At 39.1% G+C, this 72,089-nt stretch overlaps 3 protein-coding genes across 4 annotated transcripts in view; 1 reads left to right on the top strand and 2 right to left on the bottom strand.

The window, feature by feature from the left end:
- Nucleotides 1-4,053, bottom strand: part of prokr1b (prokineticin receptor 1b) — a 9,264-nt gene extending 5,211 nt beyond the window's left edge. Inside the window, exons 1-2 of the mRNA XM_061745201.1 lie at nt 3,867-4,053; nt 2,598-3,261 (exon numbers count right to left, since the gene is read on the bottom strand). Coding sequence (XP_061601185.1) covers nt 2,598-3,064 — 467 coding nt within the window. The 5' untranslated portion in view covers nt 3,065-3,261; nt 3,867-4,053. The remainder of the gene's footprint in view (nt 1-2,597; nt 3,262-3,866) is intronic.
- Nucleotides 4,054-15,667: 11,614 nt separating this feature from the next.
- On the top strand, nt 15,668-27,137 carry LOC133464055 (filensin). Of its 2 annotated transcripts, none has more exons than XM_061746017.1 (8): nt 15,668-16,225; nt 17,287-17,347; nt 18,764-18,859; nt 21,027-21,119; nt 23,571-23,678; nt 24,515-24,735; nt 25,292-25,383; nt 25,621-27,137. In XM_061746017.1, the coding sequence occupies exons 1-8, from the start codon at nt 15,852-15,854 to the stop codon at nt 26,598-26,600; spliced, it is 2,025 nt and encodes a 674-aa protein (XP_061602001.1). In that variant the 5' UTR covers nt 15,668-15,851; the 3' UTR covers nt 26,601-27,137. The 2 variants fall into 2 exon arrangements, with proteins under 2 accessions (XP_061602001.1, XP_061602000.1); XM_061746016.1 differs by having other exon boundaries at nt 15,669-16,225; nt 23,565-23,678.
- A 2,184-nt stretch (nt 27,138-29,321) lies between these two features.
- Nucleotides 29,322-59,772, bottom strand: pcsk2 (proprotein convertase subtilisin/kexin type 2). The gene is made up of 12 exons (XM_061746018.1): nt 59,304-59,772; nt 57,346-57,450; nt 51,481-51,594; nt 50,914-51,022; nt 49,756-49,793; nt 42,009-42,085; nt 40,817-40,905; nt 40,156-40,331; nt 37,125-37,340; nt 35,971-36,071; nt 34,495-34,722; nt 29,322-30,372 (listed from the first exon to the last, which is right to left on the bottom strand). Exons 1-12 carry the CDS (start codon nt 59,487-59,489, stop codon nt 29,883-29,885), a joined length of 1,929 nt encoding a protein of 642 aa, XP_061602002.1. The 5' UTR covers nt 59,490-59,772; the 3' UTR covers nt 29,322-29,882.
- Between the last annotated feature and the right edge of the window lie 12,317 nt (nt 59,773-72,089).

Here is a 72,089-nt window from a genome sequence, read left to right as displayed (position 1 = left end):
TGTATTGACATTGGTGCCTTTTTTAAAAAAAAAAAATCATTGGAGCATGTTAAGAACAGAAACATGTAGTAAGACTGACCAGATTGCAGCTGTGTTCTGTCATACATAAAGGCCCTCATAACGCTGAAAGCTCTGATGTCTGGAGGACATAAATGGTCTTTGCTTTTGCCTTTAACACGATTCTTATACAGGAAGAAGTCTTAAAGTGATCTTTTAAGCATATCGTTTTGAAATAGAAATATTTTCCTAATAGCAAGTTTCTTTATCATTTCTCACTTTCTAAATCTGACTTAACAACATCTAATCATCTTTTTTGTCCACTTTGGGGCAAAGAAAAAATAAATAGAAAATAAAAAAGGTGATACTGATAAATCCCATTTTAAGATAAGAGGTTTAGAATGGTCACATCTGTTATGGAGCAGGACAATAAATAATTCAGATGTTTCTTGCCACTAGTGTGAAGCCTGTTTTAATTCTCTTTAAACTCTTATTACTTTGTAGTCTTCCACATACTGAGGAAAATATCATGTCCCTTGGCTGTGTTTTACTATTTTCAACAGCTTATTTATTAGCTTTACATGCCTTTGGTTTTGGTACATAACTGCTCCACTGGTTCTTTCTCAGCATTGTTTCTAAACACCAGTGTGGGTGTTCTTGAACTCAGTGGACACATGTGTGTGTTCTTACACATTAAGAAAATGGCACATCTAATATTTCTGCTCAAGCCATTGATGTGTGAGGCATGCCTGAAGACAGACATCAACTTCAAACATGCTGCACTTTGATGGGTAATAAATATCTAGATTAAATCAAGGCTCATTTTTATACGTCCTTTGAAGCGTTAGCTAAAGTTTGAAAAACACAAATCTTTAATTGTGATAAGTAATAAATCAGAGCTCTGGAAGTGTTTACTGAAATATACTGCCAGTTTACACTACAAAGAGGAGCGATTCGTGTGAGAGCGTCTTTAGTGGGAATGAACAACATTTTTTAATCTTGCACCTTGTTCACTTCAAAACCTATAATAGTACCAATATGGTACTGCGCTTACTTTGGGGATTTCATAAATGTCAGTGCTGAAGAGTGATACGCTGCTTTTGGGTTTCCCCTCACGTACAATAATCTGAAATTCTTATTATGTTTTAAAAAATAAAGAGACTGCATCAAACACAGATTTGGTTTTGAGCAGTTTGGATATCCCGCTGTGACTTAGTGCTTTGCATCCGACATAAAAAAGCTAATGATGCCTAGAAAACAAGGAGGGAACTGAAGCTCTGATGGGTACCTCTGAGGCTGAATGAGCTTTTAAATGTCCTAAAAATGATCAAACAGAAATATCTACACTACTATCATCTATTATGAAGGATCTAAAAACTTACTGCACTTTTTCTCCCAGCCTTTTCTGAAAATGACATGAAATGTAATTAGCTGAAACCTTTTCTTGGATTTTAAAATTACTTTTCTTTTTTTGTTTGTGTACACAAACAATGAAATTATTACATGTAGGACTACAATGTCATGACATTTTGAGAAAGTGACATTTAAGAAGTATCCCAGTTGCAACAGGTTATTGAAGTATACAGCAGTGATGGAGAGAACAAAATGGCCCTCTGCACAAACTGATAGTCTGGTGTATGTACTTAGTCATTGTTCTCTGTAGAACTTCTTATAGGAATATATTTCACTTTAGATAGAAAATTGGGTGAATATTTCCGTAGTAATTAGTCAGATATGGTGCGGAAAGTTTAACCATTACACAGTGAGGACCACCTTATATACTGAGTATATAGTCATGCACCTTCACTTTGAGATAACCGCACTTGACAACTAAAGTGCAATAAGAAAACAAAAATGACAAATCTTAATGCCAGCTCATCAGGAAAATATTTTAAAGGAAGTGGCCTTTCCTTTCACAGATATTAATCACTGCACTAATCATGATCTAAAGATTTATTACGACAGTATCACCCTGTAAGATCTCTCGGACCTCATGTGTTACGCAATTAATCATATGCTTTTCAATGATCATGCAGTTACTCCTGTTCTTGTTTTTTTTTTTCTTCTCACTTTAAGTGTCTGAAACCTTAGCAACCAGCTGGTGATTTTATCAAAATCCAAAACAAACATGACAGGTTTATGAATATTCTTTAAAACTGCCTTTACAACTGTCATTTATCAGCCCAAAACAAAAATATTGGCACCTGCTATTGTTATGTAAATAAGATAGGTTGCATATCTCCCAACCAGATTAGTGAAAAAGCCTTGGATCATTGTCTTAGTTGCTCAAAATCTCATAGATTAAGAATGATGGAGAAAAACTGAAATGTTTTATTAACAAAGCCAACCAAAGGTTGCACAAATAATTTGCTGCCTTGTCATTTTCAGCTAAAGCTGCATACAAATATGTTGAGCTTGTTTTTCTCTGGTTCTTTGTGGAAAGGATATTGATTCAAAAATAATACTGTGGTTAAGTTTTGTCGATACAAACCTTGGTAGATGCAGTGGGAGGGTTTTCACAAGAAGAAGAACATGTGCACTCAACTATATGGAAAAATAGGACACAAACGTTGAGATTTTAAAAGGTTTAACATACTCACCTGTCAACTGCAATGGCAAGCAATGCGTTTGTGGACACGTAGAGGGACACGGTCCTGAGGTAATTAACAGATGCACACAGCACCAGTCCGTGATCCCAGGAAAGCTGTTTTACCACATAGTAGTCCACCAGGAACGGGCAGCACACCACTGCCACAATAAAGTCTGAAATCGCCAGATTAGCAATGAGCAGGTTGGTGAGATTGCGAAGCTTTTTGTAGCGTGTCAGTGTGGCAATGAATATGAAGTTTCCCAACCCGCAAACAAGCATGATGCACACGAGGACAATGGCAATAACAATTGTGGCCACGAAGAAGGCTTGACCCTGTGTTGTGTCTGGGATCTCATCAGGAGGGATGCCATAGTCCATATCATAGCCGTCCAGATACTGATCCAACTTGCCATCTGGGAGGTTATCCTCCATCTCTGTAGAAGCTGCTGTCATATGGCTGATATTTGACTCAGCCATGATTTCAATAACAATCTTTTGTTAGTTTAGAAAACCTGGATTTGAGAACAACTTGTTCCATCGATTTAAGTGAAGACTGGTCATGCTGTGTGATGCATCGTGCCAAATGTCACTTCTTCAAATATTGTTGTCTGTTTGCATGTAAACAAGCATTCAAACAGCTTGTATCTTCTGTGGAAACAGGAGCACATCTTCACCTGGAACAGAAAGTCGCCATCTTGCAGTTATTAATGTGTTATTCAGAGCACAAGCACATTATCAAAACTAATTACATGAACTCAGTGTTTCAGGGATTTAGCACACGACTTTCTTTTTTTCTTTCTGATTAGTATGATTGAGGATGGAGTTATTGCTTACAGCAAAATACTTAATGTCTCAATAGGATTTAGTAAGACTTCATCATTTGCCATCAGAGCATCAGCGATGTAGCTGAGCGTGACAATGTTGCTAATTTACTATGAGTTTGTCACCTAAATCCCACTGCATCTGTATCCAAGTGTGAAGCAGCACTATAATGGAGAATCAATGGTAAAATGAATTTTTTTTAAAAAATCAAAAGAGAGAATCAAAACATATTTATGATGATAATGACCAAACAAAGTGCATAGAAATAAAATAAGAGACAAAAAGAGGCAATGCTGACATGAAAAAAAACACCTGTTTTTACTTTAAATTGGGGCTTTGATGGGTTTTATTAATGTTTCAAATGCTGCTGTTTAACATTAAGATGAAGATGGCTGTTGTAACATTTACTTACACAGATAAATCAAAGAAGAAGAAAATGAACATGCCAGGTACCTACCAGCAAATGTTGCAAAAGCGTTTGTAACTGACTTCCTGTGAAAACGACTTGAAAATCCTTTATCACTGAACAATTGATCCAGTGAATATTGAAGTTGGTTTTCTACAGCCTCCTGCGTGATGACAGCATCTGCCGGCAGACCGCTCCGCTCCTCCGACGCTCCTCTGGAGGAAGAGTTGAGTGCGCCTCTCCTCCCCTCCGGTGATAAAGCCTGAATAAAGGTTCTGCGTTAAATCGACGCAGAGCCTACGCCGTAGGTACGGCGTAGGCTACGGCGTATAAATCAGCCTTAAATATCACAATGAGGCGCGACGGAGAAATCGCCCACACGTGTTTCAGGAAGTGTGAAAGACGCCGACACGCCTGCACGTATGTGCGGGTAGTGGGTGAAAGTTCACTGAATTGATGCAGGTCTATTATTCCGTTTTGTGCCCAATACACTGGAAAAAAAAATAAAAAATCTAAGCGCATGTAAATATAATTTAAATTTAGTATTTAAATCTGTGATTTAACAATTGAAAATGAAGTTTGTTGCTTTACATGAATACATCTAGTTTTGAACCTAATCTGCAAAACAAGACATTGTGCATTTTTTCCTTAACAATCAGTATTTATGTAATCCCAGGCAATCTTTTAATTTAGTCTACACACAAACAACAAGCAAAGATCCTGTTGTATTTACCTTTCCTTTTACAATTTTAATCTATTGGGCAGATCACGTTTAGATGAAACATGCTTTATTTGTTTAAGTAGAACACCACAGTAAAAAATATCTTGCATGATCTACTTTAAAAAAATTAAGGCAACTTTTTCGCATGAGATTTTTATGTAGATCAAGAAAGACTAGTCTTTGTATAAACTACTTAATTTTTAGTATGTACAAAATTCATTTGCAAGTAAAGTCAACTTAATTTTGATAAATAAAGTAAACTTAACACAATTAAGTTGACTGTACTTGCAAAATGTATTATTTACATACAAAAAATTAAGTATTTTATAAAAAGACTAGTCTTTCTTGATCTACATAATAATCTCATGCAAACATTTTTTTAAGTAGATCAAGCACAATATTTGTATCAGTGTATCTTATTTCCTTCAGAAGAAGGAAAAAGTGGTGAAAATACAGAAAACAAGTCATTAGTCATTGCAGCATAACAACTCCCGTTGTTATGCTGCATCGATGCAGCTGATCCTTACCATCACCTTTAAAATATTGTGTTATCACATCTTGCTGTTTTTTTTATATCACAGGTAATTAACTCCAAATGGACTCATAAAGGTTATGATGATCCCCTGGAAGGCTTTGCACTGTTCAGCAGCATTTAAATATCTGCTGCAAGTGCACTCAAACTGGGGGAAGATCACCTTAGTCATAACACCGTTTCAATCTAATCTCTTAAAAGATTAAATTTGTTAATCTGTGCTTAAAGGTAGGGGAAGCAATTGTATGCTTTTTTTCTATCCCAGAATTTTTTTGTCACATTTAGTTACCCACCTCATTAGTACACTGTAATCAACTATTTGGGATCAAGCTTTAGTTTACAGTATATAAAATCAGCAGAAAATGTCACAAAGGAACAAGTTGCCTTTACGACACTGTCTGAGATTTACTCTCGGTCTCTCCTCACTTCCTCCGTTATTGCTTTCTTGAGGTTTTTTTTGTCACCTTAGTCATTATATTCACTACATGAGGCCTGGGACAGGAGTCCAAAGTTAGTTTGAGTAGTTTTTGCCGATGCTAGGGGCAGGGGACCTCACGAGAGAGATGACATTTTCTTAAAATAATTAAATACTCTCTGAGTAAAATGCAGAAGTATATCCTGGACAGATCACCAGTCCATCACATGGCTCAGACAAATCAACAACTAAACATGCTCACACTCACTTCTATGAGAATCCCCAAGTAACCTGATACACCATGTTTCTGGACTGTGGGAAGAAGCCAGAGTACCCGGAGAATGCCCATGCAAACCCTGCAACCCTGCTGGAAGTCGTGCCAGGAGCCTTCTTCATGCCATGCAACAAAGCTTTCTTAACTTTCCCTTCACAGAACAGCAGCAGAAACAGGTTAAGAATATAATATTAATTAAAAAAAAGATATTTTCAACACACTCTGATTTAAGATTTTATTCAAATAAGTCTTGTAAATCTGAGGATTTATAAGAAAATATTAAGCTTTCAATCAAAATCTTTATATTTCTCAACATCTGAAGAACTTAGAAACAAGAAAATAATTCCATGCCAGAAGATACAGCAATTTCTTTTATTTTCAGTTTTAATTTTTTAGGGGAAATTCACCATGGATTTCTATTACAATATATACTGAAGCATGGTTCTCCAGGCTTCAAAAGATAAAGGAAACCATATATCATATTAGAATTGAATTGCTTAAAGAGTCTTTGTTATAGGTACAAGTTCATAATTTCAGTTTTGAAATTTGCAAGAGAAGGTTTTCTTGTATTTTTGTTTTTAAAAACATACATAATTGAAATGATTTTCTTGCAACACTTGCTGTCAGTTGCTGCTGAAAAGTCCTTGATTTTGATTATTCATTGCAGTAATCATGATTTAAGCCACTTCAAAGAGCCAAGAAGGTTATTGTTGTGGGAAGGGAGGATCTCCTGTAGTGGTCTGTGTTGCAGCAGATGTGACTGAAGACACTCCATTGCTGAATCACTGTGTTGTGAAGAGGATGCTCAGGGTTGTTGATGATCTTCGTTTCATGATGTTTCCTCCTTTGCACGATTAGCTCCAGAGGCTCTAGAACAGAGCCAGCCTTCTTTATCAAATTATTCTCTTTCTCTAAGTCATTGGCTCTGATGCTGCTCCCCCAACAGACACGATGTGACTGGACTCTCCAGAACAGGCTTATAGAAGACATACAACATCTTGCTGCAAATGCTGAAGGACCCAAGCTTCCTTAATAAGTCAAATCTCTATACTTTCTTATAAACAGCATCAGTGTTGATTATCCTGTCCACTCAGTTGTCCAGGTAAACACAGAGCTATTTATACTCCTCCTCCACCACCTCTACTACTCCTATAATGGAAAAAACATTCAACTTAGTCCTGGCTCTCTTAAAATCCAGAGTCATCTCCTTTGTTTTATATACATTTAAGTTAAGATGATTGTTCCCACACCATGCCCCAAAACAGTCCACCAGTTCCCTGTACTATCGTCCATCAGCAATACACCCCACAACTGCAGTCATGTGAGCCTATCTGGACAGATGACTTGTACTGGAAGTTTTGTCAGGTCGTCAGTAATCCAGGTCAAGTCAAGTGTACTCCTTTTACTATTAACCATACTCTTTTGCTAGTTTTTTATAATAAGAATTTATTGTAGACAAAGTTTTTTGTTTCTTTTTTATGTGGAAATCTGCTCCAGATTCTTATACATGTATGCCTGTTTTGTATTTGTCTATGTTTATTCTGATTCGAATGAGAAAAGTCCACTTGAAATATATAATAAGAGCCCTTTTAAATTACCCACATACAGTTAAACACTAACAATGTTTTGCTTAAAGGGGACCTATTATGAAAAACACGTTTTTTCTTGTTTTAACATATATAAAGCGGTCTCCCCTCACCCTGCCAACACAGGAAAGGTGAAGTCCCATGAAATTCTGCAAGGTCTGTACCCCCCGCCCGGCTGAATCTTCCAGTGTCATGTGACCTTTACGAGCCGCCTATCGTTACGTAACGATAGGCGCTGATTTCCATAGGCCGGCCTCCGCTGCTGAAACCACGCCCACAACTCTCTCCGCCGGCTGGAGCTCCGCCATTGTTTAGAAGCGCTGGCGGTTTCCACCGGTTTCCACAGCGAGGGACAGTTAAAATTAGGTTTTGCATCGACATTTACCCTCATAAAAGGATCAGTTCCCACAGTACGGACTCGGCAACTGCACACGAGTCAGTGACGTTATTTTTTTTTTATGTTATTTATATTTGTCTACAAGTATGATCTTTGCATGGGCTAAGTATTTAGCTTAGCTCCGGAGCACCGGAGGCCACACACCGGGGCTCCTCACCGGACGGGACCGGTGAGGAGCCCCGGGCCCCGGCGGCTCCAGTGTTACCTAACGGAGTGTTGGGGAACACTGGAGCTCTATTAGTACTGTAGTACATTTTTCTTCTGTTTATGGTTTCAGATCTTCCAAAAAATGCACCTGAAGCTGTTCAACGACACCTTCAGAAGAAATGCACGGTCCTTCCTTGAGCCAGCAATAGTGCATACATGTTATTTATATACAACTTGTGTTTTATTTTTTTAACAATAAAGTTGCCATTTGTGAATTTCAGTGTTGTGATTTCTTTACAGTTAACATGATTCATTTGTCTTGTAACATAAATGAAATGATGAGGAATCGGAGTAAATAACTGTGGTGTACCTGTTTAGAATTCAATTAAATCTTCCTGTGTGAATTAGTGTGAAGACGAGGTGACCCGGTCCCCCCTTCAGGGAACTAAAGGTTGATTTATGGTTCCGCGTTACACCAACGCAGAGCCTACGGCGTAGGGTACGCGTCTATTAAAAAATATTGTAACTGAATGAGAGCCTCCGACTATCGCGTCGAGCTGCGTGACATCGGACGCTCTCTGTCAACACTGAAACCGTTAAACTCGCGGCCAGTTAGGACAGTCCAATACAAAAAAAATAAAGCAATGGAATTGATTTTGTCACAGAAGCTTCTCGCATGGGAGACGCTTTGTGTACGCAGCCGGCTCTTCTCCCCGGAGCGAGGCTTTATTCCCTCCCCTGCTACACGTCATTCAAGCAGCCAATCAGCGCAGAGCCTCATTATCATAGCCTCCCCACCCCTTAGGATCACTCACAGAAAAAGGGGTTAGAAGCGGTAAAACTAGATACATGGCCCACAGGCTGAATTTCTGATTTATGTAGAAAAAACAAGCTTTAGATTCTTTTTAAGACATTCAAGGCCTGTTTAAAATATACATAAAATGCCATAATAGGTCCCCTTTAAACGGATTTAAAAACAACTAAATGTTTTATAATATGCTTATCCATCCATTTTTCATGCCTATATGTCTACATGTTTTGTAAAATATAGAAAGAATGTACACATTTGAATAATCATTAGGGCATCAGGGCATCTTGCAGATCATTTAAATTGCTTGAGAACTGTTTGTATTGAGATCACTGGTGGCACTTGCACTCCCTTCTGTTTTTCTCATGTCAGAAAATGTATTCAAAAATACACTCAAATTCAGATTACTATACTGGCACTAACTGCTGTTTTTGAGATAGAGGCATTTACAAATACCTTTGCTCACAACAGGAAATCCACTCATCTTTTTTACCCAGGATGCTTTCATTTTCAATTTAACTTTTTAATTCTCTTTACTTTTGCTTGAGTGCATGAAAGCCTGTAATAATGAGACGTAACTAGAGTGACTTGGAGATCATTTTATTTTCCTCTCTGTTGTAGACAATGAGGAATGCTTTTAAAGCCATCTGTTGGTTGTCAACCACCCCGAACAACAGATAAACACACACGGCAGCCCCACAGATGACTTTGTAGGATCAATTTCTCATTGTGATGGTGTGCTAGTGCTGCTGTTTTCTGCATTACCTCTGACAATCATCTGTCAATAGCAGTAGGATGGCATCGAGCCTGTCGAGTTTGACAGGCTGGCAGATTTTGTCAGTGCAGTTCCAATATAATAATGAACAAGTTGCGATACAAGTGAACCAGTGGGCAGCTCCACCAGGACAAGAAAGCAGTTGTCCTGAGTATATCTGCATCATTTATGATGAAAGAACAGGCTTTGCATCTTCCTATTATCTTTTTTTATCACCCTCTAAATTTCTGCTACTTGTTTAGCGCTGCTTGTATCTGTCACTGTGCCCCTGGAGACCTGACAAACAGGATAAGCGCAAGCCTTTCATTTCCAGCGGTGGACAGATCTCTGATCTCACCCATTCCTCAGATTTATTGCCACTTGTAACCAGAAAATATAGATAGAAAAAAGAGCAGCGTCCAGCGCTCCTCAGCCAGACATTCTCTTTATCCATGGAGAATATGCAGAAGACCTTTAATATCTTGCGTCAGCGCAAAGGCTGACAGATGGGGAGGCAGTTTATTGATAACCGTGGTAAAAGGCAATAAGAAAGCAGCAAAACAGAATCCTTACGAGTTCACCTCCGAGGTTTAAATCGGAACTAAAGCGCTTGATTCTTTTCAGGTCTAATTTAGGTCCCGCTGAAAACAACACAACATTGACCTTTTGAGTGAATATTTGTTTTAAAACCATATTCACCCATTTCTTTTTGTGGAGTCAAGTGGTAACAGGGTACTCCGTGAGCTGTCATCTTTCTTTATTTTTATATGAGACAGCAATGCATAGATCTGCTAATGAGAGTCCTGTTTGTGGTCTAAAACAACATGCCTTGTGGAGCAGGTTTAAATCAGCTTTCTGAACTGGCTGCAGGTTACAGATGCCCTTTAATGTCACTTGGAATTTCCTCACGTCTGTACCACCACTAGTCAGAATGTGGGAATACAAAGTGATGTTTCATTTAAATTCAAAAGCTATTTCTTTCACAGACAAAGATGAAAATCATTGTGCACACAGCAACAGTTAATTACATTGTGTTCACACTTAGTTTTTCTTGTTGCAAAAAAAAATCAATATGTGCATTGTTATGCACATTCATATCTTTATTTTTATTCTTATTCTGGGTTTGACCATATTTTCTGTACTGTGTTTACATGGAACAAGTAAACGCAAGAGAAACCTGATTATTCACAGACATATTTTACATCTCCCTTTTGTAAAAATAGATTTTTGATCATGTGTGGTGTTAAACCTCTCTTTTAAGCCCGAACATCCTCCACCAGAAGAGAATGTCTTAAACAACCCGCACAAGAGAATGGTCACGTTTGTAAGAGACAAACACGACATGCAAAAGTAGCCTAGATGGAAAGATAATAATAATGAATTCGATTTATATCTTTCTTTTCTAGGACACTCAAAGTGCTTGCAGTGGTTCCATTATTCATTCACTCCTCATTCATACTCGGTGATGGTAAACTACATGTGTAGCCACAGCTGCCCTGGGACTGACGGAAACATGGCAGCAAATCCGCACCAGCGGCCACTTCGTTCCGACCACCGTCGAAACATTCATACACCAGCGATGCCCTCACTGGGGGCAAGGAGGAGGAAGTGTCTTGCCCAAGGACACAACAACAGATGACTGGGGGAACGGGATTCGAACCGCCAATCCTTAAATCATTGGACGACCCACTCTACCATCTGAGTCACTGGAGAGGTACTGGTACTGAAGAGAAGGCAGACAGTGTCTTAATGCACCCAATGTTTTGAATCAGTGCATCATATGTCACATGCATGCATGGAAGGCTTTAAACGTCAAGAGAGCAGGCTGATTCATAATTACAGTAATCACTGGTGATGGATACAGATCCCTGCACTCCAACAACAACTAACAAGATTAATATTTATCAAATAGAAAAAACAGTCTCCGTTTTGTTGTCATTGTAAATGCAAATCAACAGTGAACATTGGGAATGAAGTTTTTAATTTGCCCATTTATCTGTTTACTTGTATGCAGTTTTGTAGAAGAATAATGCAAATGAGAGATCCAGGAAAATTACATGTGCCAAGTCTTCGGGAGCAAATGTTAAATTAATTTCTGACAGGAGCCAAATGAACAACACATGGCAGACAGAAAGGAAAATGAAAAAAAAAGTTAAAGCTGCAAGCAGATGAACGGGCCCTCGCACCCTTGTGCACGTTCAGGCGTGCTGTAGTGGAAGCGCTTGTATGACTTGCATGTAGATTCTTCAGGCCTGGACATTTAGCAGATGACACCACCCACGACTCTCTATAACAAACCATTCAAAAGTTATGGCAGAAAGTAGGAACTATCAGATATCGACCAATCAGAAGAAGAGGTGGGGCTGATTTGCAGCAATTATGTTCAAGGACTCAAAACTGAGTCCGATGACACCACCCACAAGACTTTATGTCAAACCATTCAAAGGTTATTTCAGAAAATCGGAAATATCACATATCGACCAATCAGAAGAAGGGGCGGGGCTAATTTGCACGAATTAAGGTGAAGGAGTCAAAACTGAGTCCGATGACACCACCCACGACTCTCTGTGTTAAACCATTCAAAAGTTATGGCAGAAAATCGGGCTATCCCATATCGACCAATCAGAAGAAGGGGCGGGGCTAATTCAGGCCAATGAAGCTCAAGTACTGAATACCGAGTCCGATGACACCACTCACGACTCTTTAGCCCCTTTCACACAGAGATTCCGCAATATTGGTGTAAAGAAGTCCTGCCAATACGCCGCCTTTGTTGGTTCACACAGAACCATACAACGCCGGCATAACGCCGCTCCCGTCTGTAAATTCACACAGCATGCCGGCGTTCCGCAATCAGAGGCGTGACGACAGCGTCAGCGTCTAGTGGCATGCCGGCATGCCGGCTGTGTCATTCACACAAACCCCGTTTCGTCTCTGTGACGGCTCTGTGACTACCTCCGCTGCCGGCTTATTGGTGGGGCCACTTGGCCCCCCCATTCCGCCTCCGTGACTTTCACACAGAACAGCGAGGCGGCTTAAAGGCGCAACGTTCCCGCCTCGAACTGGCTGTGTGAAAGGGCCTTTTATGTCAAACTATTCAAAAGTTATGGCAGAAAGTAGGAACTATCAAATATGGACCAACCAGATGAAGTGGGGGCACGCTTTTTGGCGTCTAGCGTCGCCACGGTAACGCTTTTGACTTAGAAAAGTACTGCGCGTCGTTGCAAGATGGAGACGCATATTTTGATGTATAACACGTCTGGGTGCACATTACGGTTCGGGCCGTATTAACTGCCAAAGGAATGGCATAAATTGCGCCAAAATTACACGATTAATTCATAAATGTTCAAAATGGCCAACTTCCTGTTGGGTTTTGGCCATGGCGCCAAGAGACTTTTCTTTAAGTTGCGACATGATACAGGTGTGTACCGATTTTCGTGCATGTACGTCAAACCGTATTGTGGGGCTTGAGGCACAAAGTTTTCTAGGGGGCGCTGTTGAGCCATTAGGCCACGCCCATTAATGCAAACCATTAAATATCAAATTTTTCGCCAGGCCTGGCTTGCGTGCAAAATTTGGTGACTTTTAGGCAGAGGTGGCAAATCCGGCTTCAGAAAGTAAAAGTCCTACCATGTATTTGTTCTGTCCATTCACTCAACCAGCTGATTCTAATCAGCACAGCTCTTCAGCCAGGTAGATGAGCTAATTAGTGAACTCACCTGGTTTTAGTGAATGGACAGAACAAATATATGGCAGGACTTTTACTTTCTGAAGCCGGATTTGCCACCTCTGCTTTTAGGGCACATTTAAGGGGGCAAAAAGGCCCTCATTTCGTCTGAAGAAAAATAAAAAAAACCACGAGAACATGTCCTACAGATACAATAGGGCCTTCGCACTGTAAGTGCTAACTAAACTAAAGCTAAGATAAACAGATGGATTAGAGGTGCAGAAACAACCCTGGGAGACTTTCAGGACGCTCAGCCTGTTCTCGAGGTAGACAGAAGAACTTCTCTGGTGAACAAGCTGCTAGAATGGTGATAAAAACAAACAAACAAACATGTAAATACCCTTACGTACCCGTGGAGATACTCAACAGCCAAAGTGGAACTCGTCCAGAGGTTTACTTAGCCACAGGCTTGCCAAAACAAAGAATTTCTGCAGCCCAGTCAGAGGAGGCAAATGGGAAAAGCCTGGAGAGGCCAGGAAGGAGGCCCGGGGCAGTCGTGGGAGCCTACAAGAGGATGAGCCAGACACTAGAATTCAGGGTGGAAAGATGCTCATCAGAAAAATACAGTGGCTGCGGAGCCAATGAACTCACAGGCCAAGTTTATTAAACAAAGAAAAACATCAAGTAGGAAAATAGGAACATTTTACCTTTGATCTGATGAAGAGAGCAAAACCCTAAGGAATGAATGCACAAGTTGAGAAAATAGTGAAACATGTTGAGAAAAAAAAAGAAAGAAAAGTAATTGACTGGACAGTGTTTCCATCCATTTGTTATGTATTCCCGCTTATTCCTATGCAGGATCACGAGGTTCTGCTGGAGCCTGTCCTATATCTTTTTTGGTGATAGGCAAAGGTCCAGAAAGAAGTGGTTAACTGTGTGTGTGTGTGTGTGTGTGTGTGTGTGTGTGTGTGTGTATATATATATATATATGAAGATATGATCTGGTGAACCTGTTAAGATACTAATGAGGACTGAGAGGCTTTAATTGACAGATTAATTATTATATCCAAACTGTGTTGTGTGATTTTTGCAGAGGACAACGTTCAAAAGAAATATGAGATAATCATGCCTTTGACACATCAGTGGATTCAAAGGGATTTAATGAAATGGAAACCCGGTTCACATTAACCCGGAGCTAATTTGAGCATTTTGTTATTAGAAAAAAAAAACATTAATGAAATCTTTGTAATATGAAATTGGTCAAGGCTGAAAGAGGAACAACCCATATCACAACATGCAATGGAAATGAACTGCCAGTCTACAGCAGAGCACACTATCAGTATCATGTTATGCATTGCTTTTCAAATTAACTCCTAATTGCAAAATATTGCAAACCAGATGATCACACGACGTGTCGATATTGTACTAACTGGAACCTTCAAATGGGAATTGCATTACTATCAAATATATTTCCTTACAGAGTTTATACATTGGCATGCAGTTTTGATGCCTTAACGAAGAAAGTTGAAACAGGGTTAAACCAACTAAAGTGAACATATTCTTCTCATACACAATTTGGCAGCAATGTTGGCCAGGACTGTTGTAAAAGGGTCCTTGTAAAAAATGTCTTGGTTAAAGAAAAGTTAGATAACAATAATAGAAACAATAACACAGACTGAGACAAAAGTATTCATAATGTAAAAGCTGCAGTACTGGAATATTTCATTTGAACTGTGTTTGTCTAAGGTAAATTCATTTAAAGACAACACATTTCTGCCCTTCAACTGTAGGCTTTTCTGGGGCCAGAATATGCTGAAACGCTGATGTGAAGCCAGCTGACGTGTGTTTCATTCAGCTGTTTTGAAAACAGCTGATAGATTTGTCCAGAGACTGTTTGACCTGGTTTCATATGGCCTTTAAAGAGCAAGCCAAAGAAGAATCCTTTCTCACTCACTCTTATATACATTTCACTCTGTCTCTGAACCCTGCTAGACGTGTTCAAAAGAAAAGGAGAAAAATAAAGCTGACTACCAAAGCAAACTAAAAACAGCTCAACCTTTGTACTGGGGCAGAATGCTATCTTCCCAGCAAAACACAACCATTGCTATGTTGTTTTCCACATGAATATGAGCTCTGGCTTTTACTAGATGTTAAAATATGGACATTCATTTTACTGAATATTCTTATTTGCTAGGCCTGCTTTATGGGAATCATCAATTTGGACTGAATGTTTTTGTCATAGTTTTCTTTTAAGATTTTGAACCAAAACCGACTAGGGAATCAAAAAACAATTATTTTCAGCACAGTGTGAAAACAGAATTGGTCTCCAAAGTCCTCACAGTTTTGCCACTCTGTACTTCAACAAGCCAATATCTGGCATGCCATGTCAAACAGGGATATAGAAAGCAGCTGACTAAGAGCCATGATAATGGTACGTGACACCCCAGTGCTTTCGCGGGCTGCTGGATTGTTTGTGTTTGTGGTTCTGCTTTGTCATCAACAGTACGCTTTTCAAATCTCTGCCAAATATGGAACAATAAACTCTGGAAGGCCCCAGAGTCAGGGCGTGCATGGTGAGAGCCAGGGGCAGGTCTAGTGGGACTATTTCGACTCCGGCCAGGGCTGTGCAGCTTGTAGTCTAGCATGAGACAGCCAAGGGTGAGCAACCAAGTTTTCACACACTAAAGGTGCGGCAGGGGCCCAAGTACCATCAGCCCAGAAGAGAGAAGCACGCCACCATGTTTAAGACCACCTACTCGCGCGAGGTGCGCAAGGAAAAGTATGAGCGCTCCGACGTCTTTGATGAGGAACCTGAGGACTCTCAATCCTCTGCGGGCATTTCAGCCATCCAGGGCTGGGAGAGCCTTCAGGAGCTCAACAGCCGCTTTGCCCGGTACATCAACAGAGCGCGGGTCTTGGAGCAGCGCAATGCTGTGTTCCGAAAGCAGCTGGAGACGCTGCAGCGCATGGAGGAGGCCAGCGGCCTGGAGGAGGCCTTCACCGAGCAGACTGGAGTCAACAGACAGCGCATTAGGGAGCTGAGCTCCGAACGTTCCAAGCTGGAGCGGGAACTGAAGGAAGCTTGCCGTATGCTGGATGACTTTACCTGCAAGTAAGGGAGTGGTCTGTGGTTGGTCCTATCTATGTGTCAAAGGTCAGGAAAATTTAGGACAGAGTAATAAGGGATAAAAACTGTTGAGTCTAAAGAAGAAGATTGTTTCTACTTTTTAGGAACTGCATCAAAACTATAAATAAAAACATTATGATGGTGAGAAATCTGGCGATTCAATTGAGTCATGAAAATATGTCTGGACTGCCTTTTAGTCCATGAAAAATCATAAAAACTGCTCTAACTTTAATCTCTTACAAATTCTGTAAATTGTATCTAATTACAACATCACCAACCATTTTAAAACAAGAATTTATTTAGACATTGAACTGAAATATATAGAGAAAAAATGATTTGCGTTTAGAGATATTAGTCAAAAAGTGAAATAAAGGGTATTGCCATACATCGTATCTGAGGAAACATTTTATAGTGCTGCGTGGTGCATACAAAATGCAATTAATTTCCATTTTATAAGCAATTCCCAGAGGCAATATTGTAAAACATGCTAAATAAAACCAAAGCAATCTGCACAGCTTCTTTATGGAGTGCTAAAGAAAGAGAAGAGACTTTTTCTCTCTCTCTCTCTCTTTCTAGTTTGGGTAAACTACTGCTACAATTGCAGGTAGTCATGTAATTAGGTTTTTGCCGATATCCTTGGTGCATTATTGACAAATTAAGTGGACTAATGACCAAGTGGGAATGAACTATCCAGTGAAGTGAGCTGGAAATGATCAAGTGTAGTATTGATTTAATGCTCTTGCACAAAGTAAGTACTGTAGCTTAAAACAATGCAACCTTTCCCTCCTCCTAGATTGATATGAGAAATACAAATATCTGGAATGAAGGACAATAAGGTCAAAGATTGAGACAACTAGCTAGCCTTCCAGACTGCTGCTGTGCATTATTTCCAGTAAAATTAAAGCTTTTTTTCTCTCTCTTTCTGCCGTCACTAGGTACGTGCTTGAATTTAATCAACAGGCATTTCTGTATGCAAAGCAACATTTGGTGAGACGTAAAAAAGTCAAATGGATCTGAACTGAAAATAAATATGTTATATGTTCCAGATACAAAAATGAATGTGATTACCAGGAGCACCTGAGAGGCACACTGGAACATTTAAACAAGGTACCGTACTGAATGTTCCTGAATGTTTAGATACACCCTTTTATAAACACGCTGTTTGAAATAATGATATATGAATATATTTGTATATATCTTGTACTAATGAAGTATTTAAGCCAGCTTTTGAAGAAATTTTAAAATTTTGCCCAGAAAAAGAAATTTACAAGACCAAAAATGTTTTAGACTTGTAAATGTAAACTAGTATTTTGTTTCATGTATGACTATAATATGTCATTTCAGTGCTTTTTTCTTCTTTTGGAGGGGGGCGCATAATTTTCAGCTCTACACTACTCTGATCACCTCTGTTTTGTTATACTCCCTGTCACTCTACTCTACTCTGCTCTACTCTGCTCTACTCTACTCTACTCTGCTCTGCTGTGCTCTACTCTACTCTACTCTACTCTGCTCTGCTGTGCTCTACTCTACTCTACTCTGCTCTACTCTACTCTGCTCTGCTTTACTCTGCTCTACTGTACTCTACTCTGCTCTGCTCTACTGTACTCTACTCTGCTTTACTCTGCTCTACTCTGCTTTACTCTGCTCTGCTCTACTCTGCTTTAATCTGCTCTGCTCTACTCTGCTTTACTCTACTCTGCTCTGTTCTACTCTGCTTTAATCTGCTCTGCTCTACTCTGCTCTGCTTTACTCTGCTTTACTCTACTCTACTCTGCTTTACTCTGCTCTGCTCTACTCTGCTTTACTCTACTCTGCTCTACTCTGCTCTGCTCTGCTCTGCTCTACTCTACTCTGCTCTGCTCTACTCTACTCTGCTCTATTCTACTGTACTCTACTCTGTTCTACTGTACTCTACTCTGTTCTACTCTGCTTTACTCTGCTTTACTCTGCTCTGCTCTGCTCTACTCTGCTCTGCTCTGCTTTGGTCTGCTTTACTCTGCTTTACTCGACTCTACTCTACTCTACTCTGCTCTCCTCTACTCTGCTCTGCTCTACTCTACTCTACTCTACTCTGCTCTCCTCTACTCTGCTCTGCTCTACTCTGCTCTGCTCTACTCTACTCTACTCTACTCTGCTCTACTCTGCTTTACTCTGCTCTGCTCTGCTCTACTCTGCTCTGCTTTGGTCTGCTTTACTCTGCTTTACTCGACTCTACTCTACTCTGCTCTCCTCTACTCTGCTCTGCTTTACTCTGCTTTACTCTACTCTGCTCTGCTCTACTCTACTCTACTCTACTCTACTCTGCTCTACTCTGCTTTACTCTGCTCTGCTCTGCTCTACTCTGCTCTGCTTTGGTCTGCTTTACTCTGCTTTACTCGACTCTACTCTACTCTGCTCTCCTCTACTCTGCTCTGCTTTACTCTGCTTTACTCTACTCTGCTCTGCTCTACTCTACTCTACTCTGCTCTCCTCTACTCTGCTCTCCTCTACTCTCCACTGCTCTGCTCTCCTCTCCTCTTGCAGGAGGCCGACAGCGCTTTGCTGAGAAACTTGGAGTACCAGATCCAGTCTCAGTTCCTGCAGGATGACATCAGTTCCACCAGAGACAGACATAAGAAGGTCAGAACATTTAACATTAAATCATTATAATAATTAATGCTATGAACAAAAACAAGTCTAGCCACCTCACTTGGGCTCATGCAAGGCTAAGAAAAGGCAAAGGGATCATACTATTCTTTTTTCATAATTTGGGAGTTAAATTGCTTTGGGTATATCTTTTGTTCATTGTTCATGACCATGAGATGGCGTACTTCAGTTACTCTGAGTTGATATTATGTAAACTAGGGAAATATATACAATTCTGTAACTCTGAACTCTAATTCTGGTCTCTTCCCAAAAAGAATTTAAGGTAATCCTTCAGTTTGAAGGTACATCGAAAAGACACCCAAGTTGTCTTATCAACTTTATTTAATTTGTTAATATATATCCACTGCTGCTTTTAAGATGCAATATCACACCCTCCCACCCATAATAGTAAGACATAAAGACATAAAAACACAGTTGAGAAAGAATGTACATGTACATTTTCTTTAACGCATTACATGCCTGAAATACAGGAATTAATGAATATTAGTAAATCAAATTGAGACTAAAAGGCATAATATGAAATCTCTTGGGTTCATTGTGTCTGCGGTATAATGAAAGTCAAAGGCAGAGTTTTGGATCTGGGTAAAGTCTTTATTTATTTATTTATTTAATGTGTAAATGGTCTGAAATCAATGAATAAACTAGTTATTTAAGCAAAGGCTGCCATGATTATCCAATTGTCATCAGAAGGAAGTTTTTAATTACGGAAACGCATAACACACCGTAGAGAAGTGGCACCTAATTGGACTTTATAGGTCCACTGGGACAGTATTACATACAAGTTTGTGAATAAAATAATTGGATAATATCACTCTATTCTGAATAGACCAAGAAAAATAGACCAAGAAAGTCAGTTCATATGTTTAAAGAGTGGCATACAGTATGACAAAACAAAGAAGAAAAAAACAATGTTTTGTGGTTGACAGCATAAGATTGGATGTCTGAAGTTGGATGTCTCTTTTTTTCCTTCTTCCTCTTTTGCAAACGACCAGTTACAGTGCTCCAGTTAAACCAGTAAGTCCACCAAGCGGCTGATTCAGCCCCTGAAAGCTGCTGATTTGAAAAGAATTGAAAAACATGGTTGGAAAGTAAGCTTTGGAACTGTTCAACTTTGATATTTTGACCTCAGGAAACTGTAAACCTTTGAAAAAGGGGCATAGTAAACGGCCATTAAACACCTTAAAAATAAATTAACTTAAACAGAACATATTTTTAAGTCACAGGTAGAATGTAAATATAAAACCATACCATGACTCTTTCAGTGACCCATCCAATGTGACTTTTGAGTGTAAATTTAATCTGACGGAAGTTTGCTGGTTAACCCACATTTATCCTAGAAGTCTTTCTCATGTAAAACTTAAAGAAAAGTTTCCTACTTTTACTTTTGAGCACAGCTGAAATCAGGCCACCACTCTCTCCACTGAAAAGACTCCAAACATTGAAACAGGTGCCATGTGCCATGTGTTGTGATGTTCCTAGAGCGTTAGCAACAATTTGCTCTGTGTGATGTGAGTGAAGAAAAGCCATGCACCGAATATACAACACAGCTCATCACAAGCACGGTCATACAGCTGAAAGCACGGGCGAGAGAAAAAAAGTGAAAATTACCCTTTGTGTTCTAGAAACGGGTGGAAGGTCCAACACAATGGCTGCAAAAAGGCTGAAGCAAAACAAGGCTTGAATGCGAGAATGTCTTTCAATAGACATTCTTGCCTGAGCAATTTTTCTTCTTTAGATTATCCAGTGCTGCTTCTGATCTTGAATTAACCAGTGGTTCTGCATTTGTTTTGACAGAATATCAAAGGGCACTGCCAATACTGCATTATGTAGAAAAGAATAGGGAGTCGTTTCAAAAGTGGGTTTCTGGTCCTGAGCTTTGAAGTGTCCCTCTGGACAATGGACATATAGTTGCTTTTTATCAGTGTCTTGCATCACATCACAATGGATTAGAAGACCAATGTTGCCCCCTCTTATAAATGAAAGCCTTTCACTCAAACCTTTGAAATATATCCAGTCATCAGTAGGATGGTTGAAAAAGCTTTCTAAGAACTTTGTGAGAAGATGGCGTTTTGAGATGTTGCTTCTTTTTGTAGAGTGGTATGTTTCAGGTTTTCTCTTTATATGATCTTCTTTTTTACAGAACCTTGCAGAGATCCAAACTTATGTGAACATTTTGCAGCAAATCAACCAGACACTTCCCCTCGTTCCCAATGTGTCAGTTGGCATCTCCGAGGTGAGGTCACTAATGTTGTCATTCTGTGTGTGTGTGTCCCACTCCTCCTGAGGGAGAAAAGGTTGTTTGTATGCATGTGTGTCAGCCTTGCCTACGTGTCTGAGGCTGATGCCGTTCCTGGCTTCTTTGTTCAGTTTGTTGCCTGTGCCTCAGTTCGTGTATGTGTTCATACATATTTGTGAATACGTGTGCAGAAGGCATTGACAGACAGTTAACACATTCATCAAGACACACGGACAGGCCAGCAGTAAGAACCTGTCGGGGCACATAATCGAGCAAATGTCGTGGAAAATGACAGTGCATGCTAATTTTTGACTCACTGTGCTGCAGAAGTCGGTGTTTGTAAAGCAGAATGAAGATTAATTTGTTTGACACAAAAAAAACTCAGAGGCATAGCTTATCCTAATGCAAAAAGAACTTTAATTGGATTCGCTGACTCATCATAAATAAAATAAACAAAGAGCCAGAATTGTTGGCTAATGGGGTGAAATCAGCATCAACAAAGAAAAGGTTAAGGAAGCTGGGCAGTGATCTCTGAGGACTAGCTGCACACAGAATGGAGATGAATCAAAAATACGTTTTTGAATAAGAAAGGATTGGGATTTTTTTTATAGAAAATAAATATTGAATGTTAAAAAAAAAAAGAAATCAGCCTTAGATGTCTAACTTAATACTTAATGAGACATCTTGATTACACAAACAGTTCGGAGAGTAATTTTAGAAAGAAAAAAAAACGGGCTGTCCACATTATCCGGCTTTGGACGGATTAGGAGGGGCATCAGTCACCTTATGGAGCAATGACAACATAGGGGCAGAAAAACCATAAGAAAGTTGAGCGCCAACCATTTTAATTCCACATTGACGCTCATGCAGAACTAAACTTCGTTAGAGTTACTTGACTGAGCAATAGAGAGTGGCCGTCAATTCCCATGTTAATATGTCCGACTTTAGGGCAGAAATATACATATTTACAGCCTGGTTTAATTCCTGGATGTCACACCCCCATGACATATTTTTGGTGAATTTCTTTTGTACCACACCAGGAGTGTTTATATCAAGCAATACATTTATTGAAAATATAGCCAATGGCTAGCTGTTACCATTTCCTCATCTGTAATCATCATGCTACCACGCTTGGCGAAACAACCACCGGTTTGTATTATCCCAGCATCAGTTAAACGCAATGGTTATGTTTGATTTCACTGTCAAGTCAACATGTTAAACGGTATATCCCGCTGTAAACATGTGACGGCAGCTCTGCAGATATTTTGGCAGGGTTCGGCTGAAGGAGCCGAACCCTGCTGGTGCGCCTGTTCCTATTGGCTTGGAGCAACATGGCTGTGCCCATATGAAGATGAACAGGCTTTAAAACCGGTCTTCAGAAACCAATGGGTCACGTGACCAAATACTTCATCCATTGGTGAAAGATATGCTGCCCTATGGTCAGAAGTGGTACTGCTACGTATCGTGAGTTTAATGACAGAAATTAACTAGGATATTTTTTTCTTTTTTTATTTCTAAAGATTTTCTCTCTTTTATTCTGATTCTGAACCAAGAATTTAATAGAGGTTTGTTTTCTTTTTTTCTTTTTCTTTTTAAAGTGATCAGACTGATAAAAAGGGTTTTTCAAAATATCTACAAAGAAAACCTTTGACTCTTTATATCATTAAAACTTTTGAGTCTGGTTATTGTTAAATATTGTCTCGTTTGCATATTGGAGCCAATACAAATTACCGTAGATATTAAAATCGTACCACTTTCACACAAATCTGTGACTTTGTCCATGTGAAGAATTAATTTGTGCATCTTAATAAACCCAAATTATCTTGCCCCACCTGTTGATAATACACACATGACAGAGGCAACCAATTCAATTCAATTCAAAATCGTTTTTTTTTTAAAGTCAGTAACGACTGTAAGGACTGTAATTTTTTATGTTAATTCATTTCTTTTTCTCATATTTGTTTGTAGAACATAAAGAGAACAGTGATAACTTTTTTCAGACTGTACAAGTGTAATCAATACATTGATTACAGTTTTTGTATTCTTGTTTTAGACTGATTTTTAAAGCTAAAACTTGATAATGTTGTTTTAGGATAGAATTCCTGTGCTGCTATGAAGAATGAATCATGAATATCATGATATAAAAGAAACAGAAATGTTACGCCCAGAGACAATATGCAGCATTTGTCATGCAGGCTATGTGATGAGTGAAAGGACACCTTACTGCACCTTAAAATTTTGAAGGCTAATCTTAAAGATTAAATGCACATAATGTGTTGTTACTGGTACCTGTGCAACATTTGTAATTTAAATTCAAGAAAAAAAAAACACTTAGGGACTGCTGTATATACTGTATGTATGCCAAGGGTAAGAAGGTGTTGTATCTTGTAAAGACAAGGAGCCCATTTCATGTTTGTATTGATTTATGTTGAATATGTGAAGGAGCAGGAGAAGCTGCTGGCCCAGAGGAAAGTTCCAGGGCTCCAGAGTCAGCTGGAGGAATACAAGACTGCCCTCTGTCAGCTGCAAGCCCAGAAGCATCGCCTGCAAGCTGAGGTGAGTCGCTGTAGCAACAGCACGTTTCAGATGGAAAATTGAGTGAATTTGATCAAATAAATTGTGCCATTATTATACACAACAGAGAGAGAGGGAGAGCGAGAGCGAGATCAATTAGAAAGCATTACTGTTACAAAGAAAATTAATTCAAAGTTCTATTTTCCAACAATAACAATGAAGATTACAAGTAAGTGAAAAAACATCAGTTCAGGCTTGGAGTGATTTTTTATAATGTATTCATATTTTCCCCTTTGCTTTGATTCCACTTGTTATCAAAAAATCGGCGCTATTTACATAGTAAGGAGTTAAATAATAGTCTTTAACTTAGATGTACCACTAGGTGACAGCAGAGACCCTCTCATTGCAGCGTCTACAGCGTTTCCCCACGGTACAACCCCATGCCAAACGGCTGAATACACTATAATATAATGATTTAAAAAGAAAAGTAAAACAAAGTTATAGTGCCTGTATTGATTTGTCCCCATGGAGACTTTTTTTCTAAAAGTCTCCTTTATTTTGACCCTAAAACACTTATGAGTAAGTTCCTAAATGACATACTGTAATGCTATAGGTGATTAACAATACATACTTGTACAAGAAAATACAGCGTTTGTTTGCGTTATTTCATAAGAGAAACAAAAACAGGGATCAGTTTCTCAGTAGAGACAAAGTTCAAGTGTTTTTCTTTCTTTTTTTCTTTCTCTTTTTTTAAGTTTATGATTTTATTATTGATATTAAATGTATTCATTTCTCCTCGAAATGTATGGATAGTATAGTTAAAAATCACCATTCCATATCATAACTTCTTAAAACCCGACCCCATTTTCCTCTCTTAGACTGCAATGCTGGAGCAAGCCATCAAAAACACACAAGAAAGCTACGATGATGAGATCCAGATGTTCAATGAGAAAATCGAAAATCTGCGCAAGGATATCGAAGAAGCTGAGAGGTCCTTGGAGAAGTTCACCAGTGAATGTCGCCACTTGGCCATGTACCAGACCTCCCTTGAGAATGAGCTGGAGAGGTACAAGAGGATCATCGAGAACGAAGATAACAGGTAGATTGAATTGTCTTAGCGGCTGGCACACATAGACACATGTAAAGCCCGACTTTTCACTTCAGTCAAGGTAGCTGTTCCACTTTTTGATCAAATAGACTGCATAGATTCCGAGAGGGAAGACAATGAATTTGAACAGCATTAATCCAGTAGAAGCACTAAAATACATTCTGGGCTCTTTCTTTGAGGTGGATGTATTAGTGAATAGATTTATAGCTATTACATTTCGGTGAGGGCAGGGCCTTAGACAGAACGTCAAACATTCTAGACAAGCCTGATGTATGCCAATAAAAGGTTTGACTCGCCCAAAGTGAAAAATATTTCAGTTGTAATTAAGTAACTAATCTGTCTAAATGTCGTGTCATAATAGATGATTTTACTTTGCTTCTTTTTATTTCTATATAGGATGAGCTATATATCTTTTACTTGAAGTTTTTGTTATTTTCTAATCCAGAAAACATCAATGATCCATTCCCCGACCAGTTTAACTGTGTAGGAAAGCTGCTAAGTGCATTGCTGTTGCAGGGGTGACATTTTACCGCTCTCTTCCCTGCAGGTTGAATTCTGCGATAATTGGCACTCCCATTACCCTGTTTACCACTAATTACCGCTACACTCACACACCCACCGCATCAAGCCGGGGGAAAGGTAAGGACACCATAAGCACATCACAGCTGTTTTGCACTCAAAATCTCCTTTTCAGGGTGCTGTGAGCTGCCTTTATAGTTTAGTTAACTGCTTCCTCTTAAGCATCAAGGCCTACAAAACTGAAATATTGTATATATTTTTGTCTCAAGCAATTTTAATTAGCTGCCACTTGCATAATGTTCATTCTGTTTTATTTGATTAATTACAGACATTTGATTTGAATCTATTTGTGTCCAGATATCACCCAGGCTATCCATGATATCACAAGCATCAAGCCCCGACAGAAGATCATGGCCAAAAAGGTCCTGAAGAAGAAAGAGCTGACCCCTAAAGATGTTATTGACAATGGTCAGGAGGACAGAAATGTTGGAGTGTGTGTAGAGGCTGGAGATGAAGAACTGAAGGGAGGTCAATCTGAGGAAGCACAGGAAGAGATGGAACAGAGAAAAGAGCAGAGACCTGTTTTCGCTGGCGTGTCTCCGCAAGATGTCCCAGATGGAGCTCAGATTAGCAAAGCCTTTGATACTCTTTGTAACATTGTCAGAGACAGAATGAGGAAGTACAAGAGGCCAGAACCAATCGCTGATTTCTACACCAAGGGTCGTTATGTCCTTGTTACTGGTGACGGCAGCTACCTGGATCCCTGTTTCTGCACCTCCTCACCATCAGCTGGCCACATCTATGTCACCATCACGGATGGAATGATATCACCATATGATCCTTATGGACATAGTAAACCATGTCCTCCACCCCCTAAACCCATGACAGACCCCAGGCCGCTCAGTCCCGCCCTGCCCTCTGATGCAGGAAGTGGAAAGGACAATAACAAGGGTGACAAAGGTCAAGATAATGGAGGAAAAGGTAAACAAAATATTGGAGAACCACAAATTCACTCAAAAGATCCAAGCCCCGTCCCTCCACCATCTGGCGCAAGCGCCAAAGATCCCACCCCTACTGCAAATAAGTCCAAGAAAAACAGAGATGACAATGGCACAGGTGAGCCAACTCCAAAGCCTGGACCACGGGGTGCCAGCACAAGTTCAAGTTCCACCACTTCTAGCTCTAGCAGCTTCAGCCCAGATGCCATGAGCTATGAGAAGGTGGAGGTGGTGGAGTCTGTGGAGAAGTTCTCCAATGGTCGCAAAATGAAAGGTTATGAGGAGACTTCCATGGTAGTGGAGACCATGATTGAGAAGTCCAGCAAGAAGAAACACTAAAACCACATCAACTCCCGTAGGGTCCTTCATGGTCCAGGTCCTCTGACAAAAAGGAAATGCAGATGTTGGTAAATGACCATTTAAATACAAATGCTCCTTAGACCACTGTTTTAAAACAAATGTTTTTGTCTCTTAGAGAGACAGGCTATGCATTAAGACCAATTACACATTCCTGCTCTGATATTCATAGCTTTTCTATTGCTTGAAGTCTCTGGTCTTGTGTCAAGAACTTGTTTGCTTGCTCCATAAGTGCTGCTGAGGTTCGACTTTACACCCATGTTCATGCGATGAGTCCTTTACTGTCTGAAAACTTGGGATTAAATTGAAAAACACTAAGCTGTATGCCACTATTTAAAAAAAGAAACAAAAAAAATGAAAAAAAAACTTTGAAGTTGTGCCACCCAACTCTCTGAGAACTCCAACTTTCCCCTTTAAGCTAATTTTGTTTCAATTGGATGCCACTGCATGCCCTCAGCACAGTTTTGCTGTGTATTAATTTGCTTTGATAAATTGAATAATAAAAGATTAAAACATCAACTTAGTCTTTGTTCTGTTCAGTTTTAGATAGATACTGTGTTTGAAGCACTCCATATGGTTGTCTTCAAGCCAACGTGGTCATTTGACTTTCTGTTCAATCCACTCTTGTACTTCATTTGATAAGGAAATAGCTTTTACAGCTTCTTTCCTTAGCTGTACAGTCTCATGTTTATGAATGCTGAGGAGCCAAAACCATCTTTGGGATCATCTTTGTATTGTTATATATTTTATCCATCTTTCTGAGAAGAGGAATGTTTTACACAGTATTAAAAATAGAGAGCATTTTGATTTACTCAAGGGCTTAAAATGGATGAATTTCCAAGATACTGACAGAACCCATATAATCTTGCATTTTTCCCCTTACCATTAGGTTAAAAAGATTTTCAACTAAAAGGTTTTTGCATTTCCAAAGTCCAGTTAGTTATTTGGCCTAAGCCAAGGGGGTACATCTTAAATCTGTCATCATGACAGAAATGAAAAAACTAGCAGTTCCCTGAACCCCCATCAAGGGCTGACTCCAAAAGCCTGTCAATCTGCTCTGACCCCAATACCCAAATATCCAACTTTACAGCTGAAACATACATAATTACTATTTGGTTCAAACAGAGCTTTGGGTTCAATAGCAAGATTTCACATCAATGACTAGTGTATGGAGGGTTGAGTATTTCCATCCCTTATCAGGTAAAGTGATATAAATCCACAAATGTATATAGAATTAGGTGAATCTGTTCTTGAGTAACGGCTGCATTGCAGTCTTTGGTGTCAAACTTAGGGTTGCCACCTTTCAGAAATAGAAATAAATAATTGAACTTTCATGACTGTACAGACAGCAGACAACCATAGCAACTGAAATAGCCTCCTATGCTACGTATGTCCACATCTAGATGTAATATAGCCTACAGGTGAAGAATATGGTGTAAAAGTTAATTTATTTCAATAATTCAACTAGAATATGGTGTAAAAGTTAACTTATTTCAATAATTCAACTAGAATATGGTGTAAAAGTTAATTTATTTCAATAATTCAACTAGAATATGGTGTAAAAGTTAATTTATTTCAATAATTCAACTAGAATATGGTGTAAAAGTTAATTTATTTCAATAATTCAACTAGAATATGGTGTAAAAATTAATGAAAATACGGGACAAATTGCATCCCATATACGGGACGCAACATTTTTTTCTCAAATAAAGGACAATTCCGTATTTTACGGGACGGGTGGCAACCCTAGTCAAACTTCTACAGTCAATGCCGTCAAACAGCTAGCTATCACTTTTGTTGCTTAATACTTTTGGCCAACTTGACTTCTGAGCTGTGAATAAAGAGTTCAGAGAGGATAATCCTTCTTATTTTAAGGATAATATGGTTTATTGTGCTGTTAATTGCTATAACAGACCACAAATGGCTCCAGGCGGGTCTGGCTTAGCTAACCAGTGGGTAGCAGCTACTTTTGCCTTTGGTCAAAGGCTGCTCATCACGACAGCAGAGGAGGGCCAGCCTGACAACTATAGCTCATCAACTGATATTTTTCACACATACAGCAGCCAGGTCCGCACCTAACCCACCTTCACCTGGAGAACATTTCAATACCCTTTCAGGCTGACTAACCAGACCGTTAGCCAATGAACAATCGACTGTATTCCGCCAGTTCTCCTACCAGTTCTGACAATATACATTTCAGATGTCGTTTCAGTAGGAACAACTGAAACAAGCATGGATAGTTTACAATGAGCTAAACCAAACCTTTTGGATTAACTGGAGATAGGCAATCACCATTTGACAATATGGCATTATGCAGAGCCCTGAACCTTTGGATTGAAACCAATTCCTCAGAAAATCTATTGCCCACGTCACAGATTGTCTGTCTTAATTTATTTTATGCAGCTATATGATCTAAACCAAATAATTATTTATTTAAATGGAATGTGTCTATTAAGCCATAATTGCCTATTTACATGTAACATATTCACTGCTCTTTTGGGACAATATGCCCTTTTTGAACGGTACATAAAGTAAGAGTAGAACATTCAGTCAGATTGCTGGGCCATGACAATGCAGCCTGGGTTTCACCTTCATTTGGAAATGTATTATTTGGCTTTGCTGTTCTGTAGGCTCTCAAAAAAACTGAATAAAGGCTGAATTTACTCGGTATCTCATTTCATGTTTTCCAAATCACTCAAATACTTTAATAAACAGCTGAATAGATTTATTATAGTATACGCCAAAGATTATGAAATACGAACTGATGACCACACACTGCAAAATAAATTACACATTCATTTCTTTGTTTATATAAACAGTGCATGTCACAAAAATATAAACAGAAAGAAGTGTCACTACTTTGTTTGCAAGATATATTAAACTTTAAGTAGAATGACACAGAAAATCCTTTACAGTCACAAACTGTACAACATTTGGCAGAAGAGAGGTGCAGGGCAATAAAAGCAAGGGCATGAACAGGTGGCTTATATTTGGTTTATGTACAGTTCTGTAGAGTGTAAAAATTCTGGTGATTCAGTTTGCTCTGTTTATGTAGAACAGATTCATGGGGTTTACACTTTTATTATGATTGTTACAAGAAACATTCATTGAATGGGGGGCTAATTGAAACTATTGATTACAAAAAGCAGAGAGGGAGACAAAAGGGACAAGACACGGAGAAGAACTAAGGCGATGTGAGATTTCGAGAAGGACAGAGCGAGACTGCAGAGGGTAAAAGACGAGTGGAAACATGCAGATGGGATTTTAGTTGGTTTTACTCAGCAAACTCTTCAGACTTCTCTCTACAGCCTCATCCAGCTCCTCCTCCAGCTCTTCCTTTTTGGACATGGCAAGTTTGGACTGATAATCACGCACGATCTGGTCTATATAAGGGGCACTTTGTGTTCCGTGCAGCATGACAGTCCACTCCTTCAGGACGCCTCGCTGTGGCTCGTCACCCTGAAAACCCACCTCGAGGACCCAGGTTCCACGGGGGTCCTCCCCCCAGGTGTGGGTGGTCATGAAGGGCCACTTGTCGAAGCCCACCTTGGCGTCATCATCTCGGGGCCTTCGGCTCAACAGTATGGACTTTGTGCCCATGGGTGAGGTCATGTTAATGTTGAGGTCTCCACGGCGGCTGGCATTGACTGTGACCACGGCCTGAACGTGCTCCAGGTAGCGGACAAAGTTGTCCTTCCCCTCACAGGCGTCCGTGGTGATGGCCAACACCAGCTTGTTGCCAGACTGGATTTTACTGCAGAAGGAGAACCAGAGTTAAACACATGTCAGAGAGAAACAAGAAAGTCCATGTCCAGAAGATGGCACTGGTCGTGCACCAAAGGAAGCAGATGAAATAATATTTACTTTCACCCCACTCCTTCTTCAAAAATCACAGTAAACACATCCTCGACCTAATATGACATTGAAACAACCAATTATGACTAAGATTGAGGATGTTTTTCACGCAACAGCAACGACAGTGTTTTATCTTCTCTTAATTTGACATGTGGATGGGACAAAATATTAATCTTTCTCCTCAACAAGATTCATTTATTTTTTACTCATTTCCTTTCATGTCTAAAAAGATTTTGTGTTCCAAATCAGATGTTATTTAATTCTTCATTGAATAGAGAACTCATTAAAAGTATGAAATTTCAAAATTAATAAAAAATAAAAAAAAACTCCTATTGAATCCTCTGAGCTGTACATCTACAAAATGCATCAATCAGAACTGAAATGACATAATTAGTCCATGCCAGGTCACCTCAACCTTCCAGTTCTTGTCCCCTGAAAAAAAAGCAACTGGGGAGGTTTAGAAACATTAAAAGCAAAGAAAAGGATGAAAAAAATGTTGTACAACTCCTCCTACTGCTAAAAATAATAATGATAATTCAAAAAGGTCATTAACTTAAAAGTTTCAAATTGCTTTTTATAAATAAAACTCAACGTATAAAATTGAAATAATTAGATTAGTTCACATGTTCCAAACTGTCACGTAAGTAAGTGAAAATACTAAGTAATTGAGATTTAATTTTAAGTTTAAACAATGGCTTTCACTGTGTGTTTGTTGGTTACAGACAATAGTCCAATAAAATGCTGTTTATGATTTATTTAAACACAGTCAATTGCCTGGGACGATGTGTTCTGTCTTTCTGCACTCAGTAACATTTGATGAACCACCCTTAAATTGAGGGTATTTTTTCAGAGCATGTCTTTATTTCTTTCTCTTTTTTTAAGTTTTTTACTTATTTTTTTCTTGATTGAGCTATGGATTTGTTCAGAACTGAGTTTAAAAAAGAAGGCCGTAAAAAAGACGGTATTGTTGTTCCTGGGTGATTTGGGAGATGTGCTGCTTCACCATTTTGTCGGATGATAGAAGACAGAGGGAGAACACAGCAGGGCAGAGGTGTTGGCCGAAGGCTGTGAAGAGGCTTAATAACACTATTACAAGCTGAGGCCACATCACAGGTGGTGGGAAATGGAGAAAAACGCGACAAAGGACAGACACAGAAACTTAGCAAAAGAGATGTGTGTAACACCACTCAGTTTGAAAAATGAGCACAGCTGCGTGAGACTAGCAGTGAGCTGCTGAGGACCGACAGAGGGAATAACTGATACCAGGAAAAAAAAACCAAGACTGCTCTTGATGGGTTGTTGGCCAGTGAATGACATCATATGTTTACAAATCTGACATAATGAAAATGCTCATCATTTAATCATGTGTCATAAATTAGGGTTGCAAAATTCCGGGAATTTTCAAAGTTGGAAACTTTCCATGGGAATTAACGGGAATAAATAAGAAATTTACAGAATTGAAGGTTGGCCCTTAACAGGGAACTTAAATATAGTTGGGGGAAATATATTGTAGCATAGTCTCATGCACACAGCACATTGCTTACTGCAGGGCTATTTAGGCCACGCCCCCTACATGCACTGTGCATTCCTCCATCACATGCACAGGTGATTTCTTGAAGCCTGGAGGCCACACATTTGAGCTCAAAGCACAAGACTATTGAAGCCACACATTTGAGCCCACGGACTATATAAAGTCAAGTAGGTTTTGATAATATTATGGGGTAAATATATTTGATCTATAATGGTATTAATGTTTAACTTGCAAATATTAAATAAAAATGTATTAACACAGTAGCTAGCTAGCTGGTAAGTTAGGTGCTAATGTTTGGATATGATACAGTTTGTTTAAATTACCCCCAATTTCCAGTTAATTCCCATAAATTCCCATAAATTCCCAATAATTCCCATAAATTCCCATAATTCCCATGGAAAGTTTCCAATTTGGAATATTTCCAAAATTCCCCAGCTTAACTTCCCATGGAAAGTTTCCGGAAAGTTTCCGGAAATTTACCGGAAATTTCCACCCCTTTGCAACCCTAGTCATAATGAATATTTAATGACTACATGACCTCTGTTATTTAAGCAGTAGCGCTTACATTTGAAGAACCATCTTTTTCAGGGGTTAACCTGTAACTGGACAACTAACACAAAAGTTATCAGACATGGATATTCAAGTTATTTCCTCATTGTCTAATTGTACCCAAGAGAGGGAGATGCACAGTCAGGCACACTTTCATGTCGTGACTTCAGTGTCTGCATCGCACTCATTAGACACAAAAACAAATAAAAGGGGGTGCTGATGATAATAATAATAATAGACTGAGGCAGTCAGCTTTGAGTTTTACTATGTGTGCTAAAGCACAGCTCTCATCAGTCATCCACATTATGAAGGCATTCTACCAAGTGGAATCCCTTTCTGGTGGTCAGTAAATCTGCTGGAAAGTGTTTCCAGGGTTTATCAAGCTGAGGAATTTGTGGTCCTTTAATTAGAGTGCATAACAGGGTTAGTCATAGGAAACCAGGCATCACACAGTAAGCGCACAAGCTCATAATATGACAGATGAACAGATAGCTGAGCCCTTGCCCCTGCAGGCAGAAGGGAACAGGAGGAATTAAAATCAAATAAATAAGATGATAGTGATGGAGGCTTGAAGTGCAGAAGAAAGGGAAAAGTGAGGCTGCAGATTGAGGAGAGGTGGGGAGGGAAATAGACTAGTGTAAGGAAAGATTTATAACTGGCACAGGGAGAATAAGATGAAGGCCGTCTTAATCACAGCCGCAACTGTGAAAACGAGGTCATAGAGTAAGGATCTTCAATAAAGTAGAGGCCAGTCTGTGTTGCTGTCAAAATGCAGCTCTGCCCACAACTGGGGAAAATATGATGCTGTGAATGGTGCGGTAATTCAGAGGGTGATATATGGTGAGAATACGGTCAGGGATGCATGTGATCATTTCCATTTGTTTGTGGTGGCAATTGCACAAAAAATACCCAGATGAATTTTCTTCAGGTCTGGGGAGAGTTGCAGCATAGGCAGGGGAAAAAATAGAAGAAAAAAAAATAAACAAAAAAACACCTACAAATACCATCAATAACTTTCTCGTTTTTTAAAGAAGCTATATGATATGTTTTACATCTTGTTGTGCATATACGAGGTCCGAAAAGTCACAAAAGCCCAAAGTCCACGCTAGAGAGAATGAGTCTGTTGCTGATCCAAAATTACTCACTTTGTTCACAGTCCAGGCTGCTCCTCAGTTACTTGTCTTATAACACATTTTCTTAATGACTATCAAGTGATTAGCTCTACGCACGTCTAACAAAGAACGTTCAACCGTTCACACTTCACCATTTCTGGCCAACAATTAGATCAATCAGAGTACAGTGAGCCTAACAGGAGTAGGACCTGTAGACAGAGGACATTATCTGTCTATGAGAGCAGTTATTTGTCTGAAGTAACTACCAACGGACACAACACAACAGTATCACTTACAGTAGTTTGGGCCACCGAAGCCCAAAATTATAGATGGGTTTTCCATTAGTGGAGGCCTAGAGTAGTTTAACGGAGCCCCACCATAAACTCGTGTCTGCATTACCAGAAATAGCGAGAATGTTCAAGAACCTCTGTAAGGCCGAAAAACCATCCCTGCCTTGGGTTAGACACTTCAGCACGGCTCCAAAAACCCTGCTGGCTGGCCAGTGCTGTTGACTGATTAAGTACACCTTAAACAACTAACTAACTCGTAACATACGGTATCATAACGGCAAGACCTTCATACAAATAGAGAAAGCTCATCTAAATATTGAAGGATTATAAGGTGAATACTCCCGTTGCAGATGTTTTATTCAATGAATCCACAGTGGGATTGCCCAGTAATTAAATGAGTATATCTCTGTCTGCTCTACACCATTTTCTTTACAAAATCTTGGAAAGGGCAATTGGAGATTGGAGAATATTCAATGTTCACATGTAATATGCAGTGTGTTTGGTATGAAATAAAGCTTTAAAGTTAAGAGATGACTCACTGGGGTTCCTGAATGGATCCAGCTACACAGTGGAAACGCTCAGGCACGGTTTTCCATTCCTTGGCCATTTTCACCATGCCCCCAGCATCCAGGACTCCATAGCCAAACAAGTGGTTGAACTCGAGGCCCACGCCATTCCTCCTCCACTGGTGGACCTCGTCATGGAGCTGGTTCCGCTTGGATGTCAGGACTGAGAGATGCTGCATGTCTCTCCACGTCAGGTTAGGACTGGGATGGCCCAACAGGTGCAAGCGTGTGCCAGACAGAGTTTAGGAAGGAAACAAAGATGAAGAAGTGAGAAGTATCGTTGGTTAATTCTGCACAAGCATGGGTACATGGGTACAAAAGAAAAGAAGAAAAAGGAAATAAAAGTTTACATAAATAAACATTCCCTGTTCATGGTTTCTGTTTTTTTTTATTAAGTATACATCATTGTGTGTGTGCTTTAAGAGAGATGTTTGCCTATCCTGTGTCTCTGTCCATCATTTTGGCCGTGTGTTTTGGCGTCTTTGTTCTGCCTGCACAAGGTTTAAGTGTTTTCGGGCCGTAAAAAGGCTTGTGGATTATTTGCCTCCGGACAGGGTGAACATCCGGTCCTTCCAACAGCCACATCATCATTGTGTGTACAAAGCAAACAGTGTGTCTTTACTCAGCTCCATCAGCGGGTATTGGCTAGTGGCTGATGGATCTTGTCAGCCTTTAATACAAGAGATGAAAAAACCAGAGAAAAAAAGAAAGGGTCTCCGAGAGGATCTGAGAAACTCTAACTCTCCAGGTTTTATATCGATTGTTGCTAAATTACATGTAGGTGGCTTTGCTTAAGTGGCATAGTAATATCAAAATGTTATTTCTTTGGATTCACAAGCTTAGCTCCTTATAAAATGAACTCCAACTTGTACTAGAACATCAGGATTAACAGATATTAAGGCATTATGTTTTAGCCTAAAGTTATCAACTTTTCTGCATTTTAAGATAATGATGAGTCGCTGCGGTCTGTTTCATGTTAAAGCTCAGTTTCTGGGATGGAACGATAAATTAGTTCTGAGCAAAAGGCAGAAAAACCGAAATGTCTTTTTTAAAAAAGAATCCTTGTTCTGTTATATAAAGAGCACAGATACCAATGTGATTAGTGTCCTTGGTACAAACTCATGGAGTCTGGGTTGTGTGAGAGCAGTTTAATTTTCATCTGGCTCATGGTTGTCATAAATAAGCAATTATTTAGGAAGTAGAGCAACTCTTTGGAAAGTGGAGAAATTATTCGTCTTTCGGGAATTCTGACACTGACTCACATACTTATTATTAACAAAGCAAGAACTGGAACAAACGGAGGGAGTTGAAAACCAGCATATTCATAAAAGCTCAAGGATGCACTTTCAAAGAGTGACATTCAATGAGGTAATGTTTTAGGTAGAAAGTCCGTCTAAATTGCTGATTATATTTATTACTGGGCTGCGGAAAGGGCTGTGGAGTACATACTTAGCCTCAAGAGCCAAAGCAAAGACGCCCGCTGCCTCTGGAGCTGCAGCCGATGTTCCAGAGTGACGCAGTGTGCAGTTCCCGTACAAGTCTGTGGTGGCCTGAAAAAGGCAAGACCCAACAGTCTCTCAATGGAAAGTTTCATCTGCTCATTGGTATAGTTCATTTTGGCAATTGATAGAAGAACATACATTGTAATGAATTCATAATTATATTTAAACCTGAAAACATGAATAATTTTTGATAATTAAGATACAATATCCAGGATCATCAGAGACTCTGAGAAAGTATAATAAATTTAGCGACATGTCCGTCAGCAGAAACCTTTTTGAGTTATACTGCATATTTTAGAAGAATAAAAGAGGAGGACAAACAACACTGATGAGTGTTTGTAAGCAGAATCGGTATGTTTCCTGAGTAAACATTTATTAATTGAATCCAGTGCTTAATTATAAGTGATAAACGATTAGCTGCAATTTGCTGGGAAACCCTTTGGCAAGATCATAAACTTTGTCAATAGCCAAAGGTGATTTGCATAATCACTCAAACACTACTGTCTCTGCACAGACGTATGTTGGAGGATGTTGGTCTGAAGATCTCAATGTGAACGTCAGTAATCACTATCCTTACAAGAACCATCAAGTTCAGGTTTTACCCTTAAATACAAGATGTGAGCAGCATTTGGTTTTTGGTTGCTTGGTAGTGGTTCTTCCCAAATTTGTGACGCCTTGATAACTCGTCATAACACAAAACTGTCTGGTGAATATGAACCCGTTAAAGATAAAGATGTCTCATTGCAACACACCAGTTATGTTGTATTTGGTGGTAACATCACAGGATGGGGACTTCTCTGAGCATCTACTGGAGAGTGTGAATGTCAAGGATATTTTATTCCTACTATCTCGCTTGGAGAATGTCACTTTGGAACAAGCTATTCCTACATTCCATCCACCATTTCTTTCTTAACCAGTCAGAAAATCCCTGGTGGCTTACAACAGACTATCGTTGAAATGATATTAAACTTTGAAAAAAGAATGCAGAGTTTAAAAGCTGTGGAAATGAAAACCATCTGATGAATGTTGCTGCACACTTCAGGTCATTTTTATTCATGTACAGCATTCTTAAGAGAAGGGATTAAATGCAGACACACTCACAACGCCAGCCTCTGGGTTTCTTTTGCGTCCATTGCTGAATGTAGATGCCAGTGTGGAGGAGCAGCTCTCATCGTACAGGGCGGTGCGCCCGTCATTGATGGCAGAATTGATGGAGATCGTCCACATGCTTGAAGCATAACCGTCACAGTTGCAGTCGTCATAGCTACCACCATCTCCTGATGCCCAGACGTAGATGCTGCCTTTTCCTCCGCGTCCCTGAAACAACATTGTCATAATCCGAGTGACGTGAAAATATGTTAACAGCTCCCTCTACATCTCATGAGATGTGCATGATTGCAATGATAATTGGGAATGAGGGGAATTTTCTCTGAATATAATCAAACAGCAGATGTTAGTATATTACTTTACTTTGATTTACTCCTCTACGTATGAAGGATTCAGACAAGACAACAAACCCAGACCTCTCTAGTCACCAGGTGGTGTTTGTTTTTTTAGATTTATTTGAACGTTCCAGTAGTAATTTATTTTTGCCACTTTGTTCCTCCGCTCTGCAATTGCTTAATCATGCACTACCTCGTCTGACCCATTACAATCATAAAGAAAATAAAAAAGAGAGAAAATGCTCAGGTTTCTGAAAAGCAACATGATGCAACTAATCATAAGCCAGAGGTTTATTTCTGGCAATAAGAGGCAGGCAATTAAGATACAGCAAACTATTCCAATAGGGGTAGATGGCTCAGTTGGTAGAACGTTTGCCCATGAACCTGAAGGTCAGTGGTTAAATTTTACATATGTGACTATAAAAAATCTGCATTACATGTGCCTTTTTAACCTTTTATATTTTCTGTCAAGTCCTTTTTTGATAAGTTTATCATTCACACTCCACTCATGTTGTGCTTCTTGCTATTTTTACTAAATTGACTCTATATACGCAAGCAGCCACACACTAATGAGCTTATGGGGGACAATGCAGCGGTTCACTGTCTCGTCCAATGACACTTTGACATATGGCAGAACTAAAAGAAAAAACAAGGTGGTCTGGGTTTGGTCAGATCTAGAATAAAAAAAGTGTCTCGTTACATTTCAACATTTATTGCTGTCTGTTTTTCTTTGCAGCTGGTAAATTATGTTAAAACTGCTCAAGAGTACACAAATTGATGCTATTTTACTTCAGTGTTTTGAGACTTTCTGTAACTCAAGTTGTAAAAACAAAACACATTCAAGACAGAACATCAAAGACACAGGTTACTGTAATGTTTGCCACTGATAGAGCGCGTTAAAACATAAAAAATAACTGACTGTGGCTTCACACTGAGGGCATCCCCTCCTCTGACGGCTGCGTCTGTGCTAAAATACGACGGTTTACCCACAGAAGAAAGAATCAAGTGGATGTGAAATGGCAGGCCTTTCCTTCTCCTGGCATATTTATGTCTGTTTGTTTGAACTCAGAGAATATTTGAGAGTCCCTGAATACAGTGTCCTGCATAATTCTGACAAAGAACATAAATCTAGCACAGGGACACTGCTGGTTATTTTTTACTTTATATGGCCTTGGACACAGTGCACATCTTCTACAGCCGACAAAGATTCTTGCAGTATGCAAGTTCATGAGAACCTATGTTTGCAGAGTAGCTGCTTGATTAGTTATGATAATGTGATCTGATATTCCTCTGAGCTTTGCTCCTGTTCACCTGCTCTGCCTGAGACTGGGTCATTGCAGATGAGCCCACACCTGCCTGCACACAGTGTATGATGATCAATCAAGCATGTAATTGGCAGAGGAGCTGTTAGCAGGGGTGGGTGTGTGTATGTGTGTGCACATGCAGGTGTCTGTGGTCCTAGCGCAAAGTCCTTGGCAGACATCGAAGAATTTTCACCTTGTTACTAAAGTGTCCTTGAGAACAGAGGTACAGAATAGAACGTGCGACAAACTCCAAAACTGTACTCTCGCCATTTGGGAAGCTAAAGTTACTTAATAAGAAAGTATTCTTTCATTGTAATTGAGTGAAATTAAAAGTGACAAAGAAAGTTAGGAGCCCTATGATGGATGGCCTGCTGGGTTGCTTTCTCCCCTCTGGACTGGCTGTGTTGTTGGTGTCGTCAAAAATAGGTTCAGAAACCACACGGTGAAGACATTTTCATTAATCTGCCACAAGAGTGAAACTTATTGTCCCTGCGAGGCGTCACAGTTTACAGGCATCAATAACCAAAAGGATAATACATAAGAGAGTAACCGTGCTGAATTTGCAAACTTAAACTCAAACTTTGTGGCCATAACAGTCACCAGTTCTTCCACAAATGTAGAGTGATGGAAGATGTTGGACATGTTGGACATGTTAGACATTGCTGTCCTCTACACGCAAATGAGTGAATGTGTTTGTTAAGAATTATATTCTGCACTGTGGTAGAGTTCCAGAAAACTATGTCAAACTATTTCAAGAAAATTATTTAAACAAACTTAACTTCATTTTGGTATTATCTATGGATGCAAGAAGGGGTCATTATGTAATCTGGATTGAACTGTTACAGCCCTCCTCTTTCCTTCTTCTGCAGGATTTCCTCACACCTACATTTGTAGGGATCATCAGGATTATTTGCACTTCCTTAAGCTAACCCACGGCTTTCTCTCTCTCTCTCTGTCTAAAGATCAATATCCGATATGTCAGTCACAATATTCAAACAACATGCTTTTTTTGTGACTACCCCTTCTTTTGTTCCTTCAGCAGCTTTAACCCGTCTTTTCTGAGCAAGATGTATAATTGTTACAAGTTAAATAATTTGCTTCCAACTACTGTAAGGAAGCGGTATGCTTGGTGTTCACAATGACCCAGTGTAGAGTTGGAACAAGGGAACTGAAATTGTGCAATCAATCTGTCATTGTGTTCAGAGTTGTGACTGACGGGTGTAAAACCATGTACCTGATGGGGAAGGAACAAAAAGAAAGAAAACATATTTCTTAACCTCTGCCCAGATAAACCTGTTTTGTGAAATGATTGGATGCTATTTAAAACGTCTCTCTAACTTCCACTTTATTTCCAAACTCCCTGCAAAACCAGTGCAATAACTTTACCTTGTTGACGCCATCAGCCATAGCCTGCAAAGTCAGCTCCCGGGGTCCATCCACTGTTTTGCCATCATCAGTTGGTCCCCAGCTAGCGCTGTAGATGTCAATAATCTGGGGCATGTGGCTGATAGATGATGCTTCAATGATATCAGTCATAAAGGGCTGGTCCAGCATCCTGATACCTGAAAAAGAAGCAGTCCTGTTTCTATTCGTTTACCATTTTGTTGCTGCTGAAAGTTAGCCAGAAATGGATGCAGCATGACTGCCCTGCAATAATGAAACGACTGCAACAAATGGCCAAAATGATTACTACTTATTGCTTTTTTCTCCTTATTTGAACACACATTACATTTCAAGTATATAGGACACAGAAAGCTGTTAGGATTCATGATGCTGTCCAGCAGTGGACTCCACATGACCTCATCAGTAGTATGCGGTTACTCTGTGGGCAGAGGTGCACCATTTAGACATGCTTCAACAGTTCGGCTCCATTCTTCCATAAAGTCAACATGATACATGATACACGCTGACAACATGCTTTGAGTACTCAGCAAAAGGAACCTCATGGTGCAGCTCTGAGCCCTCCATCATGCTGTAATCAGGGCTGTTATTTACATTGCTGCTATCCCCGCCTCCGTCTTAAATGTAGGTTTACCGTGACACACACCTGCCACCTTGGAGTTGTAGGCGACTCCCACACCGCAGATGTTGTTGTTGGCTGCAGCAGAAACCTCCCCTGCACACCGTGTGCCGTGACTGATGTCAAAAAATAGAAAAGAGAACCAAAAAAAAAGCAAAGACATGATGTGAGAGGATTTGCATGAATTTACATAAATTTGCAAATAGCTTGCTGAGCGTAGATTTCCCCGATCAACACTAGCCCCAGTTATTGTTAAGTGATTCTGTGTACGACATAGAGGATGGAATTGATAACAGAATGGGTAAGCTAAGCATTTTTTCAAATCAATCATAAACCAAATATAATTAGAACAAACGCTCTCAATTATGTGAACTGACAAACATTTGCTCGACAACAAACGACAACATTGGCGGTCCAAATGAATAGCCTCCAGTGTGTTTGCATACATCTGTTTGTGTTCAGTGTGTAATGTGTGTCTATCCCTCCATCCCGTCACTCCCCACAGGGACACTGCAGAGAGTCAACCCCTCATTCCCAGCATGCTTTGCTACAGACAGGCAGCTATTTATAACAACCGGCTGATTAGCCAGCGAGAATTGCCCAACAGTCAGCAACTGCCACTATACCAAAGCGTCCTTTTCGGTCCTACACACACACACACACACACACACACACACACACACACACACACACACACACACACACACACACACACACACACACACACACACACACACACACACACACACACACACACACACACACACACACACACACACACACACACACACACACACACACACACAGTACGTCCAAGCAGCTGGATTCAGGGGAGCTGGAGGCAGAACAGATTTGTCTTTGCTACTCTGCTCTACATGTGTTATACAGCCTGTAGATCACAGTGTGATTTGGAGATGGGAGGCAGATATGGATTTATCAGACAAAAAGGTCACTGCTATGTACACCGGGAGCAGCCTAGACTTTCTAGGTTCCTCTTTTATCTGCCTTATCACCATTGAGCGAGCAGTTAAAAATAGAGATTGTGTTTTCTATTGTCTTCTGCGGGACAACAGCTCTGTTTATACTGCGCCATTATGTCTTAATGGAACTATGTGGAGAGAAAATCAATAAAGGAGAGCTGCCAGACTCGAGGGAGAGCACACAAAAAAACGTTCAGAGTATGTGTATATATAAACAGGGTTCTCTGGGCGAGTATTACCTGTTGAACCAGTCATCTGTGTAGCGTGGAAACGGGAACGGGTCATTGCTGCTGAAGTCATAGCTGGCATCGGCATTCTGAAAGGACCAAATAGATGTATTTACAAAAATAACAACATACAGGCAGAAAAACAACAAGAGAGAGGGTAGTGAGGAGCAATTCACAGTGAAGTGCTGCAATTATCACAGTGGGTTCTGTCATCTGGATAAACCAGTACACAGTGATACAGATTTCTACCCATTTATAGCTCCTTGGTTTGTACAAGTGCACCTAGCTCAACATGATATGTCCAAAATGTTGTGGAGTGGAGTAGGACCACCGGTGAATGAATGCTGTTATTTTTGAAGTAAAAACTTGTTACGTTGTTATTGGTAATTCTTTGGGACAGTGGTTCTTAAATGCTCCTGTATGAGTCATCATATGAATCCCGACGCCAGCCTGTTGTGATTTGTTTGGTACGGTCATGGGAAGGGGAATGGCTGGCCAGGTTAGCATGGCACAAGTGCGTACTGCTGTTGAACTTGGAGCATAAACATTAGCATTGGCTTGAATACCTTGATGCAATGCTTTATCACTAATCTTTAGTCTGCTGCAATGATGTGTGGTCACCCACGGATTTTCAAGCTGATTAGATAACGGCCCAGCATTTATTACAACATGACCAAAAAGAAAAGGGAACAAATGATAATGGAAAATCAGACGAGAGGAGATGTAGGAGACACAAATCTGTCCCAGCCTCATTCATTCAACATCATTATCAGCAGTACTCAAGTTGAGGGGGGATGAGGGGGGATGGCATCCCCCCTGAAATAAAAACGGTCAAAATCACCCCCCCTGTAAAACTGCCATCCCCCCTTTCCATCCCTTATGTCATTTCATCAATGATTTTGGTATTACTGCTATTTCAACATTTAGAGTCATCACCAGAAAAATAACACCAGAAAAATAACTTATTTGACCATTTTCACCGGTTTCAAGTCAATTTTCACTTGAAATAAGTAGAAAAATCTGCCAATGGGACAAGATTTATCTTCTCATTACAAGCAATAAAATCTTGTTCCACTGGCAGATTTTTCTACTTATTTCAAGTGAAAATCTACTTGAAACAGGTGAAAATTGTTGTTTTTTCCAGTGATGAGTCTTGTTTTAAGTGTAATGAGATTTTTTTTACTAAAATGAGACATTTTAACTAGAAATAAGACAAATATTCTTGTTAAGATTTTGAGTTTTTGCAGTGATCCATTTTACTTATCCTGTGAAGGACAGAGTCATATTGATAAGTTCAGAAAACTGTTTTTTATTGTTGTGTTTTGATGTATTTGATGTAAGCCCAGTGGATATTTAAAGCTTACAGAAGGCTGCATTTAACTGCTGCTATGTCATTCCTGCAGTATTTCTGCAGGTGTTTTGGTCAGTGCTATTATTTGTAATATATTATATTATTTGTAATCAGCACAAATTATCTGTCCCCATTTGATAAAATCCACCATCCCCCCTGATTTATTTTTACAACTCGAGTACTGATTATCAGAATGGTGGCTTAGTGGTTAACTGTTGCCTCACAGCAACAAGGTTCCTGGTTTGACTCCCAGGCTTGGCAGGAGTCTTTTTGTCCTTGCATGTTTACTCCGGCTTCCTCCCACAGTCCAAAAACATTTGTGTCAGGTTGATCGATGATTCTAAATTGCCCATAGGTGTGTGTAAGGTGGTTTGTTTCTACAGTATGTGGCACTGTGATGGACTGGTGACCCGTCCAGAGTGAACCCCTGTAATGAGCTGAAATAGGCTCCAGCAGAACCCCGTGACCCTGTATAGGATTAGAAAATGAATGGATGCATCAGAATGGCCACAGAAACACAACAAAATATTCTTCATAAGATCTTGCCAAAGAGTCCAGCTTTTTATTTTTAGCACTAGACACTTTGACAGCTCTTTCAGGTTGCTGCGCTGGCGGCTGAAATGGGTCCTTTAATTGCCACAGAGGCCATTTTTGCCCAGTAACAGGTGCTTTGTATGGCCATGAGAATAGAGCAGAAACAACAGCGTTCATTAGCCGTGGGCCCAGACGCATCAGATCAGTAACGGAGAGTGTTTCCTCGCTGTTGCCTGACAGATCCGTGGGCTGGCATTTAGAGGAGATGACTCAGTCGGCAACAAAGGGACAAGGCAAACAAAAACAGCTTATTGACCCAACGGCAAAACAATGTAATAATCGCAATGTGGAGCAGGTAACTAGAGGAAAGTGGAAATGCCTACAGTGATAGGGGTTACACAAGGAAGTGCCTGTAGAGACAGATTTCTTGTTGCTTACTAGGGGTGTAACAATATATCGTGCCACGAAATTTCGCGATACAAAAATGTCACAATACGTGTCGTGGAGGTGACAAAGTGTATCGCGATATTGGGTTATTAATATTAATCTATTGTGTTGACTAGAAACACGCATCCGACCGCGACCGCACCTCGACCCGCGGACCAAAATCTTACTCCGCTCAGAAAAAACTAGTCCCGTTTTGTGGTCCCGTTTTGAGCTCTGAAATTTTACTTATGTAAGTCTGGTGTAGAGTTAAACCTTACCTTATTAAATTAAACCTTTTTCGGGTCGTGTGTAGGATAAACACGGGGACAACTTCTGCTGAGCTCCAGTGTACTTTAATGTCCGCTCAACAGCGTAGGAATTTAGAGCGTCAACACAGCACCTAGTGCTGTATCACTCCGCCCAATCTAAAACATACTAACAACTACAGATAAACTGACTAGTGTCATTATAGTCCCTGATTTAGGCTACATCAGAATATAAAGAATATATTTATAAAATAATGAACCCTGAATTACCAAAATAAACTTCTTAACAAAAATAAATCTCCTCTTACACTTATAAGGTGAGCATGAATCAATCTTTTTTTATGATGTAAAATCGTATGTATTTATTTACTTTTATTTATTTATTTAATTTTAGTTGTTAAATTACAGTCAAATCATACATGAGAGAAACTATTCAGTTTGTGGCAAAATATTTTTACTTGTATGAAACTGAAGATGCATAATGCAAACCTGACATTTACTTTTAGTTCAGTTTGTGGAAAATGGTTGGCCTGGCTTTCTCTTTAAAACTTAAACAGTTATAAAGCATTACAAACTGTAACAATAGGGTATTTTGTGTCTTTCAAATAAAAGACCATTTTTTTCCAGTCATATGTTCCTCATTCAAGGTTGTTAAAAAAATACTGCTATAATATCGTATCGTATCGTTATCGTGACCTCAGTATCGTGTATCGTACCGTATCGTGAGATTAGTGTATCGTTACACCCCTATTGCTTACAGATAAAAGGGTATAAAGTGTAGAAGCCACATAAATCATTTCTGTTGCTTGTGAATACATGTTGCTTCATTTCTCTGTGTATTTTGTCTCAATAAGACGGCTTTAAAGACAGCAGGAAATTAAATTATCTAACATGTGGCACTACAAAGCAGTTAATCTGTTTAAAAATGTGAAATAAAATATAAGAAGTGCCTTTAAAAGGATTTTATCATTATTTAGAGTAGATTTTTTTTCAAAGAAGAAACGGCGGTCAATGGGTTTAGCACTCCCATCAGAGGAAAGAGCTTTTTTTCCTCTTTCTCAAGCAATACATTGAAAAGTAAAGAAGTATGACAATAAGTAACAAATGGGCATTTCACTCACAGGCTTCTCAGCCTCCTATCTTTTGCTTTCATTCAGTCTGCTCTTTCTTTGCTGCTCTTTCTGCCGTGCGTAAATCGAGATACATGATAATTGCATGTTGCAGACATTAGTCTCCTCAGCTTTACCCAACTGACTGTTAACTCTGCACAAAATGAATGCTACATGGGACAGCAAAGACTAAAATGTGCTACACTGAGGCCCAATTTGGGTCCAAAGGAGAATATCATCAGACTGAGGGTTAATAAAATAAAAGAGCCTTCACTGAAGTGACTAAAACAGGCTACTCTCACGTAAATATCTGAAACGAACACAAGATAGCAGCACGTTTCGTCTAAATATTATCATAGTAAAGCCAAACACAACTTCACATCAAATACAACAATATTATTGCTCGGGTACAAAACTGAGACATGATGCATAAGTACAATGTAAAAAACAAAGTACGCTCTTACTGCTTTCAGTGGAAATAAGAGGGCTAGAAGCAGCCAGGTGCTCTAATCAAATATATTATGATTAGCTGATCATCAGCAAATGTGGCAACCTCTATGAAAGCAGATATTTTGGCAGTTTGCCGATCTGGACCATTCAAGTGTGCGTTCATACAACACCACGGAGGAAAGACATCAACAGTAATCTTAGAGAAACACCTGTTTCTGCCCACCAGTGTGGGAAACCTTGTAAGGCCATTTACAAACAATGGAGAGTCCATTATTCAAAAGGGACAACAATTATTGTTCAAGGCAGGGTAATTAGAAAAAGCCTGATAAGATAAGTAGGTCAGAAATTGTACGAAAGAGCCAGGATGCACCATTAGGCAAAGAAGAAAATCTTGCAGTATCGTAAAAGCAACTTAATCTCCACACCTAGAGAGGGAATCTTCTGAGATAATAATTGCAAAAGCTGCTTTGCATCACTTCAAAATGCAGAACAGTCAGAAATGGAAGGCAGCGCTGCAGATATTTTTGGGGTTTGTGCACAAGCTTGTTCAATCAGATTTATAGTCAGCTGATTGATGTGCCCTTCTTGAACATTGATTGCTACAAGACTGTATGTGTGCATGCTAACTGGAGCAAAACTGTGTGAATAACAGACAATAAGTGTTTCTGGATCTGATTTGGTGTGTATAAGTCTGTTCTTTTGGACTTTTCAATGTCATCCGTTGCAGCCAAAGTACTGATCCAATCAAAAGTGTGCTAAAAAATTAATAAACACAGGTAAAAATAAAAAAATCTCCAGATGTCCTCTTGCTCTGATGATTTGATTGAGGAATTATTGTGTAGACTCAAAACATCAAAGTATTCTAAAATACATGTTTGCATCAACGAGCAGCAGTAATGGTGTTCGGAATTGTAAGGTACAACTTTGAAAAGCTACTGATGGTGTGTAAGGGAATGACGTTTTAAAGTGTTTTAATGCAGAAATTGACGTTTTCAGGGATGTGTGGACTTGCTGGCACGATACAGTAGGATATCCTTAAGAAACACCAACCAGCATCTTCCTGTCCTCCAAGTATCACCAGAGATACCAGTCCAAACTGGCTCTTCTAGGCACTGGATTCATTTTTATGGAGAGCTAATTCAGCACCAGAGACATGAGAGGACTATGAACCCAAGTTACTGAGAGTAAAAAAAACACTTGGAGAATGAATTTCTACAAAGCGATAGTGGTACAGTTGAGAAATACTTCCAACATCCATTTCATTTTTTTAACTTTGTAGCGCATGTGGCACATGTTGACCTGGAAACACAAGGGATTAATGGATCCACTGCTTTAACAGTTGGTTAGATTCAAAGAGCATTATTCTATACTACGAAAAACTGAATGTACTCTACATTAATTACTAATTTACTCGGATTTATCAGCTGAATAAGTATCTACATAATTAAAGGAACTCAACAAAATCAATTTCCACTATCTTGGCTATTAGGGTTACAAATATCCGTAAAAAATATATCTGTTGTGTTTTTTTTCAGCTATTGATACATCCTTCTTTAACTTCACAAAGTAATTTTGATGTCTAAGCTGAACCAAACCTTGGTTGAAAAGCAAGTATAAAACCTAACCAAGCTCCCCACAAACAATATACATAGCAGAAATACATGATAATGTTTCAAGAAAAGTAAAGTTTTACTCAGAAAATCGACCAGGACTCATTAAAAATCAATGCCACAGTTACTCAGAGATCTTGCAAGTCTGTGGTAGCTGAGAGAAGCACCGGTATTGATCAGGGAAGTACTATCAAGGTTGGGGGGGGGTTGATTTTGGCTTAATTTGAGTCTCTCTCTGTATTCCTGTTTTATTAAGTGTTGTTTGTCTCGTATTTTCTTCTGTTGGTATTCTATTTTGTTTCTGATTTTTTTGTGTTGAATATATATTTAATCTACTTTTTAAATATTTTTTTACCTCTCCTTCTTGCTAGTCATTTAATGATTTTTGGTGCTTGTTGTCCAGCTTCAGTTGTGCTTCCCAGTATTATGTTTAGTTTTTTTTCCCCTTTTTGCTTTTCTCCTGTCACTTGCTTTCCTCCTTTGCTCCTATATTTTGACTTTTGGTTTTGGATACTCTGCTAAATTTGGCACCTTACTGATCCAAATCTAACGAGAACAAACATAGGGGATAAAAAAACAACTTGTCAATCCTGTGAAGTTAAAAAGATGACTTCTACCAATAACTATAAGGGCTTATCCGTTTAATGTGGTCAGCATATCTGTTATTAACTTTATGTTCTAGTGTATGTGAAAGAATATTTTTTGATGCAAAAGTCCTCTAATGTACCTTGACTACTTGTATTTACAAATAAATTTGCCATGAAATTGAACAACCACCCTGGAATTTTTTTATCTCAAGACAGTTTAACAATTAATTCAGCGTATCAAAATATATCTTATGAGCTGTTGCCACTCGATTATCAAAGCAAATGGAAACTGTGGAAAAACAAATACAACCAATTGGCCCTTGCATAAGCTGGTATTTGGTTGTTAAAAACAGAAACACAGAAAGATATGTAGCACACACTGAATTCAAACCGAACTAAAAGATATGATGAAACCAAAATGACATTTTATGTAATTTTTATTCGGCTGATAGCGGGAGGTTTGCAAACCACCACAGCAAAGGTTACTGTCAAAATAAAACAAAAGGAAAACAGGATTACACACTGTGTCATTCTCTTCTGCACACTCTGAGTCATACACTCACGCACACACACACACACACACACACACACACACACACACACACACACACACACACACACACTTAAGATCTATGCACAGCATGTTCCATCAATCCAATGGAGCATGCTCCTGCATCGCCCCAGCTGAGTCTACATGTTATTTTGGGGCCACAGCTCATCTCTGTTCGCAGGCAGGCACATGTAAAGGCAGGCACATGTGATGGTAAGTGTACAGAAAACATGCACACAGGAGGGTAAAGAAGAAAACAAAAAACACACACTTATGCAAGCTACATCTAAGTAGAACACAGAGTACACGTGAGCTGAAGCAGGCAAACAAATTAGAAAGCAAGCACAAGCTGTCAGGATCGACAATATATAAGCAAATTACTGAGCCTCTACGCAGAGACAATAATAATCAGGAATTAATTTTGCACAGGAAAATGTCACAAAGTAGACATACTGGCAAGACGGCAAAAACTGTAGTGAAGCCAGACTAGACCTCGTTCGACTGTGTATTTTATTTAACAGCCCTTCTTGTCCTTTAAAGTTTTATCAGTATTCTACAGATAAAACGTCACATTATGCAGCGCCAACTACCCTGGCATTATCTGAGATTGTGACAGATCGGACTGCCATTGTGCCTGCCACAGAGCACTGTGCATTAGCATTAAACAGTTTGCCTGGCTGCCTGCCTGTCTTCACGTCCTCCAGGGATACAAGGAGACTCGGCAGCCATGGAGGCAGCTTGGAGAGCACCTGTCACTGCCACTGAGAAGCCACACGAAGCCCCTGAAACCTACCACCTGAACCTTTGCTTCACTTATTAACAGCACTTCAAAGGAATGAAAGAAATTAGGACGTTCAAAAACACTTAGGTACTCACGTAGTTTGACGCCAAGTCTGGATGCAGATAGTCGATACCTGAAACGTGGTTCGGAAATTAATCAGTGATGTAATTAAACTTGAGAAGAAGTGCATAACAAATGACAGCTTACTGTTTTCTTCCCGAATGACTGTGAAACCAATCAACCCTTGAGTTCCGTGTATTCATGGAAAACATTACCTAAGTCTGACTGAAATCACTCTGTAGAGATTTCGTACTTAATTGTTTGCATGGACACTGGATGAACACATCAGATAAGATAGTGTTTTCATGCATTTAATGGCCATGTAATATTTGTTTACAAGTGCAAAATGGTTATGTCCCCTAATCTTCTAGAAATTTAACATAAGAATATTGTATTTACTTTATTTCATGCTGTTGATGAAGATTGTGAAAATGGACCTGCATTCTGCCCTAGAAACAATGACTGTCTGTCTTCTTTTTTGAATTTGAGCCATAATCGCTGTAATTTAGATGTAACGTTGAGCATGCTTCAGTATACCAAAAAAAAAGAGATATACGTTGAAGAATTTAAATTATTTTGATGTTGTTTTTAGCTTTTCCACCCATCTTACTTCTTTTCCTTTTCAATACAAATAATTTGTCTGGTTGCTGTCTGTAGGGGTGTACCAATGTGTGACATGGAAAACTGTCTCTGGACACCTTACTGGATAGGTTTGCACACAATCAGGGAAACAAAGCATATGGTATAGGCTGAGCGACCACCAGACATCCACTGGAGTAGGAACACCATGACAGTTGCCAGTTTTGCAGTAAAATCTAATAAAAGATTCTTGCATGAGTCACCACAAAAAGCCAGCCCCCATTCTTGTTATGATTCATTTGGTACATTTTGTACCCATGGAAATACCTATGAATGGGAGCGGTACCGAAGCGGGTTTTTAAGAATTATTATGAACTAATAGGTATGGCTGCCCAGGCTACTGCATATAGGAAATAACTTGTCCAATCAAGTCTAAACATAAATATATTCTTTAAAACAAATTTGGCATCATGCATGTTCTCATTCTATTTCTATTCTATTTAAGAAAATTGAGCAGCAGTTATTCAAATTAGTAAATATTTGCAAGTATAATTAATCTAAGTGCTGTCAGTTAAAAACGAACAAAAAAAAAAAACATGGAGCTGCCCCCTCACCATCGTCCATGATTGCAATTGTAACTCCTTTGCCTGTGTAGCCGAGTTGCCAAGCTTCGGCCACATTAAGATCCAGCCCAGGGGTCCCATCGGCCTGTCCTGTGTTTATCTAATCACATAAACAATATGGAGAACATTTATGACTCACGGCACCCAGGTGAGCCTCCATTAGGTTATTATTCAACATAGAGGTTGTGAGTGCGTGGGAAGGGGAATTTACAGATAAGAACTGCTCGGGGTGGGAGAAGTGAAGGTTATAGGGAGAGGAAGCAAATGTCAGCAACGCAACGCATTTATCTGACATCCCAGATGAGTGAAGCCAAGCATGCGGCTGCATTAAAAGTCCCCGTTGCCATTTAGGGTAAATAAGAGGGGCGGCAACTAGGCAGCATGGATGCAAAGATTAAATGTCTCGTTATTGGCTGAATTAATTTAAGAATGAGCAACAACTTTGATTCAAAAAGTAGTGTGGAAAAAGCCTGGCTTCTGTTTAATTAAGTTGGAAGAATCTGGGTTGGTGCAAAAGGTCAGGCAGCATGCAAGACAGCTACTTGGCATATTACTCACCAGATACCACTGCTTGCTGAATAGTGGGTCGCTCATGTTGACTTCTATATCATTGATATTTCTGTAACCTCGCTTCTGACGACTGAAACCTTCTTGTTCAAAGACATTCTTAACCTGTAAAAGAAAGTACAGAAAAGGCTTCTTGTCATCAATTTAAAGTCAAAGTTGGTTCGACTGAAGGTTGTGCACAGGAAATCAGAAACCCCCCACTGTGTTCATCTGTACGATAAAAGCAAAAAGCATTGTGTCAGTCAAAGCGGCAATTCTTTCTCTCCTAATAAGAGGGAATGACGCTGGTTTCCAAACTCACCTGCTCCAAAAGCCACTGCATCTTTTGTTTCCTGTCTGCTTCAAAGCCACAGCAATGACATTGACAAAACATCATTGTGTTTCCCTGATTCATCAAAGAAACCTGGGTGGGTGAAATGCTGTGTTCTGTATCAGAAAATACGTATTGACTGCTGTGCAATACCAATATAGAGCACTGGAAGAGAAACAAGAAATGATGTGGAGCAAAGTCTTCAATGAGGTTGGGGTGTTTGGTGAGCTGGAGGCTGGTGTCAAAATGATTGGAAGTATTTTGAATCATGCTTCAAAAAATGTATTCAAAAAGCAAAACTAAACAAAATAAAAAGTAATGTTGGAATACATTTGACTCTGTATGTTGTATTGATAAGAGCGATCAGACCCAGCTCATAAATACAGCTGCTCGTATTTGAAAGTGCATCAAATTTCCTATTTGGGTACCTGAGCCGCCTTTGAATATTTTGGAAAAACTGAAGAGGTTGAGGAAAGCCAAAGGGATGACAAGTCAATTAATTAGAATCTGAGAACTGCAAGCTTGAAGTGAAGTTCTCAATTCGAAATGTATTACCGACATTCTGCTTGTCACCAAGGTCTCAGACAGCGATTTAATTTGATGGTTTGGATCCTTTTCTGTCACTCATTGATTTTAGTGTGTGGTTGTACTGCAGAGAAACACACAGGCCTCAATATCTTTACAAAGAACTGTTGAAAATGATAAAAACCTATGAGACACCTCATTGACAGATATTGATTTCAATATACTGTATTCTCAGTGAATTACAAATGCTCACAATGGAACAAAACGTTTCTTTCAATAGTTCAAAACCTTTTTTTTTTTTTAAATGGGCCACTGTCTAAGTGTTCCTCTTATCCTTACCTTTAGCAAATTCACTGTAGTATGACTCAGAAAACAGACATTGTCCGGTGTGTTTACCACCTCAGATAAGAGAGCAGAGCAGCACTTAAGATGTCCTTCTAAAACGACCAAAGCCTATTCATCCTGATGTCTCTTTTATGGTACTCTAAGCAATCAGATGGCACACACACACACACACACACACACACACACACACACACACACACACACACACACACACACACACACACACACACACACACACACTGTAAATCAACACATCAGTAAGTCCTTTAAAAGACAGATTATCCCTCAATATAATACTTTATGGTACAGTGTATCTTATTATGTGGCTCAGTACTGGGGGAAATAAATGCAGATTGTCTTTTTTCATGCCACATATGTCATTATTTTTTTCTTTCACATTCAGAATTATTTTTATTATATGATTTACTGGACTAACTTGTATTTAATTGGAAAGAATTTAGTCAAAATTGAATCATTCAAAATATAACCGATTTTGATTATAATTGGATTATAAATGGATAAATCTGGACTGAATTGTACTAAATTTAATTGGGCTTTAATTAAATTTGTTTACTATTTCCATAAAGTGCCCAGAGATAACTTCTAGAGTGAACTGGTGCTATATAAATAAGCTGAATTGAGTTGAATTGAATTACCCCTGCATTCTTCTTGCCCTTTCACTCTGTCCATTAATTTATTCCATCACCTGGGAGAAGAGTTGGTATTTCCCTAGAGATTGCTGCCCACTGCCCACTCTATATATCCAACAGTGACAATGTACCATTGTCACCCGCCTTTGCAAGCTGCATGCTCCCAATGCTTCATTTCATTTTACATCAAAGGGCAGTCCTGGCTCTGCTTTTTCTTTGCCCTCATTTCCCTCCTGGCTCTGACATGCCTGTATCTTTCGGGGTCAGGGGATGCTGCTCATTCACAGTTGTTTATCAAATTTTCCACTTTTCCTTTTTGTGTTCATCACTCCCACTTCCTTGGACACATTGAATAGCTTTTGAATGTATTTTTCTTGCATAAGTGAAAAAATATATAAGTAGAAGGAACAATGGATGCATGACTGGAGGGATGATTATTTGAATTCAAGGATGTGTGGATGAAGAAACAGGACAAATTTCAGGAGTGGAGCTCAAAAGAGCGTAAAGAAAGAGCGAATAGGAAGTGGGTCACCATGAGTCCAAGGAAGGACTGAACCCCTCAGAGTCAAGTTTGTAACACACTTGTATTTGCTGCTCAAGAAAACTTATTTTGAAACATTAAATGAAGGACTGGTGTGTCTTTTCACTGAATAAAAAAATTCAAACATGTTACAGTATTTTGGGTCGAATCATTTTGAAATGTTATCAAAGCAGCTCATCTCTTTAAGTAAAAATGATCCATGTTCCTATGCTGTTGATTCAACTAAACATAGTCCACTTTAAAAAATCAAAACATGAGTTATTTTACCTTGCACAAGTTTCACAAAGTAACAAAAGAAACAAAACCATAAAATTAACAATCTTATAATAATTTTCCTTGACCACTGACATCCCTTTTGCATGCTCAGTATTTTGAACCCAGCTTGGTTTTATTCATTCATTTGCAGTGTAGCCTGTCACCATGCCTATTTTTCTTGCTATCATGCCTGTGTAATTGTCCTTATTTTTATTACAATTATTACAATCTTTATCAAGCTGGCTACTCCAGGTGGGACTAGTGGGTATCTGTACTTAAATAATCTCGAAGGCCATTATGACTAGCCTAAATCATTGTGCAAGACATAGCTCAAGCGAAGCTTCCAACAGTATAAAGGCCCAGCAAAGTATTACAGCTGTGTGGCTTGCAGATGAAATGACAGATGAACTTCATAAAATAACAACTACTTCTCTGACAAATTGGACATACATCTTCAGGTTGCTCTGACATGACAACAAAGGAACTTTCCTTGGCGATGAACGAGCAGTTCTGTGGCGCCTGAGAATAACAACCTCCTGCTCCAGCTTCACATTTAATGTCGCTCTTGACTGTGGATATTTGAAACTTCAATTGACTTTGACACAAACTGTTATTTCAGACATGTAATAATGGAGGTTCATGATAATTACATTATTCTGACTGGTTAAAACTTGACATAAGATGCCAAAAAAAGTGGATATCTTAAATTGGAGGAAATTAACAATACCTTAAAATGTACTAGTTAATGAGAATTCAATTAGAGATATATGAATATGGACTTATAAATAGCAAACATTTAGTGCTATACATCAGGAGACATATCCAAAATTTCAGCAGGGGATGTTTGCTATAATATGTGCAGTATTTGTTTTAAGGCATCTTTTTTTCACATTGATGGTGAAGGTGATATCATCTGCTTTGGAAGATACCTCATGTATTGTTTTTCAGTAATTTGTTATCAATAATAAATTATAATATCAAAGTGGCAAAAAGAAGCTTTTTATGCTTGTGAATCTGTTTCTTTTGAAGGAATATTTGAATATTTTGGGAGCTCTCTTCTAACTCTTGTGGCCTCCCATCCCTGTTATTGACAAACAATACCCAAAGTAGTTATGGATTCCTTTCCCAGCTATCGCTCATGATACCTCCCTATCACATGTCACACTGAGTCACACGTAGACAACAACAGAACTAGCTCACGAAGCCACAGGGAACACAATGGCAGAAGTGACTTAGAGACCCATGAAAGTAAGTTAGAAATGAGAAAGACAAAGGGAGAGGGTGAATGAGTAACTTAACCTTCATGCTTACAGGAAAAACCTCTGAGAACTGCAAAAATTCCTTTGTGTCACTTTAACTCACTGTTTGAACTGAGAAAATGCAAAAGAACTAAACAAAAAAACAAAAACATAACTGTTTTTAGTTAAATTAACAATTTAACAAATCAAGTGCAACATTGAGATTTCTAGAATGTGTTGAATATCCAGACAACATTAAAGAATAATAATCCAGCAGCACAAAATCATGCTCTCTACCCCCATACTGTCCAAAACTACAAGGACTGTAGCTGGACTCTCACATATATGACCATGTCAAACATCAGACCGTAACCCAGCATTTGGAGTGTAGACATGTCCATGTCAGCGCTGTCTCATTTCCATTAGATGCATTAGCTCAGTGGAGAAGCTCACATTTATTTTCATTAGCACCTCTCACAACCGCAATTAGAGAGGTCAGTTGATTGTCTGCAACAGAGCCTCCACTTTTACTGCCTCCAACAGGACAAAGCTAAACATGGAGATTTGCAGAAGACAAAAAGGGGGACTAGGACGAACAGATTAATTCACATGGCATCAACAGGCTGATGCTTTCGTCTTCATCACAGACAATGACATGGGGCAAACAGTCTCAGTAAACCCGAGCAGGTGGACATTTGTCATCAGATGACTATTTGAACAGCGTTTCAGATCTATTGCACAATGAGTCTGAAGGAGATGGTTAGCCAAATCCAAATGTTTACAGATTCTGGTGTTCCAGCTTTCTTTTTCAGTTTTTAGCTGGAAATGGTTTATGACTAATCAAGAAAATAATCTGCAGATATGATGACAATGAAAATAATCCACATAGCCCCAATGAGCCAAGTAAGCAGACTAATGGAGAAAAATGCTGGAATCAGTCACTACCTCTGCGAAAACTATCCATATCACAAAATATACATTATGATATAAATATATTACTACCAATTCTAAATGAAAATTTTGGGGCTTAAGATAAATACATATTTTCAGAAATATTGAAGGAAAAAGTTGCTAAAGATATTATTCATGTTACAAACATGTTACTAACCCTACAGTAGTAGTAGTAGTAGTAGTGTTTATTTCGAATATGAATCATATATAAAAAAAGAAAGAAAATAAGACAATCGTCTTAACATGAGACATAACAAGTACATATTCGAAAGGGAGTGAGAAGAAGTAAAACTTATAAACTCTCACCCCCTCTCCTTACAGTACCAGCAGTACCAGCAACTGAGTTTTCTTCACTTCACAAAAAGCTCTGATAAAACACACAAAAAAATGAGATAATATGGGAACGCATTCAAAGCAATACCAAGATAAAAGCCTTGATGACATGCCTAAGAAAAAAAAGTTTTAGTAAAAGACTGGAAGCTCAAAGTTAAATTGCCAACAATCCACAGGGCTTTTTAAAAATAACTTGGTGGCTCAAACACAACTGCTTATTTCTTTTTCTTGATAAAAACAGACTCAGAAAACACCAAGTATATTCCACTGTGATACAGCTTATCACAGTATTACTGTAGAGCTCACCGTTGTGTTATTGGCACCATGATTTCTGGCTGACAGCTGCTGCTATAGCTGCTGTAATTATACACACAATACTGCACCAAACTGGCAGCGGAGATGGATTATTTTGTCTTTGCAGTAGCTCCAGAAGTTAAGCAGTAGTTTCAGTTTAAATCGGGAATTTTAGTTATAATTTTTTCTTTAGAAATTGTATTCTCATGCAGTTATCACCTGCCTTTTGGTATGATTTGTAGTTTACGGCAAGCGTTTTCTCTTATTATTAGAATATTTTGACTTTCAGGCGCCTTAAAGTTACAGGACTTTCTTCCACATGGATACAGGCCTCAAAATAACCACTGTCATACAAACCGAGTGGGAAGTCGTACTGCTGTAGGCTCATGCAGGCATCTAAGCATTCACGCTTACCCTTCTGTCTTTTTGGAGCCGCTGTCTGATGCGAGTGCTGCGTTTGCTTCTCCTCTTTGAGGTGTCCTGAGGGTAGAAGTGATAGAGGCCATCTCCAAAGGGAAGCTGGGTTTAAGAAAGAAAGAAACAAGAAAGAAATATATGAAAGAGCAAAGAATGTGTCAGGTGCAGGAGTAGGGATGAGAGCAAACAGAAGCATTAGTCATAAATCTTGAATCAAAATACAATAGACCACAAGTGGAGGAGAAAGACAGGAGGTCACAAGAAGATGAGAACAAAAGCACTGATTCCCTCGCTTTCACAAAGGGTTTATTTTAAGGCACTGTAGAACAGTGCTGGAATCAACCGTGATAAATCACACAGGCAGGGAAATGAGATGCATCATCCAGAGCTTGCCCTCCAGCACCATGCACAGATTAAAGACCTCCTTATGCTTTGGTAACAGCCAGGCTGCAGGTCAATCCTCAGAATAAATGCTTTTGGATGTGCCTGTCGAATCGTATGTGGCAATATACTTACAGAAGGATAAAGATTATTTTTTATCTTCCACCGCTCTTGAGCTCAACTAAAATCTATGTATGTCATGGAAGTAACACAATGCAAAGTGTAAAGCTGCACTTTCAATTATTTTATTCTTTTTTGCTGCTGAAGCTGTTTGTTTTTAATAACTGATGATCCTTGATCTCTTTATGTTGACATCTGCGTGAGTCTCTCAGTTTAGTGCTCTATTTTAGTTAATTAAGCAACAAAAGATGATAATTTAAATTACACAGACACTGTTTAATGGTGCACATCCCATTAAGACGAATATAGCCACAGATTACATAACCTGGGAGGCAGTAGATGTCTGAGATAAACTATTGCCTACAAGCTCACAGAGCTGGGGATGCTGCACAACAATTACATACACCATATTACATTGAATTACACATTAAACTTATATTCTATCTTTTAAAATATATATTATTATTATTATTATTATTATTATTATTATTATTATTATTATTATTATTATTATTATTGTTGTTATTATTATTATTTTGTGAAGGTAAAACAACATTCAGGCTAATCCTCATTCACAGCAGACACAGCTCAGTGCACTGCTATGGCTCACTGATTAGGGCTCCAGCCAATTTCCCTCACACATTTATTTTGACATGTGACAAGGAAACAAACATGTCAGGGAATTATTTTCGCTGGTCTGCCATAAACGGCTTGTTATGCCTTTTGATTTGTTGTGTGAGATGCCCAACTGGCAAGCAATTGATTAAGATGCACTGACTCAGGTGAGTTCCTCTGGAGGGGGAAGCCATGTATGAGAATATATGTAGGCTACTCTGTGCAAGAAGCAGGATGAGATCTTTTTTTAAAGCAATAACAAATGCCATTTGACCCAAATAAATTAATAAATTAATAAAACTCGACTAGCTATTGGCGTTCTTCGTTCTAATTAATAGTCTAAATATCGACGGTGGTGAGGATGTGATCTCAACACAACTTCATTTTGTACCAGATTCCCTGCAGATGTAAAATATTTTCTGTTTCCATTTTTGTTGTTGCTTGTTTTTTTCTTTTGAAGGCCAAGGATTCAAATGAAAGGAAAGCCCACTTTAATGTGGTGTGTAATCAGCGGGTAACCCCACCAACCAGGCCTGCGGTTCAGTGTCAATGACGTCATCAAATTATTAGAAAGTAGCACGAAGTCAAATCCAAAAGAAAACCTTCGAAAGCTCCACAAGATATGTGCTAATGCACAGTTTGCTCTTGCAAATGCATTTTGCGACGTTTTCCCACCCCCAAGGTAAAAAGATATCCCCCACCCCCCATGCAAATTTGAGTGAATATTTGAAATTTGCAGAAATGAACCATTTTATTAGAACTGTTTTACCCCAAAGGACAAGTTGAGCTTTTTTTACTACTAGGACTCCGTGACCATTTCAACCAGAGCATCATCCTACCTTTCGCGCACTCTGGAACCCATGTTGTGCTGCAAGTTGGTGCGCTTCATCCTCCTGTGCGTCCTCGTGAAACTGGACCAGAAGATGGTCCGTCGGGACTCCTTGTGCAGCCTGCGTGACGACCAGCAGCCCGTTCAGCAGAAAGATAAATCCCACAGCCGTCCCGTGACGGGGAGACCCACGCATCGTGTCTGGCTTGTATGAGTCCTCCTGTCTGGCTGGACGAGGGAAATCAGTGCTCCTCGGGATGCTCCTCGTTAGTGATGATGGGAGGAGGAGGAGGAGGAGGAGGAGGAGGATGTAAAGGAGTCGGATCAATGCATCTCTTCTCCGTCGGGTGATGAGAGCAGCTGGAAGTTGTGTTTAACCAAGGTGGACGCGCTCCTGTCGAGTGCTTCCAGTGTGGGGAGGTCGTGTGCTGGGAATGCAACGTGCATCCTCAGTTTTCAATCTCTCCTCCTCCTCCTCATCTCATCTCTATTTTTTCCCTTTTCCTTTTCCCTCTTCTCACTGGCAGTCTCGTGCGCGTGACGTTGTACCAATAAAGCCTGATTTATGGTTCCGCGTTAAATTGACGCAGAGCCTGCAGGCGTAGGGTACGCGGCGACGCGCACCTTACGCCGTACTGCGTCGATTTAACGCTGAACCATAAATCAGCCTTGAGCTGTGGCGGGTGTGCACCATTGTTTCCTTTCCTTTCCCGGATGAGCTCTGCTGGGGAGACTTTTCAGTACCTTGGAGAAATCCTGCTGATAGGATTTTCATTGATTAGTGGTGATATATGGATTTGTCTTCATCCCAGTTATGTCATATGGTGTTCTCTCATAGAGAGGCTGCTCAGCCTTCTTTGTCTTCTCATGTTATGTGCATATGTTATGACCAGTACTCGAGTTGTAAAAAAGAAATCAGGGGGGGGGATGATGGATTTTATTATATGGGGACAGATAATTTGTGCTGATTACAAATAATATAATATATTACAAATAATAGCACTGACCAAAACACCTGCAGAAATACTGCAGGAATGACATAGCAGCAGTTAAATGCAGCCTTCTGAAAGCTTTAAATATCCACTGAGCTTACATCAAATACATCAAAACACAACAATAAAAAACAGTTTTCTGAACTTATCAATATGCCTCTGTCCTTCACAGGGTAAGTAAAATGGATCACTGCAAAAACTCAAAATCTTAACAAGAATATTTGTCTTATTTCTAGTTAAAATGTCTCATTTTAGTAAAAAAATATAATTACACTTAAAACAAGACTCATCACTGGAAAAAAAACAACAATTTTCACCTGTTTCAAGTAGATTTTCACTTGAAATAAGTAGAAAAATCTGCCAGTGGAACAAGATTTGCTTGTAATAAGAAGAAAAGATCTACTTTTTTCAAGTGAAAATGTACTTGAAACAGGTGAAAATTGTCAAATAAGTTATTTTTCTGGTGTTATTTTTCTGGTGATGACTCTAAATGTTGAAATAGCAGTAAAACCACATTCAGTGATGAAATGACATAAGGGATGGAAAGGGGGGGGTGGCAGTTTTACAGGGGGATGATTTGGACCGTTTTTATTTCAGGGGGGATGCCATCCCCCCTCATCCCCCCTCAACTCGAGTACTGGTTATGACGTGCCTAAATGTAAAATCCTCCTGACTTTTATCCACGGATGTGATAAAAAAGACAACCTTCCAAAGAATGTTGGTTAGAGTACACCAGCTCCACTGCCTTATGGTTAAGCATGGATTGGGCTGCTGTGAGCTGGTGTAACGATGATGGGCATTGACAGTATAGGAGAGAGAACTGAGTTCCTCTGAAAAGCACCATGTCTGCTTAATGAAACTATGTTGAAATTTGTCCAGCTCAGCCATAAGGGCTTGGCAGTGGTCGGTTAATGTGACAGGTTATTGCTCTGGCAGGAATAAAGACACCCTCCGTGTCATTTAATGGCCCTTCGACAGGTTTTTCTATTAACTCTGCAATCGTCCTTGGCTGAACATTTAAGTTCAAGAATTGTTCTATTGTTATTATTGTTTTGCTTTTGTATAATGTGCTGTCAGTCTCGAGGCAACCCTTCAGAGAACCCGTCTGCATGGTTCCATGGCTTTCTGAACGAAAAGATCATGTTTTAATCTATTGCTCATCCCATTTAAGTCATTGTTTCTAAAATGTAGTATACTCATTTCAAGATAAAAAAAGAACATTTAATTAAAATTAAATATGTTCATTTTTAAATAAATAAAGGTATACATAAATATAAATATGCATAGTTCCATGTCAGCATTCCTACTTATAAATCATTCCAATGTTGCCCTCCTGCATGTAGACAGAAAACAGTAATAACAATGGAGAACAATAGCATGTGGATCAGTTTTCACAGATGTCATGGAAAACTAATGATGGTGCATTTTCTGTAAGTGGATGCACTTTACTAATCACTGTTTCCATGCTCTGTAGAAAGCTGAACCTCCTTCCACACTCTTTCCACCTTGCAGACCCAAGATTATTTTATTAACCTGGGCAAAGCAGAGATGTTCCTTTCTCCATCACTCCACACTTCTTGGCCATAGTTTCAGACAACATCTCTTGGATCATAAAAAAAACCTGTAAAATAAAAATGGGGGGCAAGGGTATGCCTTTAAAAGTCTTATGCTGTTTGAAGTAACAATGAAAGATAAAACAGCCCTTCCTGCTGGGTTTGGCCTGGTAGAAATGTCAATGTTCTAATTTGTACGTAAACAATTTCACATAATGTATGCATGTGTAATTGCTTAGGGGGCTTGACAAGAGTGAAGAATGCAATTTCATTGAGTGTGCTGTGTACTGTGTGGATTTACAAAGACAATAAAGATCCTTAACTCTTAACTTAACACATTTTTTTTGTCTATAATACGCTGTCTTTGCACAGTTCTTAAAATGAAAAAGCACAAAGGTGAGTAAATGATTAAAGAGTACAACAGATCTATGAGCCATAATAATGATGAAGACATTCTATTAAGTTTATAGCATTTATAATTTAATGCATAAACAAATATATTCATCATTATAAAAAGAAAATATCATTAGTAGACCATTCCCTTTTTTCTAACTTTTTTTTCTTTGAATATGAATGCAAGGTGATATGTGCAGTGCGTGTTAATACTGTCTTGCTCTAAATAAATGGGGAGAAAAAAATAATAGATCATTTCGACCTCAGAGGGCTTTGGAAATTAGTTACACTGTTTTATTCAGTGATTCAACAGTCTTTGTTCCGGATCCACCACACTGAGATACAACGGCATAAATGGAGCCGTTCAAATGCACAGAGGTATTTCTGCAGCAGTGTTGGAGGTGGAGCTGAGAAACGTGGATCTTTAATTTTTCATACTTGCCTGAGGCTGATGTGGATGCCGACCTCCTATTAGTGTCTCAGTAAGTACAAGAGCGATTAGACTCTCAGCTACAAGCTGATACTCAGCAAACAATTAAAAAATAGGTTCACATACATGCAAAACATACTGATAACAAAACCATGACAATGTCTTTAGAGCGTCTGCCACCATGTAGGAAGGTAAAGGATGTTGATCTTCCTTCCCACACACTATAATATTCTATTTTTATTGTTCAAGTCAAATAAACCCTTAAACAGCATACTGATTTAGTTTTTTATTTGCAGAGCTTATGAATAGTTTATGACTGAAGAGAGATGCAGCGACAACGTGCAAACTTCTAGTGAGAGCAGCAGCATAATACTCTGCAACACATGAGCCTGTATACATATGGGATTGTCTTTATGTCACAAAACGAAGCACACACAGTTACAGTACAGCTTCATGCATGATCTTTACATGAACTTTTCTAGCTCTGTCTCCTCTTTTTTGTCTTTATATTATTGCTTAAAACTTTGGACGCATTTTCCTATTTTTTATTTCAAAAGGTTTTCAAAGGTGGACTGACATCAAATCCAGACAGAAGACATCTGCCTTCATAACAGCAGAGGGCTGTCATGTGATGACACATCATTACCTCGGTGAGCCTTACTTTGAGCGATGCAGGCTGTGGATTCAAGGACACAGGAACAGATATTAAGTCTAGGTCCATTCACATGCATGATCGATAGAAATCCAGATCTTAGTTACAAGACCAACTACAAGTCAAGACCAAGTTCAGTCAAAACGAGTGTTTTTGTTTGAGGGGTGGGATAATGAAACCTTTTTTTCCTTATTTTTCCTCTGAATACATATAACCTCTCTGTAGTCCATATGTCTTGTTCCTAGCCCATTTTTTCATCAGTGTGCCCTGGTCCCCCTAACACACCTTTACTTATCCGGACGACATCCAAGCCAGCATGGTATTGTTATTATGTTTCTCTCTGATGGCTCTGTTGCCGAGGTGTGTGGCTGGAGCTGTGCCCTGACCCAGACCCAAACTTTGAACCTGGTCATCTGTACCAAAGGCAGTGAGATTGCACTTTCCAGCCTTACCGGGGCCTACCAGAGGCTGGAAAATCCTACTTAATCCTGACTGATAAACTGGTGATTTCTAGCCAACCGGACATTGTGGTGGTTGATAGATACCAGAAGAGGGCCGTAGAAATTGACGTAGCAGCCCTTAGTGCCAACAATATCAAAAAGAAGGAACACGAGAGGCTGAAACAAAGGGTTGAAGGAAAAGATATGGAAGGTGGAGGCCACTCTGGTCCCTGTGGTGGTTGGGGAACTTGGAGCTGTAACTTTTAAACATTTAAACTTTTTCCAACCAATCTCACATAAACTTAGAAAATACTTTTTCCTTTAAGTCATTATCACCTTAATGAATTAAGTATGATTTGCATCTTTCATTTTTTATTCTGACACTACTGGATAAACAAAACCTGTCATAATGTTGTGTCAGCTGCTGTGTTGGTTCAACAACTTCTGTCTGCCCCTGATCTCCTATAAATCCCTATGAAAATTGAACAATGCCCTGGTTTCCTGCCAAGGCTCCGCTCCGGTACGGAAGAAAATGTGTCGTATTAACAATGGAGTGTTGTTTACCCAGAGACTGGAAAAGCAATACACAGCAGCAGCCAGTAGCAGCACCATGCTGACGCAGCTGTCTTCCAAAACAGTAAGCTCACTGAGAGCTGCCACCTGCTTTGATATTCAAAGCATATCCCCAATATAAATTTAGTTTAATTAGAAATTAAAAACAACAGTGTGAGCACAGATTATCCATAATCACAATAATTATTTCCCTCAGTGTATTACTTCCTTTGAAGTGAGTATTCAGTACTTCCTAATGAATGCACCACCTTGGAGGGAATAAAAGGGCATGATAATTAGCCTTACAGATGAATCATGTTTGAGAGAGGATGGGGTAGAAAAAAACATATTCTGATTCTATTACTTAGCAAACTCACAATGACTTTGAAAGAAACAGCATCATTCACATGTGCTGTAAAATATCCACATTTCCAGTATGTTGTAAAATTACAGTGTTTTCTTGTAGACATAAATGACAGGAGTAATGAACAATAATGTTAACTTCCTGTTAAAAAAATTGTAATAATAATGAGTTACCTGTATTTGCTGAACGCGGATGTCCAGCTGTAATGTTTGTTACATCGCTTCAATGTGCAGTCCAGATTTATATTTTAAATTTAGTTTTGGCTTGAACAAGAAAGAATGAATTTGAGGTGTAATTAATCGGTTGCTCTTCCCTGCAGAAAGCCTCTTGGACTTGTCATTTGAAAGTTTCATTAACTTTGGATTAATTCTTTACAAGATGGAGACCAAACAGTATCTTTGGGCCACAAGTTTGACTTTGAAAAAGCAATCAAAAGTACTTTAACAACTTTTCATCAGCATGGTCAGTAGATTTCATGAAAATCAGATGAGCGCCCTCTGTCCATTTTTTTTTTATTTTGACTTTCAAAACCCACAGGGTTCCTGAGAAATGAGAAAAAGTGTGAATCTTATTGTTAAAGCTCTACTCAGAGGCCTGCCAAGGTAATTTTAGCTGACAGAGATTTTCATGGGGTTGTGAGTCTTTTCACCACATTTGGTGGCAGTTTTTGCTGCCCAGGCACTTTAAATCTGAAAAAATAAAAGAAAAATAGAATAAATACATTTAATATATGTCCATTTACTAAAACACCACCTCACAAAAATACTGCACATCAAAAATTGACACTTTGGTGTAGCTGGCATTCAAAACCAATGCATCTGGACCCAGACTAGATTTCACAATGTGACAGCTTGGTAATGAGAAAGAGCTGTTCCTTAGACGTGTTTTTTGAAGAGCTGAAAAGAATGTATTCTTTTTACAGTTGTTCACAAAATCAAAGTTTCACACTGAAAAAACATTTTTCTTCACATCGTCTCTGACACTGAGGTTCCAGCTTCTTGTGACAGCTGTGTGACCTCGTCTTTCATTCATTCATTCACCTTTGGTGTTTTTTCATTATTTGGTTAGGATTATGCAAGAAAATTGGATAAGCCCAGGCATCAACATTTCTTAGTTTGGGGTTAAAATCATAATTCACTGTAACCAGGCTTCTTTTTCTCTTTTAAAGTAGTGTAAATGTAGAGCGCATGTTCAATAAACTCTTAGATTTCTGCACATTTCTATGAGCACTTATGACCTACACCAGCAACCATCCAGCATGTATTTAGAAATGATCTTGATCACAGTAAATTAATTACTGAGCATTGTTGCTGAGAATTATGATACATTGTTTTTACCATGATTTTGATTGGCTACAGTGGTGAAAATTATTGCTTCAAAGTTACTTTAGTTTCAAGCTATGATACTATACCTAATCCTCAGTTATTTATAGCGCTGCCAACTTTTCCATTTCCTTTCATCCGCTCATTAAGACATCAACAAAGTCAACCATTACCCAGATATGTGATCCATCATCAGCTCATTTGACAATAAATTAGGTTTTTTAAAGTCCAAAGAGACAACCCAAAGTTTAAGGTGCATCAGGAAATAGTCATCCGTTTATGTCATACCCTCTTAAAGAAAACACTGCAGATTTATGTCAAGTCAAAAATCCCAATATAAGGCTACAATATTGTGTAATAACTGCAAGGCTCAGAATGTCTCAGTACAGACACGTATCAGAAATGCAGAATAAAACGCTCTTTTTAAAGAGACTAATTTGTTATGTGTCTATGACTGATGGATGACGAGCAGCTTTGTGACCTTGGTAGGATATCATGACAAAGAGGCATGCATCATGCAAACAGCTTGCACAGCATTCTGTGTGTGGGGAGGCTCTGATGCTCTTTCCATTTTAAAAGGACATTAGGACTAAATGGTAATGGTATCTCAGAGGTTTCCAAGGCTGCTTTCCAGTACACTCCTATAGACTTACATAGTCCATTAGGAAAGCAAACAATTGACTTTTTTTTTTTTTCAAGGCCACACGGGGTACAGGTGAAATCTGGCATTTTCAAAAGATGTCATCTACGTAAAATGTGCCTGAAGCATTTGATGTTGAAAACTGTGATTACACTTTGCCTAGTCAAACTAATGGCCTGGAAGGAATGACTAAAGCATGAAATTTTCCAAAGGGGTTTAGGGACATTTCCATTAGGGCAGACATTTTTAAAACAACAGCTACTCACAGCAAAGGTAACAATGACACCACAGAAAGACTGTGTAAAGAAAATCCATTGTCTTTGTACATGAACGTCATGCATGTGAATATGCCGTGAAACAACATTTTTCCATGTTGCTCAGCAGAGAAGGGAGAAGGTGTTCTGACTATCCCCTTAATGTGTGAGCACAGCACACGTAGGCTGCAGCGATGACTCTCATGGAAACATGTATTTTGACACCTCTCCTTAGACTCTTACCACAGATGTGAGAAGCAGCATCGTTTGATCCAGCCTGGGATTAGTAATGGACACAGTTTCTTTGTAGCTCGGCGACTGCACCGACTTGACATCATCCAAGCAATAAGCCTGCTATTCCATCTATCGACGGGGACTTCAATCAGTGCTGACTGATTTATTCAGTGAAGCCTTTTGTATTTAATCCAGAGAGTTTGATTATAATTAGTTTTGATTTTAGTTTGTAACCACACCAACCAGAGCCAATAAGCTGTTCACCTCCATTATGACCAGCCACCTGTGTAGTGGATGATGTGCACTGCTTCCTTCAACACCCTCACGTGAATCCATCATGCCATTGTAAAAACACGCTGTAAGCAGCTTGTGTTATAAACCCTGGGAGGGTCAATAAAAGTACACGTTAAAAAGCATTTAGAGACCCTGAATGAGCATCTCATTGCTCTTTCTACCCTTGCAATTTGCTAGGATACCCCAAGCAATCAATACAAGGACCATTAAGCTTAACAAACCTGGTTTGTATTTAAACTGCCAGCAGACTCTCCAGGATAACCTGAATACATTTAAATGCTAAGAGACAGAGGGTGGAAACATGACAGAGTTTGACATTTGACATTGAATACCACAAATGTATATATCACTTTAATGTGATGATGAGATAAACACCATCATAATTAAGATGCATCTGCTCATGCCTCACTATTTGCTATTATTTCACATTTTGGAAATGGAACACTTGCTTGTTAGTTTTCCCAGCGCTGTCAGCTGTATCACTCTCAAGCAAAAACCTTCTGGCCAGGCTGAGATGTGGGAATTGAAAGAAATCTAATAGATTAACCATGGCTGCACACAGCACAGAACATCAAGATTTGACATGCAGAATGAGAGCTATGCTATGAATAAAACTCCCTCCATCGATAATTCTTTAGTGATGAAAAGTCACCACTCTTCAGGCACAGCTGAGCTCCAAAGCATGAAGGAATGAATGTGTGTGAGCCTGTTAGTCCGACTACTATTATCTAATCATTATTAATGGAAATATTTATTAAACCAAGTCACTTTTCAGTGTTTGGATAGCCCCTATAATCTATAAATATAGGAAAAATAAACCACCACAGAAGGCCATGCCTCCCAGTCGTTGCTCATAACAATACATCCCAGTTAATGAAAGACTCCATCAAACAATATTTATATATGAATGTTAATGCTTAAGTAAAAATCTTACCACTGAAAGGCATTTAGATAACACTTGAAACATGCAGATTGCTTTAAGGTGTTAATACAGAACTGCAAGCACAACACCACAATTATTATGACATGAAAATCCCCATGAGAAAATGTCACTGAACTCACACATGCATTTGTGAGCATAAACCCACTGCAAGCCACGATTTATTTTACTACTTAATTGCCTTAGTTAGACTTGCTGCCTTTGTAATGGGAAATTGGTTGTCATGACAAACACTCAATCTATTCAGAGCTCATAGGTTTAAGCAAAATAATTATTCACACAAACATTTTGAAGAGAGAATGGATTTTTGATGGAAGCTTTCCTCGACTGATATCTAGAATAGCTAGAAAAATATAGCTAGTAATGTGCAAACCTGGTGGCAAAGTAATGCTCAGGAAAATGTCCTTCAACTCTACAAGCTCCAACTGAAAAGTTTCATACTGAAGGTTTTGTCTCTGAATATCATTTGGCTCTTTTTATACAGACAGGAGCTAAGATGACATGCTTCAGTGAATGTTGATATTGTGTAAATACTGGGGAAAGCAATGTGCATCTACTGAGTTTTCAACAAACCTTTCTCTACATGGTTCAGAGAGTTTCATAAAATATAAGACTCATGGTCATTTGTTTCTGAAGACTGAAGATTACTTATATATTCACAGGTATCGCTGGCATCAAAGTCTTATGAGTCAATCTGATCTGCAAGTAATATCTAAAATAATAAATACATTAATAATCTGCTTCACAATGCAATACATTTAAGTGGCATATACTGTCATGTGCTGACAAAATGTGCTTACACCACAATAAAAACACAAGTTTGACTTTGTGATTGATACCTAAATTCCCTCTCTCAGTCAGGCTGGTATGTAGACATGAGTCTCTTATACCAAGAGATTCTAGAGAAATTTAGCTCACTGTCACAATTTGTGTTTCATGGCTTAACCACAATGTATAACATAACATAATAGTAAAGTATTGTCTTAAACGTGACTGATAGCTCAAAAAGAGATATTTATTAATCATTCAATTTGTTATTGGGATCGATTAAAAACAGGATGCGCAATGTCTAAAAAAAGGTGTTAGGTTGTAAGAACTTAATGAGATTACTGGTTCTGTGTTACATAGGACAGAACAGAACTTCCATGCCTGGAGGCAGTGTGCGTTCCTATAGGCGTTTAGCCAAGACCCATGAAAACACTTCACAGAACTAATTGAGGTCCACCTTCGTCAGAATCCTCTTGTTTTCCAGAAGGGTCTTTTCTTGTAATTGTTTGTCATTGACTTGTTGAAACATTTACATCCTTGTAGACTTATGCTGGGGGAAGAACCACTTCAGAGGTGCCAAATTTAAGATGAGACAATTGCAAATTAATGTATGATGGCCACTTTAAGCAGTTTAATCTTACCTGCAGCCAGGGGGTGGGGGGTGGGGTTTGTCACGAGGATAACTAAGCAGGTTGGTCTGACAGGCATGTGAAATCATCTATTAAATGGAGGAAAATTGTATTGCAATCTGCAATACCTATATCAGAACATCAGAGATCTTTGCAGAGGTGTCTGTTACTATTCAACAATGTGAAAAGAAATCTAAGTCTTCATTTATGGTTTAATTTTAGATCGTGTCAGTGCCTAGCCACATCCTTAACATCACAGTCAACAGCATAGCTTCCCCGTAGTCTGACGTTCGCAGAAATACAACTCAACTTCATATTAACCCTTTATAGGGAGAGTAACCATATACGGTAATTTCCGTGGACATGAAAAACTACTTTCCCCACACTTCTCAGTGAGGTGTTGAAGTCATGTGAGTTAATCCTGCCAATCAGCACAGATCATGCTTTGTCACAGACAGTGTCATCATGGCATCTGACCAATCAGCAGTGCCCTGGAGAAGCGGGAACTTCATTGATTTTCAAGAAGGGGAAATTTCACATTTTTGCTCCTACCTTCTTCCACACAAAAGTTCAGAAAGCTGAAACTAACCATGCTAAGTTGATGACACTCACACAGTATGTGTTTGAATGATGGTGCTAACTGATGAGATAAGTGTTGTTTGTGCAGAATTAGTGAAATCAGTGAAATAGTTAGCATGAATAATGGTGACCCCATATATGATCATACGCCCCTCTGTGGTAAAACTAGTGCAAGTGACTGAGGAACCTTTTATAGACATATGCCAGATACTCTAGTAAGCCATACTTTGTGTATTTTTTTTTACAAATACACCCCCTATATGGTCAAACTAGTTCAAGTGACAGTGTCCTTTTGTAGACATATGCCCGGTGCATCTAGTAAGTCATACTTCGGGTGTTTTTGTTTTACAAATAGCGCATTATAAGGTAAGACAATATTGGATGTTGCATTGGATGTTGCCACAGATTTGTATAGCATAATATCAGTACCACCATTAATTCTAATGCTATTCTTCAATTCTTGTTCTGTGGCATGGTCAATGGCATGGTCAACCTGCCTGCTGCTGGTGGAGAGAGAGGGTCAGGAGCTGATTGGACTGATTGGACGAAATATATGGATGGAGAAAAAGAGAAGCCCTATAAGTCAAGTTGTACCATTTATGGAGAAAAGTTCTAATATCTCTATGAAGAGAGTATCATAAATATTATGTTGTATGTGTTTTTTGTATTTTTATACATATCCAATTTATGGGTACAATTTGACCCACAATGGGCAAGTAACCATACATGGTAACTTCAGTGTTAGATACAATGTTACTCGCGATGGGCAAGTAGCCATACATGGTAACTTCTTTGACCTTGATTTGCATCAAGAATTAAAAAAAAATGAAAAATTGAAAAATACTCTGGTAGTAGCCCCCAATAACACTCTAGGGTTGAAATTGTACATTTCCAAGTATTTCAATGAGTGCCCTATAAAGGGTTAAAGTTGCATATGTTTGAAATATAGCATAGAAGTTGAGAACCTCAAAAAAAAACCCCTGAGAACATTTTTATTGCTTATGACTACCATGTTGTTCTGCCAGCTACATCAACTCATTTGAAGAATTTTTGCCATCAAAATACACAAATAACACCCAAACGGCTTCAACCCAGAATGGTGTAGCTCTGAGGCGAACCACAGCTCCACTGAGACACAGATTACCTTTTGTGTGGGAGGCCAGTGGTTTTCATCTTTCCAGCCACACGGAAAAAATAACTAGCGGGTCATTCAGTCCCATGTAGGAAAGCACCCTAACACTTGCTTGTATTAGAAACCTGACTAACAAGATAGATACCGGCTCATCTATTGATTATTGGATTTTTTTTCTTTTTGGTACCATATATTGTTAAATAACAGAAAGAGCCACATGCTGGACTTCATTTTGAATGTCATCTTATAAATCCATAACTTATCAAATGTAATGTCAGAATTAGATCACTTGTTCTGCATTTGTCAAATCTTAAAAGCCAAATTCACCAAAGGACAATTAATTTCCTGTTTTTTTTCCGTTTAACTTAACCATCCCCTAACCTAAAAGAACTTAATTAGACAAACAGCCCAATTTTCCTGAAATATCAACATGGTTAAAGGTCTTCTTACATCCATGGTCATAAATATGCACACACTAACCTCTCCTTGAAGCTCTGTGGTCACCATAGTAACCAGAAAACCAAAGCTGTACAACAATGGAAGGAAGCTGTTTGTCATGGATGGAAATTTGTGGACATGGTTTATTCAGGTGTGGCAGATGGTGACAGCTGAGGAGAGAAACAAAGGT

Source organism: Cololabis saira, chromosome 17, assembly GCF_033807715.1.
Source record: "Cololabis saira isolate AMF1-May2022 chromosome 17, fColSai1.1, whole genome shotgun sequence".
Lineage (NCBI taxonomy): Eukaryota > Metazoa > Chordata > Actinopteri > Beloniformes > Belonidae > Cololabis > Cololabis saira.
Note: the sequence above shows the minus strand (reverse complement) of the source record. Positions and strands in the feature narration are given on the sequence as shown.

Excerpts from the sequence above, each read along its gene's own strand:
- LOC133464055 (XM_061746016.1), top strand. The coding sequence starts at position 15,852 with ATGTTTAAGACCACCTACTCGCGCGAGGTGCGCAAGGAAAAGTATGAG. Across the intron at positions 16,226-17,286 it reads CTGGATGACTTTACCTGCAA|ATACAAAAATGAATGTGATT; the intron begins GTAAGGGAGTGG and ends TATATGTTCCAG. Across the intron at positions 21,120-23,564 it reads TGTCAGTTGGCATCTCCGAG|GAGCAGGAGAAGCTGCTGGC; the intron begins GTGAGGTCACTA and ends GAATATGTGAAG.
- pcsk2 (XM_061746018.1), bottom strand. The coding sequence starts at position 59,489 with ATGCGTGGGTCTCCCCGTCACGGGACGGCTGTGGGATTTATCTTTCTG. Across the intron at positions 51,595-57,345 it reads GGCTCCAAAAAGACAGAAGG|GTTAAGAATGTCTTTGAACA; the intron begins GTAAGCGTGAAT and ends TTTCTTTTACAG. Across the intron at positions 36,072-37,124 it reads GAAACCCAGAGGCTGGCGTT|GCCACCACAGACTTGTACGG; the intron begins GTGAGTGTGTCT and ends TGCCTTTTTCAG.